A 72,089-nucleotide genomic window follows, 5' to 3' on the forward strand; every position below is an offset into this window, starting at 1 on the left:
TTAAATTTTTACTCATTCATTTAGAAAATGTTCATCTAGTACCTATTGTGGATCAGGAGATTTGCTATATCAAAAGTAAAAATTTGCAGAAGTCCTGGCCCCTGTTCTCAAAAAGTTCACTATGTAGAAGAAAGACATATTCAAATAATAATTGAAACACAGTGTGGTCTAAGTAAGAATTAAATATAATTGTGTACCAAATAAAAAGAACTTAATATCATGTTGAGTCAGAGAAGAATACCTAGATGAAGAGATATTTGAGAATTTTGGAAGATAAGAAGTAGATATGATGTCACACACTTGCCTGAAATGTAATAGCGTAATTGGAAATGGAATGAGCATGTTAGTTCTAGTCAGATAATGAAAAGGCTCCCATGTTATATGTAAAACAGATTTTAGACTATCTAGAAAAGAAGATGCATTAAAAGGTATAATCAGGGGCACCCGTGCGGCTCAGTGGATTAAGCGTCTGACTCTTGGTTTCAGTTCAGGTCATGATCTCATGGTTTGTGAGATCGAGCCCCGCATCAGGCTCTGCACTGACAGTACTGAGCCTACTTGGGATTCTCTCTCACTCTCTCTCTGCCCTCCCCCCACCCAGAATAAATAAATAAACTTAAAAAAAGGTATAATCATGGGGATATAATGATAAGTGCTTTAGAAATACAACTCTGGCTGTGTTGAAGAGAATGGATTAAGATAAGGACAGCTGAATACTTCATTTATAGGATTACATTTATAAGAGATTTCCAGAAAAAGCAAATATACAAAGAGAGAAAGATGATTAATAGTTGCTCAGGACTTACAGTAGGAGTGAGGATTGACTCTAATTCCACAAAAGGGTTCTTTCTGAGGTATGTAAATGTTCTAAACTGAATGGTGGTGATGGTTGCATAACTATACGTTTACAAAAATAGTTGAAGTTTACACCTTTAGTAAGCCTATTTTGTGATGTATAGAATATCTTAATCAAGATATTTAAAAAGTGGCTGGTACTACTATATACTTCCTCTTTAACTGGTCATTGGAAATGGGCTATTGAAGCAAGGCTGCTACCTTGGGCAGGGAAGATTTGCAGCTGATGTGAGCCCTGAGTGCACTGACAGCTGAAGTGGTTTTAGGACAGCACTCCAAACAATGGGGGCAAAATGTTTTTCCTTGAAGAAGGATCTGAGTGTTGCATCATAGTGCCACCACAGAGTTGTATAAAATTTCTTAGAGAACACTGAGAAGATAGACTTAACTAAAACAGACATGCTTACCTGTGTTTTGAAGAGTAAAAAGAGATACATTTGGACAACTGACATATAGAGGGCTTTAAAACATACTTTTAATTTGCAGAAATTCAGAGTTAGGTGATTATGAAGGAAAGTGGCATAATTAAATTGATACTTTAAGAGAGCTATTTATGGGCACCTGGGTGCCTCAGTTGGCTAGGCTTCTGACTCTTGATTTTGGCTCAGGTCATGATCTCAAGGTTCATGAGATCAAGACCTGCATCAGGCTCTTTACAGACAGCATGGAGCCTGCTTGGGATTCTCTCTCCCTCTCTCTCTGCCCCTCCCCTGCTCATTCTTTCTCTCTCTCAAAATAAATAAACATTTTATTAAAACCTATTTAAATGTACAGTTCAGAAGGATTAGAAGGGAGAGAACTTTGACAATTTAATTTTGTAGGTATCTATAAAGAATTTTTTAAACATGAAGGATGTAGGGAGGAGCCAAGATGGTGGAACAGCGTGGAAGTTTTTTATGTGTCTCACATCCACGAATTACAGTCAGACCAACACTAAACCATCCTACACACCTAGAAAACTGATTGGAGGACTAACACAACAATCTGCACAAACCGAACCACAGAATTCAGCAGGTACGCAGCGCAGAGAGGGGAACTTGGGAAGTGAGAAGCAGCAGGAAGGGAGGTGCTTTTGTGGGTGGAGAGAGGACAGAGACAGGGTTGGAGAATACGGGAAAAGCACTCCTCCCCAATAGGAGCTGGAGAGAAAGTGGAAAATTGGAAACAGCCACAGGGACTAAACTGAAAAGGGAGAAAGGAGAGAGGAGAAAGGAGAGAGGAGAAAGGAGAGAGGAGAAAGGAGAGAGGAGAAAGGAGAAAGGAGAAAGGAGAAAGGAGAAAGGAGAGGGTTTAAATTTCATTAAGACTGTAAACAAGGGGAGTGCAAAGTCTGCAACTCTGCAGCTCAATACCTGGCAGTGTTCTGGTGGGAAAGGTGAATCCCCAGGAACAGAGTGGGGTCCAGGAGGTTCTCAGGCCACACAGGGAAAAGCGGCTCCACTGAAGGAAGGACATTTGGTAGAGACTGTTGAAGTCACCTGGTCCCAGCAGACCCCGGAAGGTGGCCACATTCGCTGGTGCTGGGGCAAGGCTGTTAAGGGTGAAGCCTGGTTCCAGATATGTGTTGTGATTTTCCATAATCCCTGAAAAGCTGCTGCTATACTATCTCGTGAACTTATTCTGGGGCATTCCTGGGTGCAGCCGGTATTCAGCCATTGCTTGGTGAGACCCTTCCGCAGAGGGGTGGAAGGGGTCAAAGCTGTAGTCCTTCAGAAGTAAGGGGCCGGGGAAAATAGCCACATCTGACACAAAACTCGGGAGAGAGGTACTGCCTGAGGCCTGGTCGCAGAAAGTGAAAAAGTGGGGGAGTGGACGAGAGCTAAAGACAGAGGACAGGTGCGCAATTGCTGATCCGGGAGAACAGTGGGTAGCTGGGTGGCACCATTTTCACCACTCCCTTGCATGTACATACACAACTAGAAGCACCGCAACAATCCACCCCAGTAGGCTAGCAACGCCACCTAGTGGAGAGCAGAGCTGTTACACTGAGACCCGCCCAACTGGGCCAACTTTGCTCTTCAAGAACACAAGTGTCACCGCCAGCTTAGTTTATGGACTATAAAGTGCTACACAGACTGACCTCTAGGGGAAAACTAAGTAATTTCACTCCTACTTCAATCTGCTGGCAGGTTCATCTATTCAATTTTCTTTCTTTTTTTTTCTTTTTCTCTTTTACACTTCTTTTCTTTTTCTTGAATACAGAGAGAGAAAAATTCATTTTTATTACAAATATTTTCTTTAATTTTTATCACTATATTTTTTACTTTTGTGTAAAATTTTTCAAATTCTACTTTACTTCCATCATAGTCCACTTCAGTGTATTCACCTTTTTAAATTTTCAAACAATTTCCTTCTTTTTCTTTCTTTTTCTTTTTTCACTTTTTCATTTATTTTTCTTGAATGCAGAAAGAGAAAAACTTCATTTTTACTTCCAATTTCTATTAAAATATTTTTATTTAATTTTTTACTATATTTTTGCTTTTAGGTAATTTTTTCAAATTCTATTTTACTTCCATCATTTTATTTTAGTCTACCACCATGTATTCACTTTTTCAAATTTTCAAACGATTTCCTTTTTTTCTTTTTTTAAATCTTTTACCTTTTTAAAAAATCTTTATTCTCTTTTTCATTTCTTTTCTTTTTTCTTAAATACATAAAGAGAAAAAAATCATATTTATTTTTAACTTTTATTAAAATATTTTTATTTTTTTCTACTATATTTTTTACTTTTGTGTACATTTTTTCAAATTCTATTTTACCCCCATCAGGGTACTTTAGTCTACTTCAGTGTATTCATTTTTTCAAATTCTCAAACAATTGCCTCCCCCCCTTTTTTCCCTCTAATCTGTCAAACCACTTTCAACACCCAGACCAAAACACACCTAGGATCTAGCATCATTTATTCGATTTGTGTGTGTGTGTCTGTGTAATTTTTAATTTTAATTTTTTTAACTCTAATTTTTTTAAATTTCATTATTTCTACCTCATTAATTCTTTTTCTCCCTTCAAAATGACAAAACTAAGGAATTCACCCCAAAAGAAAGAGCACGAAGAAAAGACAGCCAGGGATTTAACCAACACAGATACAAGCAAGACGTCTGAACCAGAACTTAGAATCACGATAATAATACTAGCTGGAGTCAAAAATAGACTAGAATCCTTTTCTGCAGAGATAAAAGAAGTAAAAAATAGCCAGAATTAAATAAAAAATGCTATAACTGAGCTGCAATCGTGGATGGATGCAGCAGCATCAAGGATGGATGAGGCAGAACAGAATCAGCGATAGAACAAACTTATAGATAATAATGAAGCAGAAAAAAAGAGGGAGATTAAGGCAAAAGAGCACTATTTAAGAATTAGAGAAATCAGTGACTCATTAAAAAGGAACAACATCAGAATCATAAGGGTCACAGAAGAGGAAGAGAGAGAAATAGGGGTAGAAGGGTTATGTGAGCAAATCGTAATGGAAAACTTTCCTAACCTGGGGAAAGACACAGACATCAAAATCCAGGAAGCACAGAGCATCCCCGTTAGATTCAACAAAAACTGACCATCGACAAGGCATATCAGAGTCAAATTCGCAAAATACTCAGGCAAGGAGAAAATCATGAAGGCAGCAAGGGAAAAAAAGTCCCTAACCTACGAGGGAAGATAGATCAGGTTTGCAGAAGACCTATCCACAGAAACTTGGCAGGCCAGAAAGGAGTGGCAGGATATATTCAGTGTGCTCAATCAGAAAAATATGCGGCCAAGAATTCTTTATCTAACAAGGCTGTCATTCAAAATATAGGAGATAAAGATGTTTCCCAGACAAACAAAAATTAAAGGAGTTTGTGACCACTAAACCAGCCCTGCAAGAAATTTTAAGGGGGACTCTCTGAGGAGAGAAAGGATGAAAATATATATATATATATGAATACCAAAAGCAACAAAGATTAGAAAGGACCAGAGAACACCACCAGAAATTCCAACTCTACAAGCATCATAATGGCAATAAATTCATATCTTTCAGTACTCACTCTAAACATCAATGGACTCAATTCTCCAATCTAAAGACTTAGGGTAACAGAATGGATAAGAAAACAAGATCCATCTATATGCTGTTTACAAGAGACCCACTTTAGACCTAAAAACACCTTCAGATTGAAAATAAGGGGATGGAGAACCATCTATCATGCTAATGGTCAACAAAAGAAAGCCGGAGTAGCCATACTTATATCATGCAATCTAGACTTTAAAATAAAGACTGTATCAAGAGATGCAGAAAGGCATTATATCATAATCAAGGGGTCTATCCACCAAGAAGACCTAACAATTATAAACATTTATGTGCCAAATGTGGAGCACCCAAATATATACATCAATTAATCACAAACATAAAGAAACTCATCGATAGTAATACCATAATAGTAGGAGACATCAACACCCCACTCACAGCAATGGACAGATCATCTACTCAAAAAATCAGCCAGGAAACAATGGTTTTGAATGATCCACTGGACCAGATGGACTTAACAGATATATTCAAAACATTCCATCCTAAAGGAGCAGAATATACATTCTTCTCCAGTGCACATGGAACATTGTCCAGAATAGACCATACACTGGGACACAAATCAGCCCCAAGTAAGCACAAAAAGATCGAGATCATACCATACATATTTGTAGACCACAATGCTATGAAATTCATAATCAACCACAAGAGAAAATTTGGAAAGGTAACAAATACTTGGAGACTGAAGAACATCCTACTAAAGAATGAATGGGCTAACCAAGCAGTTAAAGAGGAAACTAAAAAGTACATGGAAGTCAATGAAAATGATAACACCACAACCCAAAACCTCTGGGATGCAGCAAAGGTGGTCATAAGAGGAAAGTATATAGCAATCCAGGCCTTCCTAAAGAAGGAAGAAAGATCTCAGATACACAACCTAACCTCCTGCTTTGGTTTTCTTTTTCAAGATTGCTTTGGCTATTCGGGGTCTTTTCTGGTTCCATACACATTTTCTACTTAGCTATTGTGGGAATTTGGATGACTTGCATTCTAAATCCCATTTAAAACCAAAAACCAAAACCTACAAATAACTACCTTTAAGAATTGTTTTGAGGCGCGCCTGGCTGGGTCAGCCGGTTGAGCGACCACGTCTTGATTTTGGCTCAGGTCATGATCCCGGGGTCCTGGATTGAGCCCCGTGGTGAGCTCTGTGCTGAGCATGGAACCTGCTTGGGATTCTCTCTCTCAGTAATCTCTGCCCCTCCCCTGCTGTCTCTGTCTCTCAAAATAAACAACAACAACAACAACAACAACACCACAAAGAACTGTGGTAAAGATGAATAAGGTGGGAAATGGAAACAAGCAAGCAAGCAAACAAACAAAAAACACTTAAGTTTTAAAGCAGGCACACAGTCACATTTGCACATTACAAGTACTACCATGTGCAATACACAGATGTTGGTCCCAGAAGAGAGAGGTGAAAGAAGACTAGTTGAGAGACGGTGGTGAGTGTCTAGGCAGGGAAAAAATGCAGAGAGTTAAACTGAATCAATGAAAGTAGAGAACAGGACAAAGACTGACAAAGAGGCTGAAGTACAAGACATCTTAAACCCAGGAACAATATGAGAAATCCATGTTTTAAGTGAGCCCCATCAATGACGACAATCACAGGCAGATCTATCTGCTTGGGACGTATTATGGCATTTGTGTCTTCTCTGTTGTGGATTATGGAATTGGAGGTATTATAGCAATCAGGATGCTGAGGATGAAGTGTTATGAGTGTGTTCTTGAACTATATCTCTGCGATACATATTTTGTGAGAATAACTGGTCTGTAGTGCATCCTGAAGTTAATATTTGGAAATAGAAGTTATATTTACATCTAAATCACATTTTAGTGTGGTAGCATAAAGGGGAAAATGTTTTTACTGTTCTCGGCAATAATGCTATATTTTACCTTCACTCTGGGGTTTTAGACAGAAAAATAAAGTGTTAGCAAAAAGAAATTAAATGGCTCTGTTGTGATATCTGTTTTACAGTTTATTATTTTTTAATCCAAATTTCATTCTATATGTGAGGATTCTATGAAAAACAAAAAAATGTAGAGAGACAGATTCAATATCCTTCTTCTCCTTTTGGAATTCATTTACTGATAAAATGGCTATTCTGTCAAGAATTATCATCATAAAAAGAGACATCAAAAGAATCACTTTCTCTATTCCTTTTCGAGCAAATTATTTCTGCTGTTCTTTCATAAGTCACTGCTCTGACTGAGACAAACCTTACAACGGAAGACCACATTTCAGCCATTGATGTCCTGGTACCATAGACTGGTCAACCTATTGGACAAAACTGCTTAAATATTTAATTACTTAACTGTTTATGAGAATATTTGACATTGAAGAATCTTTACCTTCTAAAAAAAAGTACGGACTCCAAGTTTCAAAGCATATGAAGTACCATGAGAAAGACAGAGATGAGACTACCAGGTCTCCTTGAAGATGATGTCTTAAAGATGGTCAAGCTGTGTGAACAGATGAAGTCTGTCTCATGGTGCTAGACTGTCAGCAAAGCAGCTATTTTCATTCATATTACTGAATCAATCACTCTTTATTGCAACGTCATTCTATGAAACTGTTGATTCTTTTTCGTTAAAATTCTATTTAGTCTGATCTTAATATTGTTACACCAGCCTTCTTTCATTTATATTTGGCTATCTTGCCCGTACCTCCTATTTTAAAGGTTTTTTTGTGAATTTCTCTGTAAGAAATAACTCTTGCAAGCAACATTGCTGAGCGTTTAAGCTGAGTTTCAAAAATCTAATCTGAAAGACTATTATAAACAGGCTTATTCTGTTAGCATTTATTCTATTTATTTATTAACACTTGTTTTTTCTAGTTTTTTGCTCTGCTTGGGTAAATTTTTCTTTTTTCTTTTTCTTTTTTTTAATTTGAGAGAGAGACAGAGAGACAGAGAGACAGAGAGAGAGACAGAGAGAGAGAGACAGAGAGAGAGAGAGAGAGAGAGAGAGAATCTCAAGCGTGGAGCCCAACACAGGGCTTGATCACAGGACCCTGGGATCATGACCTGAGCCAAAATCAAGAGTCAGACTGACTGAGCTACCCAAGTGCCCCTGCTTGGGCAAAGTTTTCTTTATCCCTTTCTTTTTTTTTTTTTTAACGTTTATTTATTTTTGAGACAGAGAGAGACAGAGCATGAATGGGGAGGGTCAGAGAGAGGGAGACACAGAATCTGAAACAGGCTCCAGGCTCTGAGCTGTCAGCACAGAGCCTGACGCGGGACTCGAACTCATGGACTGCGAGATCATGACCTGAGCCGAAGTCAGCCGCTTAACCGACTGAGCCACCCAGGAGCCCCATCTTTATCCCTTTCTTTTAAAATATGCTTTTCTGAGACAACTGATGGAATGGGAAAAGATATTTGCAAATGACATATTGGATAAAAGGTTAGTATCCAAAATCTATAAAGAACTTACCAAACTCCACACCCAAAAAACAAATAATCCAGTGAAGAAATGGGCAGAAGACATGAATAGACACATTTCCAAAGAAGACTTCCAGATGGCCAACAGACACATGAAAAGATGCTCAATGTCACTCATCATCAGGGAAATACAAATCAAAACCACACTCAGAAACCACCTCACACTGGTCAGAGTGGGTAAAATGAACAAATCAGGAGACTATAGATGCTGGACAGGATGTGGAGAAATGGGAACCCTCTTGCACTGTTGGTGGGAATGCAAACTGGTGCAGCCACTCTGGAAAATAGTGTGGAGGTTCCTCAAAAAGTTAAAAATAGATCTACCTTATGACCCAGCAATAGCACTACTAGGAATTTACCCAAGGGATGCAGGAGTGCTGATGCATAGGGGCACATGTACCCGCATGTTTATAGCAGTGCTTTCCACAATATCCAAATTATGGAAAGAGCCTAAATGTCCATCAACTGAGGAATGGATAAAGATGTAGTTTATATATACAATGGAATACTACTTGGCAATGAGAAAGAATGAAATCATGCCATTTGCAGCAACATGGGTGGAACTGAAGGGTACTATGCTAAGTGAAATAAGTCAGTCAGAGAAGGACAGATATATGTTTTCACTCATATATGTATCTTGAGAAACTTAACAGAAGACCATGGGGGAAGGGAATGGGAAAAAAATAGAAACAGAGAGGGAGGTAGGCAAATCACAAGAGACTCTTAAATACAGAGAATAAACTGAGGGAGGATGGGGGGGCAGGGAGAGGGGAAAGTGGGTGATGGGCATTGAGGAGAGCACTTGTTGGGATGAGCACTGGGTGTTGTATGTAAGCCAATTTGACAAATAAATAAATAAATAAATAAATATGCTTTTCTGCTTTATTGGTTTGTAAATTTGAGATAAGAATTTTAAATGTTCACTGGTTACACTTAAAATTTTAATATATAGACCTCACTGTACATTTTTCTAATAAGCCAAAATTATTTCATTCCACTCTGTTCCTCCCAAGTAGAAAAGGACCCCCATGTGTTTTAGCTCTCTTAACACTTCATCCACATGTTCCTTATTAAATTGTTTTCTAAACGTGTCAAGCACAAATAAATTATTATAGTAAATATTGAATTAAATGAACAAGTATATTTCATTACTTTTTATCATGCTATTTTTTCTCACACCAGACTCTTACACTCTTGCCTTTTCTTTATGTTGAAGTACCTCTGTTAGTAGTTCTTTCAAGAAAGTCTATGGGTAAGAAACTCCCATTAGTCTGATTTTTTTTTTTTACTTCATCCTAACTCTTGAATGACAGTTTAACTGGCTGCAGAATTCTAAACTGCCAGTTATGTTAACTCAACACTTTGAAGATGCTACTCTGCTATCTTCTGGCTCGTATTGTTGTTGATGAGAAGCTTGCTATTTATTAGCAAGCCATATGTATGCAATTTTTCCTTTTATCTGATAATGTTATTTTTTATTTGCTAATTAATATTTTGTCTTTAACCTTAATGTTCTGTAGTTTTACTAAAATGTTTATAGTTATAAATTTATTTTAATCTGCTTTCTATTTGGCACTCAGCTCACTGGATTCGGCTGTGGACTATGTCTTACAATTTGGAAAATTCCCAGCCATTATCTCTTTCAATCTTGCTTCCTTGCCATTCTTTCTGTTCTCTTCTTACTGAATGCCTAGTAAGTCAATATTGGTGTCTTCTAATCTGTTCCCTGTAACTCCAGACTAAAGTATCCCATCTACATCGGAAGTACGGCCTTCCAATCTCCATCCCTTCTGCTTTTGTCTGTTTATTTATCAATATCCTTTATTTTTTTTTTTATGAATGGTATCTTCTCATTGGTATCTTTGGACATTTAAAATTCCTTATTTAAATTGTTGGCTGTGCTTTTAGCATGATTGTTTCTCACTTTTTGTTTGTTTGTATTTTTTTAAATTTTTTTTTAACATTTATTTATTTTTGAGACAGAGAGAGAGCACAAACAGACGAGGGTCAGAGAAAGAGGGAGACACAGAATCTGACACAGGCTCCAGGCTCTGAGCTGTCAGCACAGAGCCCGACGCGGGGCTCGAACCCACGGACCATGAGATCATGACCTGAGCTGAAGTCAGATGCTTAACCGACTGAGCCACCCAGACGCCCCTGTTTGTTTGTATTTTGATTTTCAGGCATCTCTTCACTGAGACTTCCCTCCTCTTTCTCCCTCCTTGCCTCATGCCCCATTTACACTCAAATTTCTCTGTCAGTTATGTATTGATCTTCACACAAGTCCTTGAGATTGCTATAATAGCACCTGGTCTCACAGGGGCAGCTCAGCCCTGTCCTCCAAGCACAGCTGCAATACTGGGAATCCAGTCAGTGAACCATCATGGAGCTTAATCTGGGCTTTGGCTGGTGAGGTGTGAAACCATGCCTGCTTCCTCTTGGCTGTTTGGGAAAAAGCTTCACATAAGCCATCTTATCAGCGGGTGAATGTCAGCCGCAATGTGTGTTGGCCTTCTTTCACCAAGTGCGGGGCATGAACACACCTCTGCTTTTCAGATAAAAGTTTGGTTTCTGTCTCCTGTGTCTGAGCACCAATTTTTATGGTATCACTTAAAGAAACCACCTTCATCTGCCTGCAGACTTAAAGCCAAGCAGCTTCTGTTTAAAAATACATTTTACTCTCTATGTTCTCCCCCATTTCCTCAAATACACATGAAAAAAAGTAAACCTTGGATTGTTGGTGTTATTCTTTTTGACTTCTAAACATCTAATTTGTGGATCCTAGAACATGACTTCTGTTCCTGCATCTACAATAATTCCTCTCTGCCCTACCTTGATAGAAAAATCTAAGATCTGGCCTCCTATCTGTTTGTGCAAATAGAGATCTTTTCATCTGGATGTGTGATTCAGTTATATCTGGATTTTATATTTGGTATTCCCCACATAAACACACACACACACACACACACACACACACACACACACTCACTCTTGAGAATGAAAGAGAACAAATGTATACACATAGGGAAATGCAAGATTGCTAACATGGAACTCTGATGTATCATAATAAGGTGTGCTGTGGTCTTTGTTTTTCATTTTGTTTTATTTTGTTTTGCTTTTACTTTAGCTGGATAACAATGCATGCTTCCAAAAGTAACATATCCTTTAATCAGGCCCAATACCCTGGAAGAGAGCCCATGAGAGCAAAGTTGATGACTGAATTCCCACAGCTTTCAAAATACTATTTTCCCTCGCTGAGCTGTCAGCCATCAAAGGCAGAAACTATAGATTGCTAATACATGGCTATAGTCTAAGTGGTACAGCATATTCCTTGGTCTTGAAGAAATTGAAAAAGAAATCCCAAACTGCCCATAGCTTGCAGTGGTTTCATGTTCAGAAATCAAGAGGAATTTCCGAGTGGAAAATTTATGGCTGATGGAACCTAAGTAGAGTGACAGAAGCTCATATGGAAAAACTATAAACAAATCTCAAGTGAAGGTCTTACCCAAGCCTACAGATTTTATATCTTGGGCAGAGGGGTCCAAGGGCATATTTCAAAGTTAACAAACTGATACATAAAACCATTCTTGTGACAGCAAAGGCTGCCTTCCCCGGGTCTATTTAAATTGCTCTATTCCTAAGGGACAGCAGAAGCCAATATTTAATGTGTGTGTGTGTGTGTGTGTGTGTGTCTGTGTGTGTGATCTGCCTTGCTATTTGTCCTTTTTTTCTATCTTAAATCCAATTTTTTTAGTGTTCATTCTGGCTTCCCCGATTTCAATGTACTTTATATTTTAGAGCAATTAGGTTCATAGCAAAACTGAGCAAGATGTACACAGTTCTCATATAGTTCTCATATACCCCCACAAGCCCACTCCCTCCGGTCTCCTCCACTATCAACATCCCACACAGGGTAACATTTGTTACAATTAACAAACCTATGATGGCATATCATCACCATCGAAAGATCATAATTTTCATTACAGTTCACTCTTGGCATGGTACATTCTAAAGGTTTGGACAAATATGTAAGGATACATATCTACCACACAGAATAGTTTTATTGCCCTAAACTCCTCTGAGCTCTGCCTAGTCATCCCTCCCTGCTCTATACCAACCATTGGCAACCACTGACTTTTTACTGACTCCATAGTTTTGCCTTTTTCAGATTGTTATATAATTGGAATCTTGCAATATATAGTCTTTTCAGGTTGATTTCACCTAGTAATATGCATTTAAGTTTCTTCCATATATTTTATTTTCCTTTTTTTAAGTTTATTTTGAGAGATAGAGAGCAAGTGGGGGAGGAGCAGAGAGAGGGAGACAGAATTCCAAGCCAGTTCTGAGCTGTCAGCACAGAGCTGGATGCAGGGCTCATACTCATAAACCATGAGATCATGACCGAAGCAGAAGTCAGACACTTAACTTACTGAGCCACCCAGGTGCCCCACTTTCATGTATTTTCATGGCTTGATAGTTTTTTTTTTCCCAGTGCTGAGTAATTTCCCACTGTCTGGATTTACCACAGTTAATTTACCCATTCATCTTCTTCTTCTTTTTTTTAATGTTTATTTATTTTTGAGACAAAGAGAGACAGAGCATGAGTGGGGGAGGGGCAGAGAGAGAGGGAGACACAGAATCCGAAGCAGGCTCCAGGCTCTGAGCTGTCAGCACAGCTCCAACTCACAAACCATGAGATCATGACCTAAGCTGAAGTCGGATGCTTAACTGACTGAGCCATCAAAGCACCCCATTTAATTTTTTTAAAGTTTAGTTATTTATTTTGAGAGAGAGAAAGTGTGAGCAGTGCAGTGGGGGAGAGAGAATCCCAAGCAGGCTCCTCACTGTCATCTTAGAGCCTGACATGGGGCTCGAACTCATGGACCATGAGATCATGACCTGAGCTGAAGTCGGAGGCTCAACCGACTGAGCCACCCAGGTGCCCCTACCCATTCACCTTCTAAAGGACATCTTGATTGCTACCAAATTTTGGCAGTCACAATAGAGCTGCTACAAACATCCATGTGCAGGCTTTGTGTGGACCTAGGTTTTTAATTCATATGGGTAAATATCAAAGAAAATAATTGTTGGATTGTATAGTAATAGTATGTTTACTTTTGCAAGAAATGGCCTGTCTCCTAAAGTGGCTATACCATTTTGCATTCCCACTAGGAATGAATGAAAGTTCCCGTTGGTCCACATCCTCACTAGCATTTGGTGTTGGTAGTGTTTTGAAATTTTGGCCATTCTAATAGGTGTGCAGTAATACCTCATTATTGTTTTAATTTGTAATTCCATAAAGACACATGGTGTGAAACATCTTTTCATATGCTTAGTTGCCATCTATATATCTGCTTTGGTGAAATGTCTGTTCAAATCCTTTGTCCATTTTTTTCATCAGCTTCTTTTCTTATTGTTGAATTTTAAGAGTTATTTGTATATAACAGATAACAGTCCTTTATCATATATGTCTCATATACATATTTCCTCCCAGTCTGTGACTTATCTTCTCATCTTCTTCACAGTGTCCTTTGCAGAGCATAAGTTTTTAATTTTAATAACATTTGCTTATCAATTATTTCTTTCATGAATTGTGCTTTAGGATTGTATTGAAAAAGACATCACCATACCCAGGGCATATAAATTGTATCCTAGGTTATCGTCTAGGAGTTGTATAGTTTCACATTTTACAAGATGTCTATGATCCATTTCGAGTTAATTTGTGATAAGCGTATAACATATGTGTTTGTTTTCTTTTTCTCCTTTTCCTTCTCCTTCCTCTCCCTCTTCTTTTTCACATATGAATATCTAGTTGTTGCCTCACCATTTGTTGAAAAGACTATGTCCAATCCATTGTCAAAGAACATTTGACCATATTATGGGCATCTATTTCTGGGCTCTGTTCTGTTTCATTGATCTATTTGTCTATTCTTTCACCAATACCACACTGTCTCAATTACTATAGCTTTAAAGTGAGTCTTGAAGTTGGGCAGTGCCAGTACTCCTGTTTGGCTTTTCTCCTTCAATATTGTGTTGGCTATTCTAGGTCTTTTGTCTCTCCATATAAACTTGAATGACTTTGTGAATACCCACAAGATAACTTCCTGGAATTTTGATTTGGATTGCATTGAATCTATAGGTCAATTTGGGAAGAACTGACATCTAGACAAATTTGAGGTTTTTGTATCTATGTACATGGGAAAGCTCTCCATTTATTTAGTTCTTTGATTTTTTTCATCAGTTTTATAGTTGTCTCATTTAGATCTTGTACATATTTTGTTAGATTCATACCTGCATATTTCCTTTTTTTTAGGATGCTAATGTAAATGATAGTTTAATTTCAAACTCCACTTGTCTGTTGCTGTTACATAGGAAAATGATTGGTTTTTGTATATTAACCTTGTATCCAGCAATCTTTCTATAGCCACCTATTAGTCCCAGAAGTCTTTGTTTGGTTTGTTTTCTTTTGCAATTCTTTTGGATTTTCTATGTAGATAATCATGTCATCTTTGATAAAAAACAATTTTATTTCTTCCTTCTCAATCTGTATTCCTTTCATTTCCTTTTCTTGTCTTGTTGTGGTAGCTAGAGCTTCCAGTACAACAATGAAAAGAAATGGCAAGAGGAGGCATCCTTGCTTTGTTCCTGAACTTATCAGTAAAGCTTCTAGTTTCTCACTGTTAAGTATGACATTAACTATAGTTTTTGTTGTTGTTTGTTGCTTGTTTTTTTCCTTTTTGTTTGTTTTTCTTTTTTTTTTCTAGACATTCTTTATCAATGTGTAGAAGTCTCCCTCTATTCCTAGTTTGCTGGGAATTTTATCATAAAATGGTGTTGGATTTTGTCAATTGCTTTCTGCAACTATTGAAATAATCATGTGATTTTTCCTCCTCAGTCTGTTTGTGTGATGGATAACATTAATTGACTTCCCATTTGTTTGCTAATATTTTGTTTAGGGCTTTGCATCTATATTCATGAGATACAGATTTGCCTCTAGTTTTCTTTTCTGGTAATGTTTTATCATGGTTTTGGTATTAGAGTAATGCTGGCCTCCTAGAAAGGGTTAAGAAGTATTCCCTCTGCTTCTATGTTCTGGAAGAGATTACAGAGAACTGGTATAAGTTCTTCCTTAACTGTTTGGTAGTATTCAACCGGTAAACCCATCTGAATCCCAAACTTTAAAATATATTTTAATGAGAGAACATCAGGAAAATGCTTAAAAAACAAAAACTCTTCTTTTCTCTCTTGAGTTTTCCTTAACAACACCGTCTTAATCATGCTTTGTAGTACTTGTTTCTTGCATATCAGTTTGACTTAAGATAAACACCACCTGACTCTACAAGAGTCTAGAAGTACTTAAAGCTCTAGTGAAATACTTAAAGCTCACAGCTGGGTAGTGAAGTATTTAAAGCTTTAGTGAAGTACTTAAAGTAGTACTTCAGTACTACTAGAGAAGTATTTAAAGCTCATAGCTGAATATATCACTAATGTACCACACTATTCACAAAACAAATCCTGAGTTTGATCCACTTATGGGTTAGTTAATTTTGCCGTGCTTCATGACCTTAGTGGAGCCTATGCTAAAATATATACGTTGCTCATTAGAGCACCATAGAGAATGTTTAGACTGATCAATACAAATCTATAAACACTACCGAAGTCTAAGTTATAGACATACAAACACTGTGTTTGTCAGTAGCATCTACCTTGCACACAAAAGTCACATATGTGGTAAGTTTGAGGAATGCCAACTTTCAAAGAATTCTAGCCTGAGGAAACCTATATGGTCTCAGGCAAATAACTTCTACTGTATAGTTCCATAGAACAGTGTTACATAAATTTAATCTTAATTTTGTGCTTATCTTATGCATTCACTTCAACAAATATTCAAGTTGTTGCCATAGCTGAGATGTTGTTCTTGTTGGAAGGGATACAAACATACATGTGTTGTTGACCCTTTACACAAGGAGCTTTGGATCAAGTAAGGGGGAAAAGACAGATTAATTAAAAAATGAAAAGTAAGTTGTGATATTTTAATAAATAACCAATAAAGTGCTATAGCTTAATAGATAAACAGAAAAATAATTTAGATTGGAGACAATAGCTAAAGGTTTATTTCAAGAAGTAAAGCTTAATATGCTTTATAAAACAGATGAACTTCCTAATAGGTGAATATATCTGGATTTCTGCATATTATAATGTTTGAAGGAGTATTTATCCAGAAGCTTCAAGTACTAACTTGGATTGATTTTCAAATTAAAGCTGTCACTATGCATTACATTTTTCAGAGGCAGCACAGTATTTAAAACAGTGACATTTTTAATGCATTTTATCACATAATTAAAGTTCCTTTGTGTAGACGAGGTTTTATCTTAATCTAGTCCAATTAACAAGAATGCATTATTCCTACATCTTGCATAATGACAGTGATGATGAAGAGGAAGATGATAATGGTAATAGTGAACAGTTACTGAGTGTTTCACAGACAGTATGCTAATGCTGTTATACAATACATGTAATACCTTGCTGTTATACAATACATGTAATACCTTTCTAATTCTACAAAAATTCTAGAAGGCAGATCATATCAGTATCTCTTCTTTATGGATAATAAGACTGAAACAAATAGTACCTCATTACAGATAAGTCCTACTTTAAGAATTGTAAATATATGAAAGGTGAGTTCTGAACATACAATAAAATGAGCAGTGACTGTTTGCTTTCTAAAAGCAAACAGTTCGATTATCAACATATTTGGCAACTAATTTTCCAGACACTGATGTGGATGCTGAGTTATGAAGAAAATAGAAATATGCCCCTGTCCCCAGGAGACTACAATATAAGAAATCTGAAAAACAAACAAAGAAAACAACGACAATATGATACATATAATATGAAGAATTAGAAGTAGCAAAGTACAGATAATAAATAGTGCCTCCACTCCTAACAGTCTCATACACTGTTTTTTGGAATTTGGGATCCGCAGTCAAATTGATTTGCCATTGGCATTTATCAACAAAACGTTGTCTAGAAATTAAAAGCATAATCATAATATATCACTTGTTAAAAAGTGAACAGTATTTACATAATCAGAATTAATCAGAATTTTTAAAATGTTTTGATGTTGGCATCTTTATCTATAAAATGGTAATAATATTTCTGAAAATAATATTTCCATGAAAAACTGTTGTAAGAATTAAACAATATGCATAAGAGACTCTTAAAAACTGAGAATGAACTGAGGGTTGATGGGGGGTGGGAGGAAGGGGAGGGTGGGCAATGGGTATTGAGGAGGGCACATTTTGGGATGAGCACTGGGTGTTCTATGGAAACCAATTTGACAATAAATTTCGTATATTGAAAAAAATAAAAGAATTCCAATTTAAAATAAATAAATAAATAAATAAATAAATAAATATCTGTATCACCTACTTATTAACAATCCTAATGCCTCCAACCCAAATCTTGCCTAAGATTCAGATTTACATAATAAATTATTCATATTGCCAAAAAAAAAAAGAATTAAACAATATGATGTATGGAATGTGCTTGGTAGAGTACTTAGCATATAGACATAGTTCATAAATTGTACCCATTAAAAAATGAATTCTCAGACACATGAGAACCTACACAATTCATAAAGTGAGAAAGCAAGAATAAGAAATGACCATTACAAATTGTAAATCCCATAAAAGAAGTTTAACACTGTCAGTAAAACCGTTTGATGACACAGTAAACAATACTTCCCATAGATTTAAAAAAATACAAAAACAGGAGATGAAATATATGAAAATTAAGAAAATAGTAAAGAGATCCAACATCCAACTAACAGGGACTAGAGAAACCAGGAGATGGGTGTTCTCTAAAAATTAATGTGTCCCAGAACTAAAGGGCATAAATCTATTTATGGTCCTACAGAGAGCACAATACAATAAATGAGGGAAAATAAAACACCCACATTAAAGCATGTCATACTAAAACTTTACCATAACTGGGTAAGGTGCTAAAAGATTCCTGAAAACAAAGGCAAAACAAGGCAAAAGATCAGGATTGCATTGTACTTACAAACAGAAACACTGAAAGGTAAGAGACAATGGAACAATGACTACAAAATTATGAAGGATAATACTTTCTAAACTATCATTCTTGACCAAACCTATTATCAATAAAGTACAAGAGAAAGACAAAGACATTTTAAGACATCAATAATCTCAGGTTCCTGGGTGGCTCAATCAGTTGAAAATCTAACTCTTAGTTTCAACTCAGGTCATGATCTCATGGTTGGTGAGTTCAAGCCCCACTTGGGGCTCTGTGCTGACAGTGTGGAGCCTGCTTGGGATTCTCTCTCTCTCTCTCTCTCTCTCTCTGCACCTCCCCCACTCACTTTCTTTGTGTCTAAAAATAAATAAACTTAGTAAAAGTTTTTTAAAAAGATATCAATGATCTCAAGATTTTTGCCTCCCATCCACTCTTGATTAATAGGTATTGTTACAAAGTTAAGAAATAAAATAAGAAAGAAGCAGCTCTATTCTAGGAAATAGGGCTTAACACAGAAAAGCTGTCTAGAAAAGAATGTATTTAGTGAAACAAAGAATAGTAGAGAGCCGTGCAGCCATAACCTATAGAAGAGCCCAATAGATTGGGGCAGAAAGATAGAACAGTTCTCTAGGGAGCTACTCAGGTCAGTGGGGAATAAATAATATGTATGTAAACAAGGGAATATGAGAAGTTTCCTCAAGCATTTGGATATTTGGAAATTATATAATTTAAATTTTATTTGAAAATTCTGAAAATAATACTAGTAGGTGTTTGGAAGATCTGTTTAAGAATTTAGAAAAAAAATATATTAATTTTCACATAAAACACCAGACCAAAAAAATGAAACACAAAATTTAGGAAGAGCCAAGAATTGTATAGGAAAATGAACATTATTGTAATATATTATTTGGTGGCAACAAATGAACAACATTTATGAATAAGAAAAATGCTACTATGACTACGAAATGCCAAAAATTCCATGAAGTTGAGTCAGGTTTGGAAGGTTCTGGGAAGGAAGCATGGAGGATGTGAGGTGGGCCAATAAGAGAATTAAATGTTTACCTACCATGAATGAAATCTGAAATCCTTTAATGCAAATAGCAGTAGAAGCAAATTGCTTTGAAACACAGGGGGCGCCTGGGTGGCGCAGTCGGTTAAGCATCCGACTTCAGCCAGGTCAGGATCTCGCGGTCGGTGAGTTCGAGCCCCGCGTCAGGCTCTGGGCTGATGGCTCGGAGCCTGGAGCCTGTTTCCGATTCTGTGTCTCCCTCTCTCTCTGCCCCTCCCCCGTTCATGCTCTGTCTCTCTCTGTCTCAAAAATAAATAAAAACGTTGAAAAAAAATAAAAAAAAAAAGAAAAAAAGAAACAGAATGGTGGCTTCTGAGAGGTAGTTCTGGGCAGTGCGATCTCATGGGAAGAAAACGGTCCCTTTTTGATATGAGTCTGATAACATTATTTGCAATTTAGTATATGTGCTGCCGAAGTGAGCACAACATTATTTGCAATTTAAATGATGTGTATGCTTGTATAACTCTCATAAAAATGTAAAAATACATTTCATTTTTTTAAATTTTTAAATTCATTTTGAAAGAGAAAGAGAGAGCAAGCGGGGGAGGGGAGAGAGAGAGAGAGAGAGAGAAACCCAATCGGGTTGACAGCACAGGGCCTGATGCAGGGCTTGAACTCATAAACCGTGAGATCATGAGCGAGATCATGACCTGAGCCGAAATCAAGAGTCAGATGCTTAAGTAACTAAGCCACCAGGTGTCCCAAAAATACATTTAAAAATATTAACTAAAATTGTAGTTTCCCAGAGGAATAAATGAATCATAGGTTTTGACCTGCTCACCTTCATTCTTTAAATCACTAAATCAAGTTTACCTTCTGTATCTGCTAAGTAAGTTTAATGTGATTTTTAGGACCTGTATCCCTCCCCCCGACTCCCCACACCCAATGCCTATATACACCAAACTTATTTTCACCTGCCTTCAGATGCTTCAGATGTCATTAATGGACATAAAATCCTTTTCTTGTATAATTAATAATAATGTACCTTCATTCAAATGCATTTATAAAGTTTCTCTCAGATATGAATGCATTTCCTTGTAACAGTAATTATTCAGCAAGTTAGCCTGATTAGGTTGTTGTTGTATGAGATGGTTCAACATTTCCAGAACGCTACCTGTGATAGTAATTTTGGAAAAAGAGAACCCAGCATAACTGGAACTTTGCCATGCTAGTTGAGCATTCAGCTTTTAGTACAGTGACCTCACCCCTGATGAATATCAGAATCACCTGAACTCAGAGTGAAAGATAAGCATAACAGGACAGCCTTGAAAACAGAAAAGGATTAGATGAGGTTTCATTCTTAATTTTTTAATATTTATTTATTTATTTATTTATTTATTGAGAAAAAGAGAGACAGAGTGTGAGCGGGGGAGGGGCAGATAGAGACGGACACACAGAATCTTAAACAGACTCCAGGCTCTGAGCTGTCAGCACAGAGCCTGATGCGGGGCTCGAACCCATGAAATGTGAGATCATGACCTGAGCTGAAGTCAGACACCCAACCGACTGAGCCACCCAGGCGCCCCTAGATAAGGTTTCATTCTTGCCCAAAACATCTTTTACAGAGAATTATTGCCTCCAGAGAAGCTACTCAAGGAACCAAAGTCTGAGAGATTTTTTTTTATCAAAACAAACAAAACAAAACAAACAAAACAAACAAAAAAAAAACAAGAAACAAAACAAAACAAAACAAAAACCCCAAAAACCCTGAAGCAACTAGATCCCTTTAATGCTAAATAAAAATATGAAGAGAAAAAAAAGACAAAAATATATGGAGAGAGAGAGAGAGAGGAATTTTCCATCACTTGTGAGGCTGAAGGTATAAAGAATGTGTCTGAGTGGCCACAATGGGCTATCTGCAAGCCAAGCCAAAATTATAAGGAAAGAAGCTACAAGAGGCACAATTTGGGCATTATGTTTGAAGAGAGGGCAGAAGTTTTGATACGTTCATCATGCAGAGTGGGCCAACAAGGTATCAAGAAATAGAAAACAAGATTGCACAGAAAATAGTGCTAGTCCAGTTGAAGATGGTGATCACTAATCACTACTCTCTTCTTTGTCAACATGAAGCTTTGTCAACATGAAGCTTTGTCAACATGAAGTCATTGACCCATCTAGGTCTTAGTTTCAAAAATGCAAACAAATGTTCCTGTCTTTGTCTGTGATGTGAGGAGCTAAATCGTGCCCCAGTTAATCCATCCAACATGTAACATTAGTGTTTCATCATTAGTAGGTCATTGCATATAAAGCTTGAGAAGGAAAATGAAAAGGCTGACAAGGCAAATCCCTGCTAACAAGTGCTTTGGGGTCTTTGCAGAGAAATCCATCCTTACAAGACTCGACACTCTGTGTCCAAGCATCATATTGACTATAATGGTTTTTTTTTCAGGTTAGAAGACATACTAAGTATTATAATTGATGAGATTTTTCTGGCCCTCAAATCAGTGTTTTTCAGGGCTTTGGGGACTTAATGAAATGCTGCCTGATACTTTTCTTCTCGTGCTGTATGTTTCCTATCAGATTTCCTACTGCAGCATTTTGATTATTTCTGTTTTGAAGCTTCTTCCTCCAAATTACTTTCTGGGGCGGGGATCTGCAAGGAGATAAAAGTATGGTTTGTAATCTTACAGAATGATTCAGGGATTAGGGCCCTGGCACAGAATCCCTTGCTTATATCCTGCTTACCTTGCCTTATGAAACTCTGTTCAAAATGTCCAGGGTTTCATCTGGGATGATAACACAGGATAGCAGAGAACCGTTTGTTGGAACTTTGAAATTGGCAGCTGTCCTTTGTTGCTTTTCCTTTGATGTAATCATTTAACTTTTAGTACATGAACATCAGTGCCACTTAGGGAGTTTAAAAAATATAATTGTCTAGGCCTTACCCTTGGAGATTTAATTGGTCTTGGGTATGTCCAAAATATGTTTGTTTGTTTGTTTGTTTTTCCAAGTTTTCCAGGTATTTTTCATGGGCAGTCAGGATTGAGATCTCCCTACGCTAAGGGAATAAGTTATAGAAATTGTAGAATACTTTGGGAAAGAGTGTAAAGCATCTTCTCTGATTCAAAATGCTAAAAAAAAAATTCCCCCAAGATTTGCTAAATCAAGAACATCCAGTGATATAGAGTGGAGAAGGAGGTACATTCAAGAGAAGGTGGATTAATAATGCTTAAGATTGGGAGGGAGAGTGGATGTAGAAGGGAGAATGGAGAGTTTGGGTGAAGTTCTTTAAAATCTGAGACTTCCCCAGAGTACAGAAATTGCATGCAAGATTTCTATATGAAGCTCTCCATAACAGACTTTAAGAAAAATTAGGTGTATTTAAAGTCACTGTTGATATTTTGCAGGTCCCCTTAACATTGCACTTGCTATGAGTGTCATTTCAGCCAAGGGCCAGTGCTAATTTGCATGCCTGATCCCTTGATACTAACAGACGTCAAAGCTTTGGAATGCTTCTTCTATGAGTAAGACTCAGCTGAAATACATATGAGTTTTTAATTTTTGGAAATAGGGCATTCAGAATGGCAATATCCTGTTCAGAGGTTGATTAACTGTCTGCCTGATTCTGGGCTGGGTCCTTTATCCTACATCTGAGAGCTCAATGGTTCAAAGAAATCAAAATTATCTTTATGGCCCATCCTCTTTCTCTAATGTCCCTGCCTCTGAAAATATCCTGTCCCTTGGGCTTCAGGTATCCGTTTGACCTTGCTGTTTTCTTTCTCCCAAACTGTGTGACTTCCCTGTCTCATTGTTTCTGGGTTTGCCACAAGTTTGAAGATTTCTAATGGCAGAGTCACACATACAGCATCTGGAGACTTAAGAACTGTGCAAAGTTAAAGCAGGAGTTTGGCTTGAGGCGAATCCCTTGTGAGCAGTCAGGAATGCCATTCATTTCTAATTCTTGCTTCTCTAAACCCACAGGAAATAAATATGAGTAATATAGCCAGAGGATAGAACTCTGGATCCTTAATGGTGGTTCCCTGATGTGGGAAATCACCCTTACTTTTCCCACCTGATACAAATAGCCATTTTAATTTATCTCTGAAGCAGAATTGAGGGTGATTGCCTTTTTTTCCCCTTTTTTCCTGCTGCTGCAAAGGGAAAAGAGAGGGTCTCTTGAGTGTTCTTTCCCATGGAAGGGCTTTAGCTAAAGAGAAAGCCTGCTGATTGTATACTTAATTTACATGCATTGGAAGGACTGATTCTTTCCCCTGCTAATTGGTGTGTGGTCCATTAATGTTGTAAGTCCTGGAGCAGCCCCTCTCCTGGTCAGTCACTTAAAGAAGCAGAGCCTGGGGAAATGCAAATTTCCATCCAGCTCTGCAGAGGAATGAAACTGTAGGAAGAGTAATGAACTGAGAACTTGTACATAGTCACCAAAATGAATTTTAATTTAGTTTCAGATTCGTAATATCTCTGTTAATGTAATCACTATTTGGTGTTCTGTAAGATTTTGGGTGAATTATTTTGTTTTACAATTGGTTACTACACAGTGTTTATTTTTTTAAATAAAAATTTCTTTATTTATTATTATTTTTTTTAAATAAAAACTTCTAAAAGCTAGAAAGTTGTCCTGAAATCCTTGAAGGAGGTATAATCTTCTTTTTGAGGATTGGGCTCTCTGGGAACAATATAATGTACTATAGTCACTTTAATCCTAAAACCTCTCCAAACCAGTTCCTGAGTGTGCTGGGCACTTAAGGATTATCTGCCCCTAGGCATTTAAGGGTCTCCAGTGTTTCTCTCTGTCAGCTTTCTGTTATTTGATGTCTCAACTTGTTTTCTGTCAAGTCATTTTTAGGGTGGTTATTACCAAACTCCATTGTTCAACTTATTGAAAACCTGCAAGATTTGGAAAAAATACTCAAGTTTGAAACCAAACTCAAGACAACCAAATGCCTGCTGGTCTTCTATTTGCCGATAACAATTTGTGTGGCTAGTTGATTAATATTGAAAACCCTTCTTTTCTTCATTGTATATAGAATTAGGATTAAATGAGATGTTTATTTATTTATTTATTTAATTAAAAAATTTTTTTAATGCTTATTTATTTTTGAGACATAGATCATGAGCAGAAGGGGCAGAGAGAGAGGGATACACAGAATCTGATATAGGCTCCAGGCTGGCAGCACAGAGCCTGATGCGGGGCTCAAACTCCCAAAATTGTGAGATCGTGGCCTGAGTCGAAGTCAGACGCTTAACCAACTGAGTCACCCACGTGCCCCATAATGTTTATTTATTTTTGAGAGAGAGACAGGGCGTGAGCAGGTGAGGGGCAGAGATGGAGACACAGAATCCAAAGCAGGCTCCAGGCTCTGAGCTGTCAGCACAGAGCCTGACACGGGGCTCGAACCCACGAACCGTGAGGTCACAACCTGAGCAGAAGTCGGACGCTTAAGTGACTGAGCCACCTAGGCGCCCTGAGATATTGTATTTAGAGGATCTAGCACAGAGTCAAGCCCATGGCAAGAGCTAAACACATGGTAGGTTGGACCACGACTTCTGCAACTACCATGAATTAAAGTGCCGGCTGGCTATCAACCAGAAAGTCCTAAGAAGCAACTTTCTGAGATAACAAGTACGTTCTAGGTCTTGATCTAGGTGATGGCATTGCTCTATGTCTCTGCCTAAGTCATTTAATTATGTAAAGGTTCATTAAGCTGTGGGCTTAAAATTTATGCATCCTACTAATTTTAAATTTTTTTTTCAACGTTTTTTTTTTTTTTAATTTATTTTTGGGACGGAGAGAGAGACAGAGCATGAACGGGGGAGGGGCAGAGAGAGAGGGAGACACAGAATCGGAAACAGGCTCCAGGCTCCGAGCCATCAGCTCCAGAGCCTGACACGGGGCTCGAACTCACGGACCGCGAGATCGTGACCTGGCTGAAGTCGGACGCCCAACCGACTGCGCCACCCAGGCGCCCCAATCCTACTAATTTTAAAAATGTGTTTTGTGAAAGCAGTTTATTATCACTTAATTGCTCTGACTTCAGAATCTTCCTAAACATTAATGTGATCGTCTGAATAAAAGTGATATATTAGTAGAGTATATAAATATAAACCAGGGCAGTCAGAAGACAATGTATGTGTCCATATGTATGAGTGAGAAGGTAGCAGTTTGAAAGTTATAATATGTAGTTTGTTTAGATTATAAACGTATTTTCACCGTAGAAAATTTGGACAATGAAAACTTAAAAATTACCACCAAAGTCATAGAAAATAACTCCAGTTGTCATCATTAAGAGAAGACCAGTGTTAATATTTTCTAAGTAATCTTTTTGCACATAAACATATATACACATATACATGTCATATATATTTAATAATGTTGTACCTTACTGGTGCCACATACTATTTTTATTTATGATGTATTATTATATTCCCTCTATTTCAGATACTTTTATATTATTTTTAATATCTGCAGAGAAGTTCATATATAAACGTATAATTTATAAATTTTTACTCTGACATTAAGATTAGTTCTCCTTTTGATTTAATTATTGTTGCCTTGCAATAAACTTTTTTTTGGTAAAACACTGAGTAAACCTACTTAGAAGTAGAATTGCTGGACTAAAATATATGTACATTTTAAAACTTTTGATAGCTATATCCAAATTACCCTTCCAAAAACTTATAGTTATTTACACTCCTCCCTACAGTGAATCACAGGCCATTTTTTCACATACTTGCCAGTGCTGAACACTAAAAAAAACCCCAAACTTTGCCAAAGAAATAGGCAAAATGCAACCTTTTCGATTATATTGCTTTGGTTACTAGTAAGGTTAATTTTTTTTTTTAATTTTTGTTTTTATGTTTATTTACTTTTGAGGGAGAGGGAGAGAGAGAGAGAGAGAGAGAGAGAGTCCGTGTGGGGGAGGGGTAGAGAGAGAGGGAGACACAGAATCAGAAGCAGGCTCCAGGCTCTAAGCTGTCAGCACAGAGCCTGATGTGGGGCTTGAACCCATGAACCGTGAGATCATGACCCGAGCTGAAGTCAGACACTTAACTGACTGAGCCACCCAGGCACCCCTCATGAGGTTAAATTTATATATAAAGGTATCTTTTATATATATATATATATATATATATATATATATATATATATATATAAAGCTCCAGGCTGATAGCACAGCCTGGCGCAGGGCTCGAACTCACAAAACTGTATATATATATATATATATATATACACACACACATATATAATTTTAATTGTATATATATATATAAATATAATTTTGTAAGTATAATTTATAAGTATAATTTTAATTGTGTATATATATATATTTTTTTTACCTTCTATAACTCCTACATATATGTTTACTTTACTTTATCACAGTCTTAATCCAATTGTAATTATGTAGTATGAACCTGTCACATGTTTAGGACCTCAGGATTTTACATGGAGAAGGAGCATTATAAATTGCAACAGGATTTGGTCCAAGGACAACAGCTGGTTAAAACTCCACATGAGGTCACATTTTCAAAATGCCCCAGCAACACAGCTCAGTAGAGGTTTCCCTGGTGAAAGTAGTGGGTTCTCTTCTTCTTCAGTGAAACACAGTTGTCAAACCCTACGGGATTTTTTTCAAAAAAATTTTTTTAATGTTTATTTATTTTTAGAGAGACAGAGACAGAATGCAAGTGGGTTAGGGGCAGAGAGACAGGGAGACACAGAATCCGAAGCAGGCTCCAGGCTCTGAGCCGTCAGCACAGAGCCCGACTCGGGGCTCCAGCTCACGAGCTGTGAGATCATGACCTGAGCCGAAGTCGGACGTTCAACCAACTGAGCCACCCAGGTGCCCCAAACCCTAGGGGATTTTTTAAGGGAAAATGAAGTGATCCTTCTCTCTCAGCTCTGTTGGGGAACAATTTGCAAGACCCAAATATAGGAAACAACTTTTTCCTTCTCTTTTTCTGACCAATATTTCGGAGATCTGACCACTGAGCCAAGGACAAAACCATTATATACTAAATGTATGAAAGGATTGCCCCCAACACATGCTGTTTGGGAATTTGCACATAGTAGTGGGAACAGGGACAAAAAAAGGGCTACCCCTTGAATGTGCTGGGTCCCAGTAAATATTTTGGGGGGAGGGGTTCTTTTCACTGCATAACACTTTGAGTAAATGGTGCCTTATTAAATTCATGGGCCAAGTGAGGTATAGTGATTCATTGATAAAGAGCTAGCAAAATTGGTAAAGAAGCATATATTCACTCTCCTAAGTCCTATCAGTTAGTATATGTGAAGAATCTTTGTAGTACTTAAACACCACCTTTTCCTGCACAAATGCAAGAACCACCTCTTTGTCAATCTCTCTCTCTGTTTTCCCCCCTGAATGTCAAGTCTGCAATTCCTGGCTAACTTTACATCTCCTAACATAAAAAAAATAAAACAGAAATAACAAATAAAACAGAAGTAACACTGCTATTGGCCGCAGTGACACTGCCCTTTGGAATCTGTGTGTGTTGCAATATTATAGATCCTGCTGCCTCTGCAATTCCTAATCGCATTTACTCAATACTGGCGACATACTCATGATGCTGCAACCTCTGCTCTATCACCAGGGACCACTGAGGTCCAGTGATTCTTTCAAGGTTTTTACTCTGCTTTGTTGACGATGACCACAAATGCAATTTTATCCAGAGTATGCAGGAAAATGTCAACAATTTTACCCAGAGTAGGTAAGAAAATGCGAACATTTTCCTGTCATGTTAAATTTATTATTTGGAATTTCCTTGAATAAACGTAAAACCACATCTTTCCTGGAATTTTTTTTTAATGTTTACTTATTTTAGAGAGAGAGAGAGAGACAGAGCACGAGCAGGGGAGGAGCAGAGAGAGTGGGAGACACAGAATCTGAAACAGGCTCCAGGCTTTGAGCTGTCAGCACAGAGCCGACGACGCAGGGCTCCAACTCACAAATCGTGAGATCATGACCTGAGCCGAATCTGGACGCTCCACTGACTGAGCCACCCAGGCTCCCCTTTCCTGGAATTCTTTAAGCCATAATCACTGCATTTCTAGAATGGCCTCTTTCAATTTTGACCATACCTCTAGAGTGGTTCCATTCATGCAAGGGATGTCTCTCCCTCTAATCATGGACGAGGCCCAACTCAGGAGAGAATAACATCCTTAATGACAGACATCAGAGAAAAGAGCAGAAGAGCCCCTTTAGTTACATAGCAATGGTTTTAAAATCCTTGAGGAGATGCACAACAGCCACTCCAGGGGACAGCTACACCCTGGGGGCGGAGCTAGCAATGGGTGTGGCGCGAGAGCCCAGCTTACAGCACTAGAGGGCACATGGGTTAAAGACATGTGCCACCACTCCTGCTGTCCCACTCCTGTTGCTCTTGTGTGCTGTTGTCAGAACACACACTGGTGAGAACTAACACATAAGTCCACACGTGTAGCCTAAGCCCAAGAGTCAGCTATGAGCCGTCTCATCGGTGGCCCTCAACTCATCATGCGGGCAATGAAGGTGAGTGAGACACGCCCCAAATCAGCACATGGCAGCCCAATCTCACACAACCTTGACGAAAACAAATATTGCACTGGACTATGTGAGTAATCTGATTACTGGTCTGCCCTTGTGGGGTTAACATAGATATTAATGTTTTTGTTTCCTGTTCTGGTCACAAAATTGGCATCTGCTCATTAAAAAGAAATGGACATATTCTAAAGGTAGCAAAAGAGAAGTCAATTAGAATGGCGTAATTCAATGTTAATGCCCTTAGTGGGCTTTGAAAAACTCAGTACTGGATTACAACCCAAAGAATAAATAAATATATATAAGTCCAAAGCAATATAAACAATGGATACATTAATAACCGCAGGAAGGATGTTCTTCACAGAAGTATTCCTGATAATATTTGTAAACATACTCCTCTTTAGGTAGTGTGCCTTCATGCCCCTCAACTTGCCTGTTGACTTTAAATGAACAGGGTATGGAAAAAGAAAAATGGTTACTTTACAGTAAAGACACTTGGTAAACACTATCTCAGCCAGGTGATCCAGGTTAACACCATCAGTGATAAGCCATGTTGTTTTCATGTCCTGCCCGGTATGACATGATGGCAAGGGCACTTCCCCTCTGGGGTACACTTTCGAAAAATCTATAAGCCCAGACTAATCATGAGAAAACATCAGAGAAACCAAAATTGGGAAACATTCTAACAAGATCTGACAAGAGTTCTTCAGATTTTTCAAGGACTTGAAAAAATAAAACAGAAAAGACAGAGAAACACTCACAGACTGGAGAAGACTCCGGAAACATGGTAACCAAATGCAATGTGGTATCCTCAGTTAGATCCTGGAACAGAAAAATGATCTTAGTGAGAACACTGGTGAAAGGCGAATCAAGTGTGTAGTTGAGTTAATAATATTGTAAAACTGTTGAATTCTTCACTTTGAAAATGTACCATGGACTATATAACGTCAACGTCAGGGGAAGGCTATGTGAAGAGTACACAGACACTCTATACTATCTTGGCGAGTTTTCTGTAAGTTTAAAATTATTCTAAACTAAAAAGATATTTAAAAGTTGGTACATTTCTTCAGTTTTTTTTTCCTGCAAATACTCTTTTCAAACAAAAGAAATATTTATTTTCCATGAGATTGGCCACTTATAATCTCATATGTGTTTTAATATTATTAAAAGTTTTCATAAAAGTATTTAATGGGAGCATAACACCCTAGTATATGAACAGTTTAATTTACTTAATTATTTCAATATCACTAAATATGGAGGTCTTTGTAATTTTTTCATCATCACACGTCATTCTGTGATGACAATATTTTGAGCAGAAGTCTTCATTTGCCATTTGGTTTCTTTATTTAGACAAATATTTCTTCAAGTGAGAGTGGTAAGCCAAAAAAGAATATGAACTGTAAAAAGATGAAAAGGTTTCTGGTATATGTTATCAACTTCCTTTGCAGAGGGTTTATTGACTCATTTGAAGAGAAAAATAAGTGATAGCTAGAGAAAAGTAGAGTATCAGGAACAAAATGAGAGAATCAAATCTTAGGAAACAGGAGTAAGAGAAAGTTGCATTCCCTTAGTGGGAGATGAAGTATTCCTGCCCAACAGATATTACAGACTTTGCAGAAAGATTAAATTCAGGGGTCCAATAGAAGTGAGGAAGTAAAACTACAATCAATTTAAAAAAATGTATTGTTTATTTATTTTTGAGAGTGAGACAGAAAGATAGAGCACGAGCTGGGAAGGGACAGAGAGGAGGGAGATACAGAATCAGAAGCAGGCTCCAGGCTCTGAGCTGTCAGCACAGAGCCTGACGTGGGGCTCGAACTCACCAACCACGAGATCATGACCTGAGCCAAAACCAAGAGTGAGACACTTAACTTACTGAGCCACCCAGGCATCCCACTAATAAATTTTAACTTGATAAATGAGCAATGTCTTGTAGTACAAGTCGTTCATGACACTGAATGTCAAATGATCACAACTGAGTCAATGGTTCTTGAAATTTGTTATGATATACAAGTGCTTTCTATTACAAGCATGTTTCTGGAATGAATTATGCTCACAAAACCAAGGTTTTACTGTATATCGAATACAGAAGGACTGGCACCTGGATCCAGGTTCTCCCAGTTATGAGTTATAATTCAGATTGAGTCATAGCACTTCTCTCAGCTTCTGTTTCCTCATATAACAGGAGACAGCATTAAAGCAGCTATCTTTGAAAATCTTTTCCTTTACATTTCCAGGCTGGTAATCACCAGTGATATGTTTTTGCTTCTAAACTTGTAGGGAAATATTTGATTAGCTATTCCTATGAAATGGAGAGGCTGACATGTGGGATTTCTACTAACTCTTTTTCTCATGTTTCCCCTTCGACTGTAGAGTTTGGAGGGTTACGTACACTGCAGACTTCCAGTTAATATAAGGGACTGATCATTCTACCCATCTTCTCTCTGTGTGTTCAGTTGAAACACGCTATGCACTCCATTTGCTGTGGCTTCTCCACTGGATTGGCTACCCATCCCCTAGCTTAACAATCAATCATTGTATCTTATCTGTGATACCTTTATGAGATCATGAGACAAGCAATTACTTTTTCAGAGCATGGTATAAGCAGACTTTGGGGTTTATGGTAGGACCTAAGAATTTTCTAATTAGATTGAACTTACTTTAAATTAAACCTTTTATGGGCTATTACATTTTGGAAAAATAAAATCCTAATTCTTTATGATGGATATGGAATAATATCACCTTCTACTATTTGACTTCAATGAAATACCATCACCACATACAAGTACCCTTCGTTTCCTCCACACATCCAATTCCAATGCTCTTTTCAATGCTCTGTCCAAATCTTCTTTCTGTTGCCCCGGGTTATTTTGTTTGTTTGTTTGTTTTGTTGTTGTTTCTCTTGCCTTTCCTCCAAATTAATACAAATCTTGACTCCCTTTTATTTATTTTTTGATTTTGAAAGTAAAACTTAACCAGAGACTTGGTTTTTGTGTGCCCAGTAAGAGTGTGGTTATATAATAGATCATAGCTTCCAGAGTCATGAAGCCCTGGACTTGAATCTCAGGTATAACGTTGCTAACTAAGGGACTTTGGGCAAGTTACACAACCTCACAGGACTGCATCATTCCTTCTGCAAAATAGGGCAAAAAAAAAAAAAAAATTCCTTTGCAGGCTTGTTGTGTGGCTTCAATCTGATATTCACCATATTGCTCTAAAAAGTACTCAGTTTTATTTTTAACATTCCCTCCCTGGGTTGTTGATTTTCTAATAAAGTTATGGCTAAAGAAGTGATATTGAAAAGACTGAAACCTTTTGGGAAGTCAAGGGTCACAAGGTTAGCATAAATCAAACACTTGGTCCAAAGCTGGGGTTCAGTTTCTAAAAAACCTGCTAAATAAGTTTTGCCACGTTAAATCAGCCTTACTCTCCTGCCTTGTTGTTGCTGTTTGCTTTAGTGATTTTTCCCCTGTCTGTACATAACACATTTTAGTTAGTTTCTTGTTGTTAGTATTAAAAGTCCATTTCAATACCTTTGTTCTGTTAAAAACTAAGTTGACTATTGATGGGTCATTATTAAATGGACTGGGGGGTCTGCAGATTGCAGAGCACTCTATTTTTAAGCAGAGCTCTAAATTGCCAACCTTACAAGGAAGATGTCATGTACAAAGTGTAATTATAATCTTGTTTTGATAGATTCTAATGGAGTGTAATTACATATTGCGCACTTAGTGTTCTGATGTTAATCACATTCCGTTTTGCTAGAGGCTACTAAGTTCCCCCAAGTGGCCAAAGACAGTCTCTGGCTAAAAAACAGAATAGTTGCAAGTAGTAGATATTATGTTTACCTACTTTAAGGAATTCATTTTGATGCTACTCATAGGTGTTAATCAGTCCTGAAGTTTGACTCGCCAAGAACTAAAATCTCTAAAATCTCCAAGTGGTCAAATAATATGATGATCACGGTTTTAGCGGTATATGAAACTCTATGTGTTCTAATTCCAGCCGTGAGGATTATGGATTATGTTGTTCAAGGGCACACTTCCTGCTTACAGAGGGTGATTTCCTGTTTGAAGAGCAGACAGTGCTCTTTAAAACTGTAATGGTGGCAAATGGCCAAATCTTCACGGCCAGAAAGTTTAGTCTTTAAGTCTTCTCAGTCACAAAGGACCATCTCCCTTGTCAAGAAATTAGAAAACCACAAATTATGGAAAGAGCCTAAATGTCCATCAACTGATGAATGGATAAAGATGTGGTTTATATATACAATGGAATACTACTTGGCAATGAGAAAGAATGAAATCTTGCCATTTGCAGCAACGTGGATGGAACTGGAGGGTATTATGCTAAGTGAAATAAGTCAGGCAGAGAAAGATACCATATGTTTTCACTCATATGTGGATCTTGAGAAACTTAACAGAAGACCATGGGTGGGGGGAGTTAGAGGAAGGAGGAAAATCATAAGAAACTCTTAAATACTGAGAACAAACAGAGTTGATGGGGGGTGGGGGAGAGGGGAAACTGGGTCATGAGCAGAGAGGAGGGCACTTGTTGGGATGAGCAAAGGGTGTTGTATGGAAACCAATCTGACAGTAAATTATATTAAAAAAAACGAAAACCACAAAAGATTCTGCTTTTTGAAATTGTTTTATTTCCTTGTGTTTGAGACAGCTAGCTAAGGTTGCTGATGAAGCCATGCCTTTGACAGTTCCTTATATACTTTTGGTACTCATTTTCTATTCTTGCTCAGTTTTTATAACAATATATTAGTAGAAAAGTAAAATTAATGAAAAAAATGCAAAACAAGTAACAGGTGAAGAGATACTATTTACACTACCACAAAATGCCTACAAATTGTCAAGAAATAGCTAAAATATCCAAAAGAAAAATGAGCAAAGAATAAAAATAGACAATTGACAGAGAAGAAAACCTGATGGTCGGTATGCAAATAAGATAGTCAAATGCAGTATTGATCAGGGTTCTACAAATTAAACTACCAATGAGATATCACTTTTACCCACCAGAATAACAATTTTTTTAAAAGTGAAATAAGATCTATTGCTGGTAAGGATATGAAGAAAAGTATTCTTTCATGAATTTCTTTTGGAAATACAAATGTTAAATCATTTTTACAAAAGTATGAAACAACACTTATTAAAATTAAAAATATCTTTAACTCCAATAGTCTCACTCCTAGAAATCTATCCTAAAGTGATAAAGGCCCTAGACAAAGGTTTTACGTGTATGTGTGTTTCTTAAAGCAATGTCCATAGTGGAAATAATGACCATGAACAAATGACTGTCAAAATGAAAGTGGCTGAATAAACTATGTACAGCCACAATACTGAATATCATATAGACATGAAAAAGAAAACAAAATAAAGTTATATCATTTGACATGGATCAATTTCTTTTAGTTATTATTGAATAAGCAATATAAAACACAAATAATTATAATATTCCACTTAAAATAAATTTTAAAATAAATATACACATTTACACAGGCCATTATGTATATTATATTTTCGCCATTATATATGAGTAGGAATATTTGTGAAATGTACAACTATTTAAAAAAATTTTAATGTCTATTTCTTCTTGAGAGAGAGAGAGAGAGAGAGAGAGAGTGTGTACAAGTGGGGGAGGGGCAGAGAGAGAGAGAGAGGGAGACACAGAATATGAAGCAGGGTCCAGGCTCTTAGCTGTCAGCACGGAGCCCAGTGTGGGGCTTGAACACACGAACCATGAGATCATGACCTGAGCTGAAGTTGGACGCTTAACTGAGCTACCCAGGTACCCCAAAATGTACAACTGTTGACAATATTTGTATATGATGAAATAAATTGGGAGCAAAGTATAGAAAAAAGCAAGACTGAACACCAGATTTGTGTGTGTGTGTGTGTGATTTAGTGGTGAAAACTCTACTTTTACTTTTTTTTTATTATGAAATTTATTGTCAAATTGGTTTCCATACAACACCTAGTGCTCATCCCCACAGGTGCCCTGCTCAATCACCCATCACCCACCCGCCCCTCCCTCCCACCCCCCATAAACCCTCAGTTTGTTCTCAGTTTTTAGGAGTCTCTTATGTTTTGGCTCCCTCCCTCTCTAACCATTTTTCCCCTCCCCCATGGTCTTCTGTTAAGTTTCTCAGGATCCACATAGGAGTGAAAACATATGGAATCTGTCCTTCTCTGTATGACTTATTTCACTTAGCATAACATCCATGTTGCTACAAAAGGCCATATTTCATTCTTTCTCATTGCCATGTAGTATTCCATTGTGTATATAAACCACAATTTCTTTATCCATTCGTCAGTGGATGGACATTTAGGCTCTTTCCATAATTTGGCTATTGTTGAGAGTGCTGCTATAAACATTGAGGTACAAGTGCCCCTATGCATCAGTACTCCTGTATCCTTTGGGTAAATTCCTAGCAGTGCTACTGCTGGGTCATGGGGTAGGTCTATTTTTAATTTTTTGAGGAACCTCCACACTGTTTTCCAGAGCAGCTGCACCAGTTTGCATTCCCACCAACAGTGCAAGGTTGGTTCCCATTTCTCCACAACACCAGATTTTTAAAGTAGGCTGTCTGTGGGGTCAGGTAAGGGGAGGCAGAAGTGGGTAGAGGAGAGGAAAAGAAGGAAGTGTAGAGTAGATAAAGAAAAAATACTACAATCAGATAAAAAGAATGTGTGATACACTGTTTATGTAAATAATGCATATGCTAGTGCATACACATTTACAAAAATTAAAAAAAAAAGAGGAGTTAACCAATATCTATTGACATGATGTGTATATGGTATATTCTTGAGTTAATAAAAATAAGTAATTCAAAATTCAAGACAGTGGTTCTCTTTTGGGAGCACTGTGGCTTTGAGTGGGGATAAGAGATAAGGAATGTAATTAAAGAAGGGTGCCTATGGTCTCTAAAACTTCTAACAGTTGTTACAACATTATTCATTTTAATACCTTATGTATACGTGCTACATAATCCTTTGTCTATACGAAATGTATATTTCACATGTAATATTAAAATGCAATTTTACATGTGATATAAAATAAGCAGCTAAGTGATGTATATACATGATTTTTTTAATAAAAACAAATAAATGGAAACCAAACTTCTTAAAACACACACACACACACACACACACACACACACACACACACACACAGAGTTTCAGAAGCTACATGTATTCCAGGCTTCTAGTTAATATGCAATTCAAAAGCACTGAAAAATTGTGGGAGGAGTCTGGCAAGGGTTTTAATAATGAATGGAGTTTGGGAAGGAAGTAGAACGGGATTTAGTGAAGGGAAAGAAATGTTGTTTCGACTTTGTACACCTTGGTATTGCATTATCTCCTTTGTGAACAAGCATTATTTATATTAGTATTACAATTTGGAAGAATAAAACAACTTTAAGAGAGAACATTAAAAAAAGAGGGGCGCCTGGGTGGCTCAGTCAGTTAAGCGTCCAACTTCGGCTCAGGTCATGATCTCGCAGTCCGTGAGTTCAAGCCCCATGTCGGGCTCTGTGCTGACAGCTCCGCGCCTGGAGCCTGTTTCAGAATCTGTGTCTCCCTCTTTCTCTGACCCTCCCCTGTTCATGCTCTCTCTCTCTCTGTCTCAAAAATAAACAAACGTTAAAAAAAATTAAAAAAAAATTAAAAAAAATAAAAAAAATTAAAAAAGGAAGCATGTAATTGGGAAGATGGGATTGATATACAGTTAGCTTAAATTATTTTTCAACCTTTAATTTCAGCTCAGAAATCCTCTCCCCTCTTTCTGGATTATAGGGTAGTTTGACTAATGAATGGATAAAGAAATTGTGACATATACATATAATGGAATATTACTCAGCCATCAAAAAGAATGGCATCTTGCCATTTGCAATGGTGTGCATGTAGCTAGAATGTATTCTGCCAGCAAAAGAAGTCACTCAGAGAGACAAATACTGTATGATTTCACTCATGTGTGGAATTTAATAAGCAAAACAGATGAACATGTGGGGGGGGAGAGAAGAGAGGGAAACAAAACACAAGAGACACTTAACAATAGAGAATAAACTGAGGGTTGATGGAGCAAGGTGAGTGGGAGATGGGCTAGATGGGTGATGGGCATTGAGGAGGGCGCTTGTGATAAGCACTGGGTGATGTATGTGATAAGTCACTAAATGCTACTCCTGAAACCAATATTGCACTGTATGTTAACGAAAATTTAAATTAAAAAAAAAAGAAATCTCCTCTTTTTGACAGCCTTCCTTGTATTTTCCCTCTTTTCCTCAGATCAGTATAGATTATCCCTTATCACGCACTCACTGCTGTGAATCAATGTAATTATTAGAATTTTAATAACCTGTTTCCTTCACTAGAGGTGGGATTCCAGTGTTTTATATCTTACTTGTTCCTAGCTTCTAGTATAACGCCAGAGTCCTGCAGGAACACAATAAATTCCTAAGGACTCTCATATCACTTATAAATCAGTAGATTTGCTATTTTTGGAACCAGTCCAATTAACCCTATTCCATCCACAAGCAACATCCTTAAATCTGACCAGTAATCAATGGAACCAATCTGGAATATAAAATGTCAGACTGGTTACTAGGTCTTAAAAGCTAAAAATACATTTCCAATAATTAGAAAAAAAAAACCATGAAAATAAATAATCCCTGCTGAACATCATAGTGAGTTATATATGGAGATAAAACATGGATATGCATCATAACATGCATAGGCTATGTCAAATATGCTTCTCAGATATGTTAATATCATTATATATAAAATGATAATTTCAGCAAACCTTTTTGTGCTTACCACATGACAGATATTTTTCTAAATTATTACTATCTCATTCAATTCAGTGCACTATTACCATGATTTAACAGGTAAGGAAACCTAGGCAATGACAGGGTAACTAATTTGTTAAAGATCACTCAGCCAGAAAATACTGAAATTCAGAATTTAGTTCAGGTAGTCTCAGAGTCTGTCCTACTTCTATAAAGGATAAATGGATTTTAAAGGTTTAAAAAAATACTCTTTAGGGGCACCTGGGTGGCTCAATCAGTTAAATGTCCCACTCAATTTCAGCTCAGGTCATGATCTCACAGTTCTTGGGTTTGAGCCCCGCACCAGATTTTGCACTGACAGCATGGAGCCTGTTTGAGATTCTCTCTCTCTGCCCCTCTTTCACTTGAGTTCTCTCTCAGAATAAAGAAATAAACATTAAAACTATTACTCTTTAGTTTTCCTCCATGCATAAAAAAAACTTAATTTATAAAATATCTTAAACATTTCTATATACAACATCTCAAAAGATTTATGTTAATTGGAAAAAAAATCCATCACTCTCGTAAATTGAATAAAGTCAGAGGGTTTTTTTGTGTGTGTTTTTTTTAACATTTTAAGAAATCTCTGCATCCATTGTGGGGCTCGAACTTAACAACCCCGAGATCAAGAGTCTCGTGCTCCCCGACTGAGCCAGCCAGGTGCCTCAAGGCAAAGTTTTTTAATTGAAAGTGTTTTTAAGAATTCATCTTATGTAAATATTCCCTCAAACTAGTATTTTTGTCTATGGCCTCCCTCTCTGGTATCATCAGTCACTACTCAAAGAGTTCCAGTCAAGGCACTTGGACCTGACCTCCCCACCCCATGTTCAATGTCATCTTTGTATTCTGATCACTTTATTTTATAAAAAGTTTACCGGTGGAAATACAGATGCTTCTTAAAATAGCTTTTGAGCACATTAGCCTGTTTGTCCTACTTTTGTATATGCATTTGCCCTTTCCTTAGGCCAGGTCTTTGAAGCACAGGAAACAGGTAAAAACAAGTCTCTGACAATAACCCATGTTTCAGGTTGTCCATTCACTTGCCCATCTTACCCTCTGCTCTTTGTTCTTTTCTCCTCAGCTCCTTGAACTGCTGATTTGCTGTTCCATGCCTAGTCTGAAAAGATGATTGGGCACTTTAGAATTCCAGTAATTAATTTCTAGATCTTGAGTTAATTACATTATGCTTATGCTAAGTGTTTCTAGACTGCATTTCCTCAGGTGGTTAAAGTGTATATTGTGGTTTTCAAACACTTCAGCATGAAGATCACACTTTTCTGAATGTGGTCTTTTTCAGTAACCTTCAAATTCAGAGCCACAGAGAACACAGTTTTCCATGCAGAGCCTGACCAGTGCAGTGCAGAGGGGATGGCTGTCTCCCTTCCTTACAGACAGAATTGACAGAGAAGACCTGTTACACTGCTGCCTCACAGAGGGTGCTGTCAGTGTTACCTTCATTTTCTATCTGTTAATTCATCACATTCTCTTACCTGCTCTTTTGTTAAGTAATAATCTCTATGCCCAACATGGGCCTCAAACTCACAACCCTGAGGTCAAGACTCGCATGCTCTACTGACTGAGCCAGCCAGGTGCCCCTGTATTAACTGCTTTTTTTTTTTTTAATTTTTAACGTTTATTTATTTTTGAGAGAGAGAGAAAGAGCACAAGTGGGGAAAGGGCAGAGAGAGAGAAGGAAACAGAGAATCCAAAGCAGGCTCCCCAGCCTGAGCTGCCAGCACAGATCCCAACGCAGGGCTTGAACTCACAAACCAGGAGATCATGACCTGAGCCAAAATTGGTCGCTAACTGACTGAGCCACCCAGGCGCCCCTATATTACCTGCTTTTAAGCCAGGTCTGTTCCAGCTTCTTCCTAGACAGCTGATAATTTTTTAAGGAACAAATTGAAATATATTATAATAAACTCTTCCAAATCTTTTCTCAGTTACACCAGATAATAAATATTGAGATCTCCGATTGTCATTATGTCGTAGGTATTTCTTATACTGCACAGAAAGCATCTGTGTGTTTGATAAGCTTGCCTCTGTGTTCCCTCATGTCACTGATAAGCAAGTTGACTGGGATGCAAATAGAACTCACTAAGGGTGATTGTTCAGGCTACTTACTTATGTCATTTTTTATTCATTTATTCATTCATTCACTTATTCATTTGGTATACATTTTTTGAAAGCCAGTTATGTATGAGAGATTGTGTTATGTTCTAGGAACATAAATAAATAGAAAATAAGTCCCATATCCCCAAGGAATTCACAAATCAATGGGATACAAACAAATGAACAAAATATTATGATATGGATAGAAAGTAACTAAGACAGTACAAAACAGACATTTCTAGAGAGAAGAGATTGATCATGTTTTTCTCTTTCCGGCAACTTAGTACCTGACACAGAGAAAGCACTAAATGCATATTTTATGAATGAACATCTACTGTCCTTAATAAAAAAAAAAGTCATTTGATTAGGGGATTTTCTTCTGCAGTAACAACTTTAAATCCCTCACAATTTTTGAACAAAGATAAACAAATATTCCTACCAGATCTGATAAGGCGTGTACCATCCTTTTGCTGAAAACTGCTGTTAAAATATCATAAACCACGGTCGAGTAAACCAAATTTAGTTTTAAACACCTACTGTGTGTTCCAGGTATCACCATTCAATTTCCTCCTTTCTTTGCCAAATGAATGTCTGGCACGATGTTTTTAACTGGGAAAAGTTAAACCACCACCGATGCTCCAAGATTTTTACACTTCTATCCCCAATTTCAAAACAATTAAGGATACATTCCCGTAAGTTCTTTTACTTGTTGTGTCCAAGAATTATTTCTTCACACTTGGTATCCGTCAGGACTTTTTAAATACAAACAACAGAAACCAACTCTGACTGATTTAGGAATAAAATGAATTCATTAAAATGATAGTGGGTGCATTACCAATTGAGGGGACAGCTTTAGAACCAAGCTTTGCAAATGGACACAGCAGTGGAGGCCAGGTATCAAAAGCAACAGAGTGAAAGAAGGGCTAGCATCCCTTACTGAAGGGTGGATCCATCCCAAAGCTTGTACCAAGCAATGCCACTGGACACTTGAATTTGTTCTGCCATCGGTACCCCTAGAAGCTCAATATGTTGCTGCTTCTACCCAACAAAACCTTCAGTAGAATGGAGCCATCTGATTGGCCAAACCTGAGTCATGTGCCTATATAAATAGGCACATCTTAGTGTCAGGAGGCCAGGATACATGCAGTCCCTTCCACCCACAAGGGCTTATAATAGAGGGATCCTTCAAACATGAAGGTGTTGGGGTTCTAATGCTGGATAGTCCAAGGTGGGGGAAGCAAAAGAAAAACGTCCGTGACCCACCTGCACTGAGTGAAGTACATTAGAGAAAAAAGATTATAATCCTTGGCAAAAAAAATACCAGAACGAAACATGGAACAGAACATTCCAGAACAAAAGTATACTCCCTGGTTATGCCAGGTGTATATATAACCAATATTGCATCTCTCTCTCTCTCTCCAAAGAGTATTCCTACACATCACTAGAATATTTTCACACACAAAACACATTCCCTTAAATCTTATAATTCTTGTGAATTTTCTGTGTGTTGTGGAAAGTTGTGGAGCCTTCTATGGCTTCTATGGGAAGAGGTATACATTTGTGTATGAGCAAGTATTCCATTTTCATTGCAGATAATACAGAAGGCACAATTTTGCAAATAGGAGAAAAAAATGACACATGATTCTGCCACACCCAAACAACCAGCAATGACTCTCCTTTTATTTATTTAGTTAGTTATTTTTTTAGTGTTTATTTTATTTTTGAGAGAGAGAGAGAGAGAGAGAGAGAGAGCATGAGAGAGGCAGAGAGAGAGGGAAACAAACAATCCAAAGCAGGCTCCAGGCTCCGAGCTGTTAGCAGAGCCTGACAGGGGCTCGAACCTATGAACTGTGAGATCCTGACCTGAGCTGAATTTGGATGCTCACGTGACTTAGCCACCCTGGTGCCCCTGACTGTCCTTTTAGATGTGTATGTCCATGCATTTATTGTGCTTCTATAGTCATAATACAAAGTTTGTATGCATTTGTGTGTAAGTTTATGGTTTATAGCATCATACAATATATTGGTTTAATCTTGAGTTTCTAAATTAACAAATTAACTGAGAAAACATTCTTAATGTTGAAATTTCTGCACTGCTTCTATATGAATAGATTATTTCTCCTTTTCTTTTCATCCTCTGTCATTTTTTTTTTAATTGCCTACTCTTGAAATATTTTAATTTGCCTCTGCCTCCTCAGGAAAAGAAAGTCTTTTCAATATTTTCATCTTGTATGATTTTTGCTTACTATCTCTGGACATTTTTATTTTCTTGAGAGGTATTACTCAAAATCAGGTAAGGAGACCAGTTGGCATTTTCACATAATTGGCAAGTTCCTCAGGCAAGAAGACAAATATAACACATCCCCTGCAGGTTGCTGAAACATTTCCCTCAGTGTTTATACCTCCAAGGTATTGAGATGGGCTCTCAACTTTCTTGTTAACCAACAGCAAACTCTTCCTATCACTGCTGCAGGGAGAAGCTGGGTTTTGACACCTTGAACCCTTTTGAATTTCTAAGAGGCTGGACTTTCTGGAAAATTCTGCTTTCCCTCCCTTCTCTACTCTTCTCTCACTAGTCACCTGTTAATATGAAAAGAGAACGGGTTGGTTCAAGAACAGCGGTTTATACTCTAGTAGGATGAGGTTTCTGAGATGGCATGGACAGAGCAGAATGAGAGCAGGTGCCAGTATCAGACAGATCTAAGCTTCAATCCCAATGCTTTCACTCCATAGTTGTGTTGCAGTCAGTGAGTTACTCACATTAGTTGAGCCTCCATGTTCTCGTCTGCAAAATGGGAATAATAATACAGACCGTACTGGCTTGTTGTATGTACATGGCTGACCCCATAAGCAGTAATTCATTAGCAGTAGTCCAAACTATGTTGACATCTACTGAATCCATAGAAACTCACCCCTGAATATTTTAAAAATTCTCTTACCTTTGCTCACTTTTTAGCTTGTCGTATTTACTGTGGGTTCTCCTATATAGCCAATTAAAACAACTGAAAACAATAATTATTTTATTTTGCCCTATGTGGAGGATGCATACAATATACTGAACTGAAACCAACACCCTCCCACCAAGTTTTGCTTACACAATAACCTTTCCAAATATTAGCTGCTTCTCTCCACAAATAGGACATTGAGGATTTGGGTTTTTCTTTTTTTCAATTTTTTTTAACTTAAGCAGCATACTGTTTCATAACCCCTGCAACTTATTAATAGCTTTTGTTTGTATAATGCTTTTTGTGTAAAGTCTCATTTCATGCCAGTGCATTATCTCTGCTTTGCATGTTTCTAACTACAGATTTCCTCTTTTTTCCATAAGTTGGTTAATGAGAAATGGCTTCCTTACATATCTTTGTTGGTTCCAAATAGATGTCTTTATTTAACATTTAACATATGTGTAAAAGTAAATGCAATTAAATTTTTTTTCACCAAAGTTAATATTAAGGACATAAAAACTACTTCCAGAGAAAATGAACTAACATCCCTACATAATTAATTCCTGTGATCGCAGGAATATCAACTGGCAGAGCCAAAATTCAAACCCAGGGCAGTGTGATTTGAAAATCTATCCTTTCTCTAATACTTCATGTTAGTTGTTATTGGACACTATATTAAAACAAAATGCCCTCCATAAACTAAGTTAGGGCAAAACATCGTTACGTAATTTTCACATCATTGTAACATAAAAAATAACTACCTTAGAATTTGATGATGCCTGGGACACCTGGGTGGCTCAGCCGGTTAAGCAGCCAGATCTTGATTTAGGCTGGGGTCATGACCTTGGAGTTCATGAGATAAAGCCCCATGCAGGCTGCGTGCTATCCTCGGTGCTGACAGCACAGAGCCTGCCTGGATCCTCTCTCTCTCTCTCTCTCTCTCTCTCTCTCTCTCTCTCTCCCTGTTTGTCTCTGCCCCTCCCCTGCTCTCTTTCTCTTTCTAAATAAATAAACTTAAAAAAAGAATTTGATGATGTGTATCAAAAGTCTTTAGGTCTTTCAAACATACACATCCTTTGATAGTTATCCTGGTGAAAATATTAATTAAATGTAACCATAAATACTTATCCACAGCAATCTCAGAGTTGTTCGTAATACCTCAGGAGGTAATTTCAGCCCTGGATCTCAGCTCTTTTCCACTTTCCATCACATTGCCTCAACATGCTTGCCCTATCTACTTGGCTATTTATGCTCACATATTTAGTGTCTTTTCCTTGACTTTTTGTGAGGGCTTGACCTCATCAATAAGTGCACACTGGGACAACTCTGTGAAAAAGAGCTGTGTATAAGAAGTGACAGAGGTGATGTTGGAAAAGTTCCTGTGACTAAAATGTAAATCTGATGCTACTCTAATGCCTAAAACTTTTATTGACTTCCAATCAAGTATGGATCAAGATCCTTGCTTATCTAGACCTGCCTATCTATTTAACTCTGTGGAGTACCACCTCTCTTGTTTTCTGAGCCCCAGCTCTATTGAACTATCAATTCTTTTTTTTTATGTTTAATTATTTATTTTGAGAGAACATGAGAATGAGCATGAGTGGGGGAGGGGCAGAGAGACAGAGAAGGAGGGAGAGAGAGAATCCCACGCAGGTTCCACACTCTGTGGGGCTGGGTCTCAGAAGCCATGAGATCATGACCGGGGTTGAAATCAAGAGATGGTCGCTTAACCAACTGAACTGCCCATGCACCTCCAGCACCATCAATTTTTAAGATGTTCCCTCCACTCCAGGATAATTGCAAGTGCTGTCTTCTACCCCAGAAAACTTCCAACATCTGCACTACTTTGACAATGCTTACTTATTCTTCAATTTTCAACCCAGGAGCAAATTCTTGGAGAAGCCTCTCTAAATGTGAATTGCAGATGACCAAATATTTCAGGTAAACAAATACTTTAGGTATTTTAATACAATATTGTCCCAGATATTGCATATGATGTCTTGTCTTCGGGACTGTGTCTCAGATTAGAATAGATCTTCCTTGGGGCGCCTGGGTGGCTCAGTCGGTTAAGCGTCCGACTTCAACTCAGGTCACGATCTCGCGGTCCGCAAGTTCGAGCCCCGCGTCAGGCTCTGTGCTGACGGCTCAGAGCCTGGAGCCTGCTTGGGATTCTGTGTCTCCCTCTCTCTCTCTGCCCCTCCCCCGTTCATGCTCTGTCTCTCTCTGTCTCAAAAATAAATAAACGTTAAAAAATAAAAAAAAAAAAAAAAGAATAGATCTTCCTTGTAATTACTGGTGTTTAGCAATTTCACTTTGAATTTTTAGCCATTATCAGAGTATATAGTCATGTATTTACACAATTATTATCTCTTTCTCCCTACTACTTTGCAAGCTCCATAAGGAAAAGACTATGTCTGCTTTGACCACCATACTATCCTATGTACTGGCACAATAAAGGAAGAATACAGAAGTTCAGTGAATATTCTAAGAACAAATGAAAAAATTAATATAATAAAAATACATATGTAAAGGTGAAATTGCAAGCTAATAGTGAAATATTTTTAATGGGATGAAAGAGTACATCTTGAATACCTTCAGTCATTATTAATAGTTTAGTTATTTTAGTTATTATTATTATATTAAACACTTGTTGAGTATTCTATTTCAGATACTAATGAATTTGAATTGCAATAGGTACTTTGCAAACATCATTTCCTTTAATCATAATGACAACCCTCTATGATGTAGTACTTATTAACACGGCCTCATAACATTAGAACACAAAGAATTAGAGAAGAAAAGCCATTTTTAACAGTCACAAAGCTAGCATGTTGCAATTTGGATTAGAACCTTTGAGCCCAGGGGCGCCTGGGTGGCGCAGTCGGTTAAGCGTCCGACTTCGGCCAGGTCACGATCTCGCGGTCCGTGAGTTCGAGCCCCGTGTCAGGCTCTGGGCTGATGGCTCAGAGCCTGGAGCCTGTTTCCGATTCTGTGTCTCTCTCTCTCTGCCCCTCCCCCATTCATGCTCGGTCTTTCTCTGTCCCCCCCAAAAAAATAAAAATAAAATAAAATAAAAAAAAAAGAACCTTTGAGCCCAACTCCAAAGCTGGTGTATTAATAAATGTGCTATATACGCATCGTACTCAGATATATTTTTGCAAGAAGTGGTGCTTAACTAGGTTTTCCTACATAGAGCAACAGAAACTTCATTTTTAATACATATATAAATACTATCCAACAAAAGTAGGAGTGTCTGTGTGTATGTGCATGCGTGCACATATGGTTGCACAGAATTAAGTTTTGTTTTGTTGACTTAAGAATTTTACAGAAGTTGGGGTGCCTGGGTGGCTCAGTCGGTTAAGCGTCTGACTTCGGCTTAGGTCATGATCTCATGGTTTGTGGGTTGGAACCCTGTGTCAGGCTCTATGCTGACAGCTCAGAGCATGGAACCTGCTTTGGATTCTGTGTCTCCCTCTCTCTCTGCCCCTCCCCTGCTCGCGCTCTGTCTCTCTCTCATTCAAAATAAACAAACATGAAAAAAATTTAAATAAAAGAATTTTACGGAAGCTGTCCAGAGCACTTGTTAAGAATAACTGTAGTCAGCGGCGCTTGGGTGGCTCAGTCGGTTAAGCGTCAGACTCTGGCTCAGGTCATGATCTCGCGGTCTGTGAGTTTGAGCCCCGCGTCAGGCTCTGTGCTGACAGAGCCTGGAGCCTGTTTCAGATTCTGTGTCTCCCTCTCTCTATGACCCTCCCCCGTTCATGCTCTGTCTCCTCTGTCTCAAAAATAAGTAAACGTTAAAAAATAATTAAAAAAAAAAGAATAACTGTAGTCAGGGGCACCTGGGTGGCTCAGTCAGTTGACCATCCGACTTTAGCTCAGGTCATGATCTTGTACTCTGTTGAGTTCCAGCCCTTTGTAGGGCCGTGTGTTGACAGCTCAGAGCCTGGAGCCTGCTTTGGATTGAATACCTACCTCTCTCTCTGCCCCTCCCCTGCTTGTACTCTGTCTTTCTCTCTCTCAAAAAATAAAATTAAAAAAACATATAAAAAATTTAGAAAAAGAATAATTGTAGTCATAATCTCCAAAAACATTATATGCATACATACATGCATACATATATGTGGATACATATACATACACACACTGGAATATCTGCCCCAGGAAAAGATAACTTTGTAAACTTACTAAGTACCAACATAGTTATGACTCTTGATAACACATTAGGAAAAGCCATTTGCAACTAAATAGACTTTGGGTTTCACAGACTTCCTTTCTCTCTTAATTTAAGCACAGCCTATGATTTCCAATACAAATTTCCTAACACAAATTAATTTGTTACCAACAACTCAATATTATGTTAACTGTTTTTTTTTCCTGCTACATATCTTGTGGGAAAAAGATTATTCCAGATTATTTATACATTGGCTATTAAAAGAAAGAGATATAACCATTTACCTAGTGAGGAAAAGCAGAGCTCACTACATATGCCTTAAAGTTTATTTCATGTTAATTAAAGCCACATGAAGCAACATGCATTTCCTAAGATGAATGGTTAGTAGTAGATTTGCACTCCCTAAGACATGAGACGTGGTTAAGGTTATGATCTGGAAATAAGGCAGTCCATGATAATGAAGCTCAAAGATCCCCTGTTGGGCTACACTGTATCTTGGAATTGATGTGGAATATTATTTGCCTAAGTGTACACATGGCATTTATTTAAAGCAATAATAAATAATAGATTCAGAGTTCATCTGTGGGAAAAATGCCAATTTTTTTCTATGAGTATTTAGTGCATCCTGATACTAAAAGGATTTAAACGTGTTATTCTATTAAGACTTGGTCTCTTGCCAAATGAGAGTAATTTTAGCTTAGTTTGAATAAATCTTACCACATAGTTATTTAATTATGAAGGAGATGTTAAAAAATATAAGAGATCACAAACTTCTCACTGAGTTGAGGGAACTAAGCTAGTTAAAACCATATCTCTAATAAAAAGAGAACGTCCTGAAGGGTTTCACAGAGAACAGCAATTCATACAGAGTTCTCTTTCTGTATTTGGGTGCCTTATGGTTTTCATTCAAGGTGACAGTATGTTCTGGATGCTGTATAAGATACGGAATTAAGAATGTCTAATAAATATGAATTTTGCAGTATTCAGGCTCATTATAAAATTATTATCATTTATGTGAGCATCTATACAAGAATGAATTCTTTTTTTATTTTATTTTTATTTTATTTTTTTTTAACGTTTATTTATTTTTTTTTGAGACAGAGAGAGACAGAGCATGAACGGGGGAGGGACAGAGAGAGAGGGAGACACAGAATCGGAAGCAGGCTCCAGGCTCTGAGCCATCAGCCCAGAGCCCAACGTGGGGCTCGAACTCACAGACCGTGAGATCGTGACCTGAGCTGAAGTCGGACGCTTAACCGACTGAGCCACCCAGGCGCCCCAAGAATGAATTCTTATAGTCACAGGATAGAAGCTTGATTCTCAGAGAGGTCAACTGCAGAAAGGCATTAATCTACCCTCTGGTCCCCTTTGCCATCTGTGAAGAGATAGGGAAAACCTTTGGTTTGGAAATAGATCTGAGAAAAAAGAAACATAGCTTGAGTATCTTTTGAACTTCCCTCAAAAATGATTAAAGATGAGAAAAATCTTAAAATTGGGGTAATACAAAACAAAACAAACAACAAAAAAAGAATGTAAACATCTTACGCTAGGAGGCAATAGTTTGGTTGAAATTAGTTGCCTGGTGCCATTTATTTTGCAAGGGGTCATCTCCATAGCAAGCTGGGACCTGCCCCTTCTGGGGGAAAAGAATCTTAAGGCTGCCATCAGCTGTGAATTAGATTATAGAGGCATCAATCTTATTAAATACTAAGAGAAAATTCTAGTTAATACTTGAATTTCAACACACCAACATTCTCCACTTTTTCTGGGAAAGATTGTTAGATTCAATATGGCTCAAAAGTTACCATCGAGCTAGGAAGCAGTAAAGTGGTTAAGAATTCGACTTACACTGCAAAATGTTAGCACTGTAAAGTATGCCGGAAGTGACATCATTGCCCAGGTCTATAAACATTGGCGATTTTAGGCCCCTGCAGGTAAATAATTACTACACAATGAGCCAAATTATTTTTTTAGATACGTAAGCACAAACACCCCTTAGCTGGGAATTCAAGGAATCAGTTCTGATATTGGTAATGGTCCACAAATGATGTATTTTAGGCAAAATCTTAAGTTTGAAAGATGAGAGATAAGTTTCTGCTCTGGAAGTTCATTTGGATTGCACCAGCTTGGGAATTAGAAAACATGGCATGGCTTATACCTTGTTTGTTTACAGAGCATTGCATATATTTGTGTATTTCACTTATCATCTGCTTTTTAAGGTACATGTGAAATATAAGGGGAAAATGTATGTATTGGTTACATTATTAGTTATGTTACTAATTAAATTAACTATACTAAACTACCAGTTGAAAGTCAGTGAGATGAGTAGATTCAGTGGGAGTTCATAGGAAAGAAATGTAATTCAAAGTAATGATGTCAGGAAATTTACCAAAAGAATGTACATTTATTTATTTATTTATTTATTAAATTTATTGATTTTGAGTGAGAGGGAGAATGGGCCGGGGAGGGGCAGAGAGAGAGGGGACCAGAGGATCCAAAGCAGACTCTGTGCTGAGAGCAGAGAGCCCAGTGCAGGGCTCAAACTTATAAAACGTGAAATCATGACCCAGGCCAAAGTTGGACACTTAACTGAGTGAGCCACCCAGGTGCTCCCAAGAGAAGGTATATTTAATTATGGATTGAAAAACAAAACCCAAAAACCTTTTAAGAAGATTTAACATGAATCAGCAAGGGAAAGAGTACAGGCAAAGTCAGAGAAAGGGAAATCTAATGAAATGCATGCAGAAGAATATGGCTGAACCCAAACCCAATATTATCCATGTTATGGACTGAATGCTGTGGTTCCCCCCTCAAAATTCATATGTTGAAACCCTTCCCCTCAGTGTGATAGTATGGGGAGGTCAGGTCTTTGTAAATTAATTAGGATTAGCTGAAGTCATGAGGGCGGAACCTTCGGGAATGGGATTAGTGCCCCTGTAAGAATCCCAAGAGAGAGCCTGCTTCTCTCTGCTCTCTGCCATTAGAGGATACAAGGAGAAAATGGCCACCTGTAATGTGAAAGAAGGCTGTCACCACAACCCAACCATGCTGGCGCCCTGCTCTTGGATTTCCAGCCTCCAGAACTGTGAGAAAAACATTTGGTTTTTAAAGCCACCCAGTCTGTGGTATCCTTTCATAGCCTGAATGGACCAAGACAGTCTAAGAGTTCTTGATATCTATGAATAGTATTTTGTTTAGGGTAACTTTTTGCATGTTATTTAGCTTCTCTTTGTAGATGTTAGCATTTTTTGCTTACTGATTATATTGGCAGAAAAGGTAGATTACAAATTTTTAAAAACAGAAGACATGTATTGTATAACAAAGATATACACATTTTGCATGAACTCCTATTTTCTCTATTGATTCAAAAGCAAATCTTCATTAGTGATGACTAATGATGCGGGTGCATTGCATAAGTGATGTGTCTGTTTATTCTTTTCTTTGATGTTGGTAATTTTGAATTTATATATTTATCATAGAGTGACTGTGGCTTTATATGTTATGAGGTATTTCTTCTTTTGCCTTTCAGCTAAAGTGAAATATCTGTAACTATTTTCAGCATTACTTCTCTTATCTGTCACATCCCAAAATGTTTAGATTTATGTGGGCAGTTTTCTGCCCTTGTGTTCTGAATATATTTTTTAAACTTACAAATGAGTATCTTTTGGAGCTTATAAAAGTAACAAACACGGTGTCATTATTATACAGTAAAAACTCAGAATATAGTTCACTGACTGCTTCCAATAATGCAATAGACTATACTTAGGGCAAAAGTTCTTCCTTAAAGGAAGAATCTTGTAGTCACATTAAAGTATCTTAAGTGTGTGTGTGTGTGTGTGTGTGTGTGTGGTGTGTGAATTCATATATTTTTTTATCAAAGTCACTAAGGATAATATATTCTTTGAACATTTATTTACTTATTCATTTTACTTATGAAAGTACTTGATACATATTAGTTAGTACAATAGTCACCCCTTCTCTGTGGGAGGTATGTTCCAAGACCCCCAAAAGGATGACCCTGGATATTACTGAACCCTACATATACTCTATTGTTTCCTATATATATATATATATATATATATATATATATATACCTATGATAAAGTTTAATTTATACATTAGGCATAGCCAGAGATTAACACCAATAACTAATAATAAAATAGAACAACTGTAACAATATACTATGATCAAAGTTATGTGAATGTGGTCTCTTTCTCTCTTTAAAAATATCTTCCTACACTATACTCACCATTCTTGTGATGGTGGGGATGAGAAGATGCCTATGTGATGTGAGGAAGTGAGGTAAATGACATAGGCATTGTGACATAGCGTTAGGGTGCTATGGACCTTCTGACAATTCGTCAGAAGCATTATCATGTGCTTCCAGACCCTGGTTGACCATGGAAAGCAAAACCATCCATAAGGGAGGGGGGACTACTATATTTGTTCCAGTGCATATTAGGCACTGTGGGAGGGTTAGAAATGAAAAGGTGAGTGAACAAAAGTTGCTATTCTGAAGGAGCTACATGCAATTATTTGGCAGTTGACCTGATTCCGAGTTGAAAAGTTCTTGCCTATGTCAGGATCCTATTCCCGCCTGGTTGAAATAAATTCAGAGCACATTTTTCATAATTGCAGCATAAGTGACAGCTTCCAACCTTCTTGAAAACAAAAGCCAAACTCTTTATACTGGCAAGCAAAAGAGTGATGATGTGGCAGGTAGGGGAATCGCAGAGGGCCCGAGAAAGATTTATATTGCTTTTTACTAAATTTGGATAAAAGTTCAATAGGCATTAAACTCTTTTCCTCTAAGCACACTGTGGGGAATTATGAAAGACAAGGCTAAGCTATGCTGAACGTGGCAGCTTATTTATTGTTTTATAGATTTCTATTCAGAGAAGGACACAACCAGTAATGCACTTGCCGCTGTTTCTCATCTATTTTGTCTTATTTCTGCTTGTGCGGATCCCACTGCATGTATCTTATCAAATTTGAGTTTTATGGTCCTTCAGATTTAGTGGGAATTTGAAAAACAAATTAAGTTGTACTTTTCAGTTCCAAACCAACACAGAGGGAACGTATTAGGAGTTTGATACAAATGACCTACCCTATTTGGAAAATTATCTTTTATTATAAGTCAATGGTGTTCAACCAAGGGTGATTCTACCTCCCAGGGGCCATTTGGCATTGTCTGGAGACATTTTGCTCATCACAACTGGAGGATGTTGCTGGCATCTAGTGGGTAGAAGCCTGGGATGCTATTAAACATCCTCCAGGGCACAGGCTAGTTGTTTCCCAACAAAGCATTATCCACCCCACTGTCAATAGTGACAAATGAAGAAACTGACATAGATAAGGCCTCCAATAGGCAAACAAGTGCATCATTTCTTCTGTTGAGTCAGTTTGATAATGGACAGCTTCCCCCCGCCCCTTTCTTTCACTTTTTATTAATTCTTCCTCTTAGTTGTGGGCTGTTTATACAGACTACTTGCAAATCTAGAATAAATGTAGAGTAAGAGGAGACACTGACTTATGGTGATAAAAGGTACAATATTAACAGCAATACTTCTAAAGTCAGATGGCTGAGGTTGAGATCCAGATCTCGCTGGATGTTGTGACCATGATAATAGTACATTCCTGTATCTCAGTTCTCTTTTCTTTTAAAATGTCTGCTATAAAATGCATCCCATTGGGTTTTGTAAAAATTAATTGAAACAGGACCATGATGGAATAACTTGTAGCAGACCACCCTCATCAAGAACAACTAGAAAAACTGAATAAAAATGTACTTTTTGAACGTACTGGAAAGATGCCAAATGAGTCCGAGGTTGTAGGGCCAAGATCTCTGAGAGAAAGAAGTTTATTAAAGAATTCTCTATGCTGATTTTCTCTCCTGGATAGTCAGTGAATTAATTACACAATAGCAGAAGATTCAGAATCCAGGCAAAAAACTGGCAGACCTTTTGATAATGTCATAAGACTAGGAAGGTAGAAATTGGAATCTGGGGCTTTCAAGGCAGGGAGGACTTGAAGGAAGTGAGGCAGAAGACGGAGGGCAGGCACTCTAAGCTTTGCCCATGGAGGCATCTGCCATTCGTAAGATGTAGCGTGAGGGCTTTAAGAGATCCTGCAGAAAGGAGCTGAAAGCCTAAACAGAAGTTTTAATAGCCTTGTGCTCCTACAGAGAGAAAAAGTGGAGCTTAGGACCTGACCCGGAGGAGGGATTAGAGTAGGTTAAATACTCCTTAAAGGCTGTACCCTACCAACAAGGTGAGCAAAAGTTGAACCGAACCTCATAAGGTCAGTGGCTGCAGCTCAAAGCAGAATTTTGGAGCCTGTGCTAGATGTGGGGAGCATGCGTGTAGGGGAGAAGTAGCAACCCAGAGAAGCCTTTCAAAGACCTAGTGAATGAGGGGGTACCTGCACAGGATTAAAGACAACTGCACAGCCCAGCACTGACGTCGGAGCCCCATGGGGTGAGGGGGAAGGGTACCTATAAAAGTAGGAGAGTCAACTGTAGTCCAGAGGTACTGGAGCCAAAGCAAAGTGAGAAGGGTACCACGCAGATCAGAGCATCAGTGTCTGAGGAGTGTGAGAAGCTTCTTCACTGGGAGGTAGTGGTGGACACAGACATGTGTTGAAAACAACGGTGGAGGGCTGATCAGTTAAGTAAACTGAAGGCGATGTCAGCCAGGTTTCTTACTGTCAGAGAAAGGAATTATAAAAATGGGAAGGGGGGCGGCCCCTGGGTGGCTCAGTCGGTTGAATGACTGATGATTTCGGCTCAGGTCACGATCTCATGGTTCATGACAAATAAATAAACTTAAAAAAGTGGGAAAATCTGAAAGACTCCTGTGGTGTTAAATTATAATTGGAAGTATTAAATTGTAATTGGTGTGAACTCATAGTTCATATCAATGTGTGTGTGTGTGTGTGTGTGTGTGTGTGTGAGGGTGTGTTTCTGAGTAATATGCATGTGGGTATGTGTGTATATGTATAGATGTATATATTTATAAGGGTATGAGAAAATATCCATTATATCTACATATATATTATACATTTTATATTCATACATATATGATATATATAGTGTACATGTTTTAGACACATATATTTATATGTGTATAAATGTGTGAGAAAATATGTATACATACATATGTAGGCATATCTATATCTTTATTTTCTATCTCTGTCCTAATGAGTCAAACAAACAAATAAAAAACCCAGTAAAAAGAGCCACCAGAGGGAAGGGAAACAACACTGTACCTCAACGAAGCAACAATAAATCTGATAGATTCTCTACAGAAACAATGCAACACAAAGGACAATTAAATGATATATTTTAAATGCTAAAAATTTAGAATCACAAAGTATGTAAATAATGCTACCTTTTTCAAAAGAAATCATGGCCCAGAGTTTCTCTCTTGATCTGGCAACAAATATCCTTCACTCATTAAAGTTCACTTTGAGTCAAGATTATATTTGACATTTAGTACTTCATGCTACATGGAATCAGAAAAAATATAATTTTTAACGATACTATTTGCAGTAGCATTAAAATTCGAACACCCAGAATTAGTAAAATGTGTGTACATTGTATCTTAATGTATACAAAACTGTTACACAGAAATCTACATTAGTTACTTTCAGTAATTTCCTCCTTTCAGGGGGAAATAGTTGTAAACAAACTGTGGTATAAATCATGTCCACAGATTGTAAGAGGCAATATTGTAAAGATGTTAATACCCCCTGTTTCTTTGTAGATTCACTGAAAACCCTTCAAAGTCCTAGCACTGTTAATTCGTCATTACTGACAAGCTGATTCTAAAATTTTAACATAAAGGGCCAAGAACTGAAAATATCATCTTGAAAATGAACAAAACTAAAAGGTTTGCATGAGCAGGTTTGACACTTATTTATAAAACAACAACAGTGACAGTGGTTTTGGCACAGGAATAGACAAATCAATAGAATAATGTCCAGAAACAGAACACACATAAGCAATCACTTGATTTGTGACTAATACAAAACTGTAGGATATAGAAAGAATGACCTTTGAAATACTTCCCTATAAATATCAATCTATATTTTTCCAAATTCATATATAAATAAATCATGGAGTATGTAAAAGCTTTACACCATCTACAGAAAATAATTCCTGTTGTATATGTAAACATAAAGGGTAAAAGAAAAAAGCTTTTATAAGATAATGGAATATCTCCATGATCTTAGACTAGGTAAAGATGTGTTTATCAGGACATAGTGCAGAGCCATGATACCAAAATATGAAAAATCTACCTATATTTAAGAATTCTTATTTATTAAAATATAACATTTAAAGAGTAGAAAACCTTAGAGTATATTATGTACATATACGTATTATTAATAACTTGAACACACACACTTCAAAAAAAGGATAAACGTTCTCAACCCCTGATATAAAAAGATAAATAGTACCAAGGTTGATGTCCCACCAGTGGTGAAAGTATAAATTGGTACAACCACTTCAGAAATCTCTTAACAGTATCTACTAAAATTGAATATATATGAATGCTCATAGCAACATTATTACTTGAAGTCAAAATTTTAGAAACATCCAAATATCCATCGCTAGGAGACTGGATAAGTAACCTCTGTAATATTATCCAGTGAAATACTAGAAGAAATAAGAATTTAAAATTATGCCTACACACAAAAATGTGGGTGAATTTCTTAAGTTCAATGTTGAATGAAAAATTATTTCAGTCACACCATCATACATAACATAATTCTACCCATGGTGATAGAAATCAGAAGTATAGTTGCTAATATAGCAGAGTTAATGGTTGAAAGAAAATATTAAGTTGCTTTAGGAGTACTACTTATGCTCTGCTTCTTAATATCGATGGTTGTTACAGAGCATGTATATTTTGTGAGAAGTCATGATCTCTCCACTTTTGACATGCATTTTTTGTATATATGCTGTACTTCAATAACATTTATTTAAAATTAAATGGAATAATTCACTTAATATTTTTAAACCCATAAATAATGCAAGAGTATAGATATTGGGGCATACTAAGTGCTCAAGAAGTGGCCATTGTTATTATTATTATATTTCTTTAATTGATATAAGGCAAAATACATGTGGATACATTTCTAGATAAAAGAACAGGTTTTCATAATTCTAAGATTTGAGTGCAGACGTTTTTATTTTATTTTTCTTGGTAAGTCAAAGGTTTTGGGCTTTGCTATTTCAATCCCAATATATAATTTTCTCTTTTGAAAATCTGCGTTTTATTGGATCATTTAGGGCCAATTGTTTACGGTCTGTTTCCACATTAACTGGGACTTTAATCTGAACTATATAATCAGAGAGGAGTAGCTGATTAAATAAGAGAACTCACTGTGTTGTGATGAATCAAATTTGCAAAACTCCTTTAGATTTTCAAATGAAAGGTTTTATAACAGTTGACTGCTAATGTTAGGGAGACATTTTCTGCAGAGAAATATCAAAATTACATGACCTCTTCAATTTTTAACATGAAAATGCTCTATAAAATCTCAATTATCTCAAAAACTGTGGAAAGTTTGAACAAAGAGTAGCCTCAAGTGAAAAATAAAAGTTAATTTAAGTAATCCTTTAATTTGTCTATTTGGATAAGATGGAGTCTCTCTCTGTATATGCTTGGAATTCTAACAGATGACGATGAGAGTGTATATTTCTAATTTGTGAGGAAATCATTTACCAATGCACTTTAGTAAGTTACCTTCCAATAAGGCAGCTGTAACATGTTCCCAAACCAAACTTCCAGTAGATTTGTTTCCAACCCAATGAAACCATAAAATCTAACAAGACCAAAAAGTTTATTTTGCATGCTTGTTAATCAATCTATTTAAATAAAATTTAGAGGAGACTAATCTTTGGAAGACTAAAACAGATAATGATTGAATCCTCTAAATGTTCATGTGGAACTGCTGCATTGCCTCCATTCTACATAACCTTCCCTTTCATTTATTTCACTTTTAATTTTTTAAAGTTTATTTATATTGAGAGAGAGAGTGTGTGTGTGGGAGGGAGGGAGGGAGAGACAGAGAGATACAACACACCAAGCAGGCTCCGCGAGGCTCAAACTCCCAAACCGCGAGATCATGACCTGACCCGAAATCAAGAGGTGGATGCATAGAAGGACTGAGCCACCCAGGTGTCCCTAATTGCCCTTTTTAAAAATGAAGTGTTTCTTTTTTTGCAATATAAAATTTATACACACTTTAAAGATACTTTGAAAAACAGTTAATGATAAAAATGAAAAATTTCACACTTCATTATAGAATGCAACCACTGTTAATAGTTTCGTGTAATTTATTTCAGTTGAGTCTGGATATACTTGTAAAATTGAGATTACATGTCATATATAACTTTAAAACTTTGGAGCACCTGGGTGGCTCAGTTGGTTAAGTGTCCGACTTTGGCTCAGGTCATGATTTCACAGTCTGTGGGTTTAAGCCCTCTGTCTCTGTACAGCCAGGAGCTTGGAGCCTGCTTCAGATTCTGTGTCTCCGTCTCTCTCTGCCCCTCCCCTGCTCATGCTCTCTCTTTCTATCTCAAAAATAAACATTAAAATAAATTTTTAAAAACACCTTTGTTTCATTATATATCATATTAGTGTTTTAATGATATTATGATTTTCCCTAAATTTTTAATGAATAATATTCCCCTATTAGTGCATTAAATGCTATTGTGTATGAAACCTTTTTTGGTATTGCAATGATGTCTTTATTAAAGATTATCAGAAATAAAATCCTTGGGTCAAAGTGTATTAAATTTTTGAATATTTTATTTTTGATTAATCCCTGTAGAGTATCATTTATTTAGTAAACATGGAAATAATGTTAGAATGCTGACTTTAATATTTCTATATTTAACAAAATATTCAGATATTGCACACAAAGTGTTACTTCTGATCCTTTCTACATATTCTGTGTGGAGCCATTTGTTCAGAAGGACATAATTTAAGAAACTTATTTTTCTTAAACCCTTTTACATGATTCCACTTGCTTTTGGAGTCAAGAACAATAATATTTTATAGTTACCTTTAAGATCCTTATCTGTTTTGATAAAGTAAGTAGGTAGATGGATAGATAGATAGATAGGTAGACAGACAGACATGAAGGGCAGATGAGTGAAATTTCAGCCAATAAACATTTAGTTAAGTAGACCCATGGAAACCCTGTCTGAGCATGCTAGACAGAAAGGTTTTGTAATGACAAAGAGTTTTGTGGCTCAGTATTTGCAGATAAACCATAAATAATTTAGATTACTGCTCTTCAAATGAATATTAACATTTTTGATTGATAATTAAGGACCAGTTTATGACATTTGTATATGAAGCTAAAGTACGTGAAATCTTGTATTGGTATAGTAAGAGTTAAAGGGGGAGGAGGCATAGGAGAATTTTAAACAGGTAATTAATTTGGTCAAATATGCATTTAAAGAAACCACACGAACAGCAGTGCGGCTTACGCACTGGATTTAGTAGAGAGCGAGGGAGTGAGAGTAGAGTCAGCCAGGGGCCATCATCGCGGAATTTCTGTTCATTTCTTGGCAGCATATAGTAATTTTAAACAAAACATTCTAGAGGGAACACAGAGACACTTAAATGAGCTGGGATACGTGAAACAGCCAGAGCCACTGTTGGAAGAGCACTAATGTCAGGGAAGCTGACTTTTCACAATAACATTTGAGGCATTTGTCAAGTAAGTGTCTTGGGTTGGATTCAAGAAGAATTTGTTTTATTTAAAGTCTGTTATGCGCATGCAATGTTTAGTTCCATCCAAAATCTTACGCGGGGTTTGACTGTTGGACAGACGGTGTTATTCTTCAGGCAGTGTTGGTGTTCCTTGCTGGCTCTGGGGGGCAAGTCGGGAACCATGCCATACTGATTGGTATGTTTCCATTCGTAATAATGGCTGGGTACATCTGTTGCTACAATGTGCCTGGATAGAAAAAGGATTCAGCATTTTGTACCATGCCCCATCAGAGCTTTGGGAGGGAGAGTCAGTGAAATAATTATCAATTATCCAAACAAATCATCCTTTTTTTTTTAACCTTTGCAGGGTTCGTCATTAGCAAGAAAGGAATGCAATCTTGCTGGATATTTATTTATAATCACAGTGGTTCAGTTAAAAACCGAAGCAATCTCATAACACAATTGTGCCCTTATCTATAAATCTGAACTTGGTTTTAATAAAATCGTGCATACACACACACACACACACACACACACACACACACCAAGGTTTTCATTCTTCATTATAATTAATGTTAAATAAAACATTATAAAATAGCACCGTCCCTTTTCAATCGCTTGCATTGACTATAATATTTACCATGAGTAGACTTAATACAAGGTAAGATTTAGCACTTGTGCATGCATACACGCTATCTTTGCTTGAAATAATCATAATATCCTTCTAAGCAGGGTTTTGCACATCAAAAAAAAAAAAAACAAAATAAAAACTACTGCAGACTAATGTGTTTTTTTTACTTATTTACTTTTTTTAGTCCAACAAAGAGCGTTTCCTATAATAAAGAGCAGAATGTTCTCATAACATGGATATATATGTATCCTTCTATGTAGCAAACATATTAAGGCATCAATGAACAAGTCAACAATCCAGAAATTCTTTCTATTTGTAGGGTTAAATCACTTATGAAGGGTCTATTCAGGTGGAAGACATTAGAAGCATCTTTAATGATAAAACCTTTTTATAAAGGAAGCAAACACCAATTACTTTTTGATCAACACTCACTAGATATATTAGTTTTTAAATAGCTTGCTAAATTTTCAATCTAAAAATGCTTTGAAACTCTGGATAAAAATTACCTGTTTCTTGTCATTGAAAATTCCACTATAAATTAAGAAATTGACATGCCTGATTTTTTATCATGTGTCTGCCATCATAGAGTGTGATCTTTGAGGGGAATATTCATAAAGTCACATTTTTGAATCTGGAGTTCTGAGAATCAGACTCTTGTGTTTTCATTCATAACACTTCTGACACCAAATATGTGGTTTTTCCCCCCCTACAGCAAACGATTCTCCAAGTGTCCTGATACTGAATGGGTGACTTACAATTCAATTTTGACATTACTTGGGAGTTAGCACAGATCCCCACAGTTTAAGGAGGGGTCTTAGTGTTTAAGCTCATTCTCACAGAACTGCGATCTACATCAGACACCAATTCTAAGTCCTAGCCTCCCACACTTCTGAAGACCACATATAAATTAGAGGTTCCCAAGACCTTCCTTTGGGGTTCAATAATTTGCAACAACTACTCACAGAACTCCGAGAATTACTTTATTTACTGTTATTGGTTTGTTATAAAGGATAAAAATAAACAGCCTTAGAAAGAGCTATATGGGGCAAAGAACAAAAATAGTCCTGGGCACAGGGACTTCTTTCTCTATGGATATGGGGTGCACCCTCCTCCCAATACGGGGGTACATCCATCAACCCAGAAGCTGTTCAAATCCCAGCATTCAGGGGTTTTTATTGGGGTTTCATTATGTAGACAAGATTGACTAAATCATTAGTCATTGGTGATTGAACTCAATCTCTGGGCACTCTACTCTCCCTGGAGGTCAGGGGATAGGACTGAATGTTCCAACCCTCCAATCATGCCTTAGTATTTCTGGTAACCACCCCACTCCTGAAGTTACCTATTGTACCCCAGCCATCAGCCATCTCATTAGTATACAAAACACTCATCACTCTGGAGATTGCAAGTATTTTGGTAGCTGTTTGCGAGGAACCTGAAACAAAGACCAAATACACATTTCTAATTGTATCAGCTAGACTTTAACCTTAGTGAATTCAACAGACTTAATATGGTCAGGCTCTCTGGAATGTAAGTCCTCTGACCTTCTGCTTCCATGCCTGCATTCTTTTTCAAACCACTTACCTTATAAATAAGGGAAAAGACACTAAGCCACGAAAAAGGAGATGTAGATTTTAGTCCTTTTGCTGTCAACTAACTGAATGATGTTGGACAACTCCCATTCACCAATGAGGTTCAACATCCTCACATGGAACACGTGTAGAAAACTGCATACTCTTCAAGATCCCTCAAATCTAAGATTCTATGATATTATGCTCTGTTGGATGAGACAGCTCCCAAGAGTGTACAAAGTCCAAATAAGGTAGCAGTACTTAAAATAAAATTTGAGTCTCTAATGTTCATTACTGAAATAATATATGTTGTTTACTCTGTTCTATGATCACAATAAACTACTAAAAATAACAGGTAAGTTTAATTTCAAAATAAATGGTAATTTTTCTTCTGTTCTCTTGAATTTACTGCTGGTGTATTCAAGACCATATCAAAATCCGGGGATAAAGCAACCTTGATGTATGAAAAGTAAGAGGTAGTTAGTACCCAAAACTATAGGACCAATGGAGTCAGATGGCTGCAAATAGAAGCTGACCAAACTGCACTGTATAAACACGATGTAGGGAAAGGGAGGTAAGTCACAATGGTCAAAGATCATAAGCAGTGTCAGCCTAATTCCACATAAGATCAACATAAAAAGTAGTGGAGTCTTGTCAGATGGGTTGAGTACAGACGAAGAAAAATGGAGTAGGCCATAATTAGAAGTCCAGCCTGGCAGGGGGTCTTTATTCAGGGGATCATAGTGGGGATTAGCCCACTCACAAAGTGCCCCAGGAGAAGTAATCATATGGACAAAAATTTGTGTCCTGCTGTATGATACTATAATGGTGGATAAATGTCATTACACATTTATCAAAACCCATAAAATTTACAACACCAAGGGTGAACCCTAATATAAACTACAGACTTTGGGTGACAGTTGATGAGGGAGCATAAGGCAAGCCCCCAACCCCCTCGGGTGGGATAGGTGTAATATTCTTCAGGCACTCCTGGCTGTCCAAGAACAAAGGGAAGGGAAAAACAAATGGCTAAGTGATAGAAATCACAGTCATTCGGGATGGGAATCTCTACCAGTTTGTAACTGGTTTTTAATGATTTACAAGAAAAAAGGCAATCTTCAGAAACCTATAGACTTACTTTCCTAGAGTCCTAACATCACTGTCCCCCTCCATAGTGATGTGGGGAACAAAGGCAAAGAAATGTAAATAAAACGAAATTCCTTTATAACCTGTAGTCCATTGACAAATATTTGAGGCAGGCTGAGTATAACATTTCTCCAGGAACTCCTTCTGTCCTAATGTTAATGCTTTGCTAGAGGGAAAAACAACCTTAGCTTGACAATAGACAGGCCTCCAGAATCTCTGGAGTCAGTCCTCTTTAGCATGTGAAAATCCTTTGGAAAACTTACCTCCCCCAACTCCATAGTATATAATAGGTCACTCCTCACAACCCCAGTGCAGCTCTTTCTGCCTGAGGGTCCTGTCCCTGTGCTTTAATAAAATCACCTTTTTGCACCAAAGACTTCTCAAGGATTCTTTCAGGACCATCAGCTATCGACCCCCACCACCACTCCAAAAATGCATCAATATTGATGTGACAATGGAGGTTCATTGGTTACAGCAAACATACCATTCTGGTGCAGGATTTTGGTAATGGGGAAGGGAGTGTGGATGTAGGCAAAGAGGCTGTTTGGGAAATCTATGTATCTTCTGCTTAATATTGCCATCAACTAAAAACTGCTCTTAAAAATGTCTACTTTTAAAAAATCCCACACTGCCCTTTATAGTCAAACAATTCAGGAAAATTTGGGGGGAAACTTTGGCATGCAGAAATTAATCCTGGATTCCAAATGTAATTGTAACAAAGGATGTTTGTAAAATGACAAAAGATCATGGTTATGAGCATGGACTTTTGAGCTAAATTCCGTAACTGTGAATCTGGTCATGATTTCTTGCTTGATTTGAGATTAAATTGAGAATGTGAGTGGATCTTCTGATATAAGGCACATACCCAGTGGGAAAAGTCCAGTGGTCTCTGTTATTAGAAGGGAAGAAGACACAGTCAAGTGTAAAAGAAAAAAGACCACTAACCATTCACTCTTAGGAAAAGAACTGAAGGGCATAAGATAACTATTGTCTGACAACCTTAGTGCAGAGCAAATGAAGCCCCAATTTCTTAATATGAAAAACAATCAGTAAAATATTTTATAAAATATGCCAGGATATTAGTATAGTAATAACTGGAAAACCATACACTTTTTTTGTTTCCTTTGTTTGTTTATTCCAGTGGGGGGTACTTAGTGACTTTTTAAAGTGCAGCTAGAAAATACAGAACATTCGTACTTAAGTGAAAATATTGTGTTTTCCTTTTTATGTTGCAAATTAGAGCATGCATTTATGCCTCTAATATTATTGCTAAGTTATAAAAATTAATACTAAGTTCCTCAAAGTTTATTACTAGGATTAGAGACTGCACTTAGGTCTTTAAAAAAATGTAAAAAGTTTTAAAGTTTGAATCTTTCAAGGTTACATATGTACAACCATGAAGGTACGTCTAAGTAATTCTTTAACTTTTAATAAGTCTGGCAAGAGATAAATAACTGGTTTGAGGTTTATACTTACAAAGCAAATGGAATCAATTCACTAATGGACTAATATAAAGATATATTTTTAACATATACTATACTGTCATTCAAATGAACTTCTTTTAAGTGTTTGCATTTTTATCTCCTTCATGGGGAAGGAATCCTTGGCTTCTATTACAAGAAGAGCAGAACAAATGCATTATAATGATTTTTATATGGACACACACTGCTTTCAGATGCCTGGGTAGGACTCTAACTCAGCTATGCCACTCCTGGATAAGGATTTAAAAGCATGATCAGTCAATAAAGATTAAGGTTAAAGCCAAAACAAAAAAGACTGTAACACCAGGGTTTTCTTGTAAAACATTTAGGCTGACTGCTCTCCTTAGCCCATACTTGGTGAGTCTCCCTAGACTTAACCAGTTTGGGTTAATTACCTTATATCATTATATTTGTGTACATAAACGTTATTTTCTGACAGTTTCTTCAGAAGATTTCATAACAATTAAATATGCATATCATTTTAAAAGGGAAATACTCAGGGCACCTGGATGGGTCAGTCCATTAAGCATCCAACTTTGGCTCAGGTCATGATCTTGTGGTTCGTGGGTTCAAGCCCCATGTCAGGCTTCATGTTGACAGCTCAGAACCTGGAGCCTGCTTCAGATTCTGTGTCTCCCTCTCTCTCTGCCCCTCCCCCACTTCTGTGCCCTCTCTCTCTCCCTCAAAAATAAATAAACATTAAAAAATTTAAACAAAGGTAAATACTCAAAATATATGAAGAAATATTCTCATTCCCTATTAAAAGAAGAAAACAGACTTTTTAAATGTTTATTTTTTTATTTATTTCCACATTTCTAGATAGCATGTTCATCAGATGCTGATTTATTTTAATGATAATGAAGTTTCCATACCCTCAGTTGGATGAGCTCCTTGCAAAGCCTATCTTTTGTTATTCTAAGTAATATTCCCTTTTGTACCTCTGTCTTAAATTCATAATTTTTATTTTTTCTTTCCTTCCTTTTTTTAATGTTTATTTATTTTTGAGAGACATAGAGACATAGAGTGCAAGCAGGGGAGGGGCAGAGAGAGAGGGAGACACAGAATCTGAAGCAGGCTCCAGGCTGAGCTGTCAGCACAGAGCCCAACTCGGGGCTCAAACCCAGGAACTATGATCATGACCTGAGCTGAAGTTGGATGCTCAAGTGAGTGAGCCACCCAGGCACCCCTGGTTTTTTTCTTAAAGAGAGGCTCTCAAATAATATAAGCTTACAGCCTTATTAAAAACTGGATCTATTCTTGAGCAGTATGTTACGATGTCTTGATTTTTCAGTTTTAGACATGAAATTTTCACCTCTGCCTAGTCTCTTTCTCAGCTAAGTTTGCTTGGTTGATTGTTTTGGCCCTTTTCTTTCATGTTACAGTCTTTTTTCTCAGATGTCTATGAACATGTGGCCACTTGTTTATGTTGAAGAGTGAACCACTAAAAAGGCTGAGGGCTTGGACAAGGCTTGGACACAGAGGACATCACTTAAAATTGATTCGTTTGGAGTGTTCCATTAGAGAACATTACCTGCATATATTTATTAGGTGGGCCTTAATTTGCAGATAGGAGAAAGGAAACTGATCATACCCTGAGATGTAGAAAATCATCCTTAGATGAATGGAACTCCCAAGATGGAAGGAAGGAAGGGAGATCCCAGGATAATGGCTGTGCAGCAGACATGGGGAGTAACATCTCCAGAATTCAATAGTTCATGAGATCCCAGGAAAGATGTCTACAATAAGATCAAATTGATATGTATGATATATCTGGAAGGCTGGAAAGCGATTCGTATAATTGGTGGGAAGGTTCAGGGATGAGTCATAAGGAAATTAAAATATAAAACAAAATAAAACCCCAAAAAACTATTGTTTAACCAAGCAAGCAAACCAAAATGACAATATAGTTAAGTGTAAGAAGTGTAGAAAGAATAAATATGCACTTGAAAGTGAAATAATTTTAGAGCACTGTATGACTCACCTATAAATAGCATTTGTTTAGCCATATTAATATGTAATAGATCAACTTATAAGATATCAGAAAGCTTATTGTATATAAGTTTGGCTTAAACTCACCTTTCATGAATAATTGAGATAAAAGCTTATGTAGTTCCCTGTTAGGGTTATCAGAAAATACTAACCGCCCTATCTCGCTTCTGTAACTTCGCCTGCTTGCTAAATAGATAACTTAGGTTGCAAAATGCTCCCCCACCCCTTCTACCAAGATCTGGCCTAGGCAAGACCAACATGTAAAAAGTCACAAACTCACTGCCCCATGGTATCGTAGGTGTCTAACAAATGTATGATTCGTCATTTTAAAACCTGGTAGGACAAAGAACTTTAAATTGATAGGTTCCCGCCAAGACTAACGTCTGTGTGTCACAATATGATTGGTTACCATGAAATGCTGTAAATTGTAATTGGTTAACTACATAATGATGTACTCTGACTTGCTAAAATCCATATAAGCTCACTGCTACCTTTGTTCGGGGCCATTCTCTGCACTTTTCCCCATAAGATCAGGAGATCAGGTTTGGCCCGGCCATGAATAAAATCTTGCCTTGCTTCTATTCTCCATCTGGTGTGTGTTTTTTTTTCAACAGCACCCTGTTTCAAATATATGTACCAATATAACCAAAATTGTAACTACATTGGGATAGAGGTCATTGGGTGTGTGTGTGTGTGTGTGTGTGTTCAGTGAAGGACAGAAGAGGAAATTTTAATACTCTATGTAGGAACTGACTAGGTAATTTCTAAAACAAAACAAAAAAAAGAGCAGTATAAATATACTACTTAGAGATGCATAGGCAAATACCAAAACAAACAAACAATTAAAAGCACTGTAAGTAGTTACTTTAGGCTTGTGAGAAACGGAGATGTGTATAGGAGACAATTCTTTTTTCCTAATAAGCCTTGTACTGCTGTAAACTGTACAAGTATAACAAAATTACCTCCCATTAAAATCCTCGGAGAGATAAGATAAGACACTACATCTGTAAACAAGTGCAATGTGCTAAGAGAAACATGCAGGACAGGAAAAAGAACTAAAGATTGAAAATATGGTACCTCGAATGAAAAGCTCAATAAGATGATGCAAAGATATAGCTGAGGAAGCTGCTCAGAAAGTACAGCCAAATGAAAGAAACAGATATGGAAAACAAAGGAGAGGAAATAAGAAAAAGTGTAGAAATCATTCGGAAGGACAGTATCTGTAATAGCAGACCTTTCTAAAGCAATCTCTAAGCGCTGGACACTATTCTAACCATTTTGCAAAAACAAAAACACATTCGCTCAAATATGAAACGATTCTATGAGGAGATACTATTATTACAATCTACATTTGGCAGGTGAAAAATTCTAAGTACAGAGAGGTTAAGCTGGTTGGCCCTAGCCATACAGCTAGGTCATACTGAATCTGCAATCAGGCACTGACTGTGACTCTAGATTCTGTGGTATCGACCCCTCACTATAATGAAATAGAAGAGATTATCACAGAAATAATTTAAGAACATTCTGTATAATTGAGAAGTATGAATTTACATATTGAAAATGTACATTAAGTGCCCCCAAACAATGGAAGAAAATAGACCATCCTAAAACTTTTTATCTAGAAATTTCCTGGCAGCAAAGATCTAAATATTTTCAGAAAAAAAAAGTAGATATATACCCAGTGGTTAAATTTCAGAATGATTTTGCACTTGTTAACAACAAGATGGGAAGTTAGAAAAAAGTGGAACAAAATCTTTTTAAATGTGAGGAAAATTCATTTCCAAACTAGAATTTTATACTTTAGCAAAACTGTGCAATATGAGGGCTAAATAAATATATTTTCACACATGTAAAATCTCAACATTTTATCTCCTTAGGGAAACATTCTTAACCTTTCCCAGAGTGAACTAGATGTTCCCATACATTTTCTTGGATTTCAGGAAGTATCTCTTTGAAAATTCTAACAAAATCCTATTGAACAGGTCCGTTCTTCTCTCCTTCCCTCCCTCCTTCGTTCCTTCGTTCCTTCCTTCTTTCCTTCCTTCCTTCCTTCCTTCTTTCCTTCTCTCCCTCCCTCCCTTCTTTAATATATTTGAGAATCTGCTCACTGATAGGTATCCTTGGTGAACAAAATAGAGCCTGCATTAATACAGAGCCTTTCTTCAAACCACATTTGTCATGAGGATCTACTCACCTTTTCCTTAAAGTACAGAAGAACCACCTTAAGCACAAGTCATATCTGACCCTTTATTTCAGTTCATGCTGAAAGAGAATTGTCCATTGTTTAAGACTCACCTCTCTGAGTCCCCAAAGTTTATTGCAATAGGATGGCTTCTAATATATGCTGTTTCTATGCCTGTCATTTCTTCTATGGTAAGTATACTAGGTAGAATAGTGTCCTCCAAAAATTCACGCCCAACCTGAACTTCAGAATGTGAGCTTATTTGGAAATAGGGTCTCTGAAGGCATATTTAGTTAAGACAAGGTCATACTGGATTAGGGTGGACCTAAATTTAGTATGACAAGTGTTCTCATAAGAAGAGAGACATTTGTACACAGAGCCACAGACTAAGAGAAAAAGATGGAGGCAGAGATTGGAGTGATTAAGCCACCAGAGGTGGGAAGAGATTAGGACAAATCCTCCACTAGAGGCTTCTGACGGAGTTTGGCCCTGTTAACACCTTGATTTTGGACTTCTAGTCTCTAGAACTGTGAGACAATAAATTTATGTTGTTTTATGCACTGCCTCCCCCAACCCACTAAAAACAAACAAACAACAAAAACAAAATAGAGCCTGTAAGGGAGAAGAAGATGAAATAGTAAACAAATATATATACATAACGCTTATAAAAATTATGAGGAGAAAAAGTAGGGTATAGTCGGCACAGACCAAATTTTATTTTTCTCCAAAGTTATTCATTTTTGCATCCCCAGGGCCTAGTACAGTGTTTTCCATTGAGTAACCACTCAATACATTTTTTGGTCAACTATAAATATATGTTGAACACGTATGTTTCTTTTCCTAATGATCAAAACCATTTTATTTTGCATGAAAAGCTAGCAGAAGCAATGTCAATAGTTTATGCACACACATCAAAGAGTTAAATTTTTAATTCTGCCATGTATTAGACCTCTTACCGTCTTTTTTAGCATTTCATGTTGTTGCTTGTAGAATATGATTTTAATAAAATGCACAACAAAATTTAAAACAATTATCCTTTTGCCATTCTAGCACCTGTTCGATGGAGATGAGAGTGCAGATGATCTGAGTACCTCATTAATTCACAGGAAAGATCGCTTTCAACCTGTTTTGTAATTCCCAAACTCCATGAGCAAGCTGAGATCCAGATATAAGATTCTACAGCACTGACAGTGTCATGCCCAGTTTAACAGTAGATAGATAAATGTGATTAAATAGTGGTCTCAGTGTAATTGCACTATGGTGGGAAATGTGGTGGTAAAGCAGATCATCATGACTACATAATGGGCTAGCAATCTTTCTATACATTATTTCTGTGTATACAATAGTCAAGTCTTAGTCAAGTCTCTGCATATTTAAAATGTGCAGCTGCCAAGCCTTTTGTTTCATAAGGTTTCACTCAGCCCATTGCCTAACAAATCTAAAAGGTATAAACAGAAAAGATTTAGTACTTAGAGATAATAAGAATCAGCCAATTTTTATGCTAATTAATGTTACTGGTAACTTTACTATTGGTTTGGAAATGGCAATGAACTGCACCTAATTAGTTTTGGATTTTATGTTGTGTGTGTGTGTGTGTTTTTGAAAAATAGCAAAGAGTTTCTTCTCTAAACAAAGACATTAGGAAAGAAAGAAACAGTTGATTTATAATTCATTTTGTAACTTTCTCTCTTGACACTGTGGAAGGGTGAATGAAGACTAAATTATATTGATGTATTTGCCTACGAATGCCAAATGTAAGTAAAAATGCTCATACTGATTTTTATCGCCACTGGAAACTTTGGATAAATTCTTTGCTAATTTCATATCCAAGATATTTTGTTTAAAATGTAAATAAATCCTCTGATTTCTCCAAATATAGAATTCTATATATGTGCATTATCTGCAAGAGGAAATAAGGTGAAAGGAAGTCATATTCTGTCATCTTTTTGTTACAATACTTCTGTTGTACATAGCTCGTCTCTCCTTCACAGGATTCCCTCCAAGTCCTCATATCCAGTTCTCCTGAAAAAAACCTGGCTCCACCAGCATTCTATGCTTTCTTTCACTTTGCTCTAGCTTCTCATTTCATATGACCTTCCTTTTAACTTTCTATGAACCCAGTGGCACGGTGAGTCCCTCCAAGATAACGTGTTTCAACCTCCCATCTTTCCCCTCACTAGGTCAAACGTTTCATGAAACCAGATGCTCTGTCTTCCCTCTTCCTTGTATTCTAAGCTCATTAGCTTAGTCTTGGCATACCACAGACTCAAAGCACATCTAATGAACTAATGTAGAAAGCAAAGAACTATTAAAAAGATCTAGCTGTTAGGCTAAATCCAAACATTTAACATACACACACACATATTTTACTATGAGAACAATTTCAGGGTTGGGAGTCCACTGTATAAGGACTGGCAAGGCCAATCAATACATCTGGCCGTGATGGTTGGGCGAATCAGTAATGCAGGCTAAGAGAACACTGCAAAAATATCCAGACTTGCACTTGCAGCATGAGACCATCTTACTAATACCTCAAGGACAGACTTGAATAATTCGTATTTCTCCCATTCAGGTCAATGTGAAAAAAATCAGACACTTTCCAGATCTGTGGTGTGCTATTCCTCTTTTGAAAGGGCTTCTTAGAAAATAACTTAACATGGCATCCAAATAAAAGAACAAGGAAAGGTTGGTAGGACTATGGCAAGATTGGCTCTGCCGTCAGCCACTGCATTTTCATGGCAATGAAAAATGCACTTGATGGTGAATTAAGGAATATCTAGAAGCTGTGAAAGGCTTTAGAGGGAAAAGGATAAAAAAATGCTGCAAGATTAGTGTCATAACGGCATTAGTCATTCCAAAGCTTCTCCATTCTTGTCAAGTCCTGAACACAGCCATTTCCCCTTATAGGCAGCTCCTGAATTTTCTTGCTTCTTATGGGATAATATCATCAGTACTATTTGGTGTACGATCCTTCAACATTTCCTTTTCAGATTAAAATTAGTATGGATTCCACTTCTGGAATTTTTTTCTACAGAAATACTAATAAAATAAGAAGTGCTTATAGACAGGCATACTAATTGCAGCATTCTAATAATAACTAGAATTAGAAATAACTCAAATGTATATCATATGAATTGGTAACATAAAACTTGGAAGATCTATATAAGAAGTCTTCTGTGTGGGGCTATTAAAAAAGAGAGAGCTCTATGCATAATTGACAAATCATACTAAAGAAAGCAAATAAAGAACAATATATATTTATGACCCCATTAGTATTAAAAATAAACAAATTATGCATGTTAATGTATGCCCAGAAAAATACAGAGCTGATGCTGTTTATCAAAAATTGTTCATGGGGAAATGATATGGTTATGGGAGATATTCATTTTCTCTTTTTCAAATTTCTATACTGTTCAACTTTAATAAGTACAAAATTGAATCTGAAGGCAGAAAAAAAAAGAATATTTGTAAAAATGCCATATAGGGATCTCTTTCTTCTCTTCTCAGATTTGTCTCAGGGGGATTTTAATGCCATCATCCTTACCAGGGCTGGTCTTTCCACTGACATTTATAATCTGATTCTATTCTGACTTCTCAAGACACTCACTTCTTCCATTATCTTACCATGTACCTGCATCTTCAGAGTTTTACCATTGTTTACAACATGCTCAGGTTTTACAAAAGGAATATTTGACAAAATAAAAGAAACAACAGGGGTTCCTGGGAGGCTCAGTCGATTAAGCATCTGATTTCAGCTCAGGTCATGATCGTGCAGTCTGTGAGTTCAAGCCCCATGTCAGGCTAGTGCTGACAGCTCAGAGCCTGGTGCCTGTGTTGGATTCAGTGTCTCTCTCTCTTTGCTCCTCCCCCACTCATGCTCTGTCTCTTTCTCTCAAAAATAAATAAACATTAATTTTTTTAATTAAAAAAAAACAATAAAAGTAAAAGAAACAACAAATAAGTAAGTGAGTAGCAAAGCTCAAGAACATGTTTTTCTGTTTTCTTCCTTGGCAAACTTCCAGAAGGAGTCATATCTACTTCATTTATTTATTTATTTATTTATTTATTTATTTATTATTTATTCAATGTTTATTTATTTTTGAGAGAGAGAGACAGAGAGAGAGAGAAACAGAGAATGAGTGGGGGAGGGGCAGAGAGAGAGGGAGACACAGAATTTGAAGCAGGCTCCAGGCTCTGAGCTGTCAGCACAGAGCCTGATGTGGGGCTTGAACTCATGAGCCGTGAGATCATGACCTGAGCCAAAGTCAGATGCTTAACCGACTGAGCCACCCAGGCGCCCCTTTTTTAAGTTTCTTTTTTTTTAAATGTTTATTTTTGAGAGAGAGAGACAG

General features: G+C 37.2%; 2 long non-coding RNA genes across 5 annotated transcripts in view; both read right to left on the minus strand.

Annotated features, from left to right (window-relative positions):
* LOC128313430 (uncharacterized) overlaps positions 1-9,669 on the minus strand; it is a 122,320-nt gene extending 112,651 nt beyond the window's left edge. For all 4 annotated transcript variants that reach the window (XR_008294130.1, XR_008294131.1, XR_008294133.1 and 1 more), the window contains exon 1: positions 9,505-9,669. This is a non-coding gene — a long non-coding RNA (uncharacterized LOC128313430). The remainder of the gene's footprint in view (positions 1-9,504) is intronic.
* Positions 9,670-26,839: 17,170 nt separating this feature from the next.
* LOC128313431 (uncharacterized) lies at positions 26,840-39,926 on the minus strand. Its single transcript, XR_008294134.1, has 4 exons — positions 39,616-39,926; positions 38,831-38,894; positions 29,712-29,772; positions 26,840-27,030 (listed from the first exon to the last, which is right to left on the minus strand). It is a non-coding gene; the product is annotated as an uncharacterized LOC128313431 (long non-coding RNA).
* Positions 39,927-72,089: the final 32,163 nt, after the last annotated feature.

The sequence above is a fragment of the Acinonyx jubatus genome, chromosome E1 (assembly GCF_027475565.1).
Source record: "Acinonyx jubatus isolate Ajub_Pintada_27869175 chromosome E1, VMU_Ajub_asm_v1.0, whole genome shotgun sequence".
In the NCBI taxonomy this organism is placed as follows: domain Eukaryota; kingdom Metazoa; phylum Chordata; class Mammalia; order Carnivora; family Felidae; genus Acinonyx; species Acinonyx jubatus.